Consider the following 70,559-nt stretch of genomic DNA (forward strand, 5'->3'; position numbering starts at 1 on the left):
AACCATCTTTCTTCTTTACAAATTACACTGGTGCACCCCAGGGCGAGATACTAGGTCTAATGAACCACTGATCAAGCAAGTCCTGTAAGTGCTCCTTTAATTCCTTTAGCGCCGATGGGGCCATATAGTATGGTGAAATAGAAATTGGCTGGGTGCCCGGAGCCAAATCAATACAGAAGTCAATATCTCTATCGGGTGGAATCCCCGGCCAATCTATAGGAAATATATCTGATAACTCATAGACAACTGGGATGGAACCCATGGAAGAAATATCCGCACTAGAGTCACAAATATATGCCAGAACAAAGCCAAAGGAACTGAAATGGCAGAATATAGTTCAAGTAGAGAGGTTGAGACAGAGGTGTTACCACAAAATCATTCCAAAGTATCAGAATGATAGTGACATGGAATGTAAGGGGTTTTAATAAGGTGTTTAAGCACAAAGAGTTAAGGGTGTTTTTGAAGGAAATTAAGGTGACTATGATATCAATAAGTGAGCATCGAGTTCATGATATAAAAGTTGCTCAAATTATAGGGAAAACTATGTCGGGTGGAATTGGTGTCATAATGTGTCAACTTCATGCAAGGGTAAGATATGGGTAGTTTGGAATCCAAATGTTATAAGTTTTACAGTCATGGAGAGGTCTGCTCAGATTATCCATGGACATGTTAAAGTTCATCACAACACCAAGGAGTTTCACTTCTCAGCAGTCTATGGACGGTATACTGTTCAAGATAGGAAACCTTTATGGGATATGCTTAGGGACATGGAGGGCCAAATTATGGGACCTTGGTTGATAATGGGGGATTTCAATGTAGTTTTGGGGGCTGAAGATAGAGTTCATGACAGAGAAGTGCAGGATCATGAAACTAAGGACTTCAGAGCTTTGATGGAAGATTGTAATTTGACATAATTACCAATTGTTGGTAAATCATATACATGGACAAATAGTCATGTTTTTAGTAGAATAGACAGGGCAATTGTGAATGGCCACTGGATAATTATTATGCCTCCTTTACAAGTTCATGTGATGGACTCATTGTTCTCTAATCATTCTCCAATGGGTATAGAGGTTGAGGGAAATTGTGATAAAAAAAATAGGCCTTTTAAATTCTACAACTATATGGCAGATCATCCTAATTTTGGGAAGATAGTAGAGGCTAACTGGTCTTTACATGAAGGAAATATGGCAGCTATATGGCAGAATTTGAATAGGAAGGAATTTATGAATATAACAAAGAAGATTCGCTCCATCAGAGAGAAGTTAAAAGATACACAAGGGAGAATGAGGAATTCCAATACCCCAAACAGTATGTTTGAAGAGGAAAAGAACCTCCTGTTTCAACTTAAGAAATGGGATAAGATTGAAGAATCAATTTATAAACAGATTTCCAGAGTACAATGGCTGCTATTGGGGGATACAAATAGTGCATATTTCTTTGCTAGCATGAAGGGGAGAAAGGTGCAGAATCAAATAACTAAGCTCACAGATAGTAATAGAAATGTGCTTACAAATCCAAAGAGTATTGAAGATGAAGTAATTAGATTTTACAAACAGCTACTAGGGAATGCAAGTCAAAGTGTACCTGCTATTCACCCTGGGTGGATAAAGAATGGAATAGTTCTTACTAGAAGCCAGCAGCTACAACTTGTTACTCCTTTTACAAGAGAGGATGTAATTCAAGCACCGAAAGGGATTGATGACATGAAAGCACCTGGAGGGGATGGTTTCAATGCATATTTCTTCAAAAAAAAAAAAACATGGCATATCACTAGTGAAGAGATTGTAAAAGCAGTACTGGACTTCTTTAGTACGGGAAAGATGTATAAGCCAATAAACACTACAACAGTTACTTTAATCCCCAAAGTTAAGAATCCAGCTTCGATCAGGGAATACATGCTAATCTCCTGTTATACCATACTATACAAGATTATTTCCAAGATGTTAACAAGTAGATTGATGCAAGTGATGGATACTTTGGTAGATGATAGCCAAGCAGCTTTTGTCCCCGACAGAGTTTTGACAGATAACATCCTATTCAGCCATGAGTTACTAAAGGGTTATGGTAGGAAAGGGATCTCGCCTAAATGTATGATCAAGATCAACATGCAGAAAACGTATGACTCCCTTAAATGGGTATTCCTAGAACAAGTACTTATAGGCTTATGCTTCCCTAAAGAGTTTATAGGGTGGATCATGGAGTGCATTAGAACAATGTTATATTCCATAACTATCAATGGAAGTCCAACTGTATCATTTGCAGCTAAGAGAGGAGTGAGACAAGGTGGCCCAATATCTCAACTACTTTTTATTTTAGCAATGGAATACTTGACAAGGATACTGAAAAAACTAAAAAAGCAGTCATATTTTAACTATCACCCTAGGTGTGAAAAATTGAGTATCATTCAGCTCAGTTTTGCAGATGATCTGATCTTGTTCTATCGAGGAGATGTGATATCTATACAGCTGTTGTATGAATGCTTCCAGAATTTCTCAAAAGCTTCAAGACATATTGCAAACCAAAACAAAAGCTGTGTGTACTTTGGTGGAGTATCAGTAGATGCACAACAAGAGATCCTTCAGAAAATTGATTTTATAATAGGTGAACTTCCCTTTCGATACCTTGGAGTGCCTTTGAGTTCAAAAAGACTATCAGTTAGTCAATGTCAGTCTCTATTGGATGAAATGCTTGGGAGAGTGAAACAATGGACTGTGAAGTTTTTGAGCTATGCAGGGAGATTATAATTGATAAAGAGTGTATTGATTGCTATACAATCCTTTTGGTCGCAGATCTTTCCTTTACCAAAGAAAGTTGTTCAATCTGTTAAATCCATATGTAGGAAATTTCTTTGGACAGGGGATACAAATACAAGTAAGAAAGCTCTGGTGGCGTGGGACAAATTGTGCAGACCAAAATCGACAGGGGGGACTTAACATCACTGATATGAGTGTGTGGAAAAAAGCTACCTTGCTGAAATACTTATGGAATGTATGCAAAAAGAAGGATAAATTGTGGATACTATGAGTGCATGCATACTATATAAAAGGGAGGGTTCCTTGGACAGTGGAAGCTAAGCAAGCCTCATAGATAGTACATGATATTACATGCTACAAAGTATCTGGATGAGGCTGGTTTGGAGAAAGAAAAGGTTCTAACAGTAGGAACATACACCATCAAAACCATCTATAACCAATTACGAGAGGAGTTCCCAAAAGCAAGCTGGAGAAGATTGATCTGTAATAACAAAGGCTGCCCGAAATGGATATTCATATTCTACCTAGCACTTCAGGAAAGATTATATACCAAAGACAGATTAAGTAAATGGGGGATACAAGTTAACCAAACATGTCCCTTGTGTGATCAAGAGATGGAGGATCATCAACATCGCTTCTTTACTTATAAATACTCAACAGACATATGGAAAAAATTACTAGCATGGCAGGGGATCGCAAGGCAGGTATATGGTTGGGAGGAAGAAGTTGAGTGGGCCACAAAACATGTAACTGGTAAGTGATCAAAAGTTGAGGTTTATAGAATTAGTATGGCACGAGTAGTGTATCATTTGTGGATAGAAAGGAATCGCAGAATCTTTCAACAAGAGAGGAGAAGCAGCGGAGACATCACAAGACAAGTAATTCAAGAAGTACATTGTAGAGGCTATATGCAGATACGGATGAGAAAAGAAATGCAATACTTAAATTTTTACCCATAGCATGAATGAAGATATAGGTAGAATGAGTTAGCTTTGTACTGAGTTTAGGGCCTTCTGTCCAAACTTAGGTGTTTTGTTTATACATGTAAATATTTTCAAGTGGTAATAAAATTTTAATTACCCCCCCCCCCCAACCAAAAAAAAGACTCCACCCGAGAAAAAAACCAGAACATGTTTTTAAACTTTTAATTTCTTATGTTATAAAAAGTAGCTTTAATTTATTTCCTACATAAAATATTTATTTTAGAATCTTGACAAATTAAATAAGATTTATTTATTATTCTTCATGGAAATGAAAAATTGATTATACTTATAATTTATAGTCATAATACATATTGTTTACTGGACCTTCCTCTAAATTAGAAAAATCAATCTTTAAATATGTAATTCTCTAATATATACCATGTATTTTTTTTTATGCCGAGCAAGTTTTTAAACTTTTAATCTCTTTTATTATAAAAAAGTAGCTTAGCTTCATTTTTTTACATAATTTGTTTTAGAATCTTGATGATAAATCAATTATCAAAAAGTTACCATTAATTTTAAAGCTTCATTAGGAATGCATTAGATCTCCTTTTCAATACTTTAAATTATTACTTAGTTTTTCAAGCTTTTAACATATTAAGAAAAATAATAACTATTTATAATATGATTGGATAAAGATCTAGAATCTTTTTTAAAGAACAACTTCCTCAAGACCGGCCTAATTCAGTGACTAGAGTTTTACGAAAAATTTATTATTTAATAGATTAGAATTTCAAGAAATATATATATTTGGGAATGTAGAAGAACACTACAGGATAAACAATTAGATAAATATTTATATTCAGTAATTAAGTTTTATAATATTTTGATGAAATAACCATTAGACAAATTCTGATATAATATAAATACTTATAGCCTATTTGGCCAAGCTTCATTTTGGCCATTTTTTTTTACCAAAAGTATTCTAAGTTAAGGTGTTTGGCTAAGCTTTTAAAAGGAAAAAAAAAGTATTTTTGAGTAGGAGCAGAAGAATTTTTCAAGAAGCGGAAAAAATAGCTTCTCCCTAAAAGTATTTTTTTCAAAAAATATTTTTGAGAAAAATACACTTAAAAGCACTTTTTAAAAGTTTATCCAAATACTAATTACTGCTAAAAAGTACTTTTCAAATTAATTAACCAAACACAAGTTGCTTCTTACCAAAAGTACTTATTTAAAAAGTATTTTTGCGAAAAACACCTTTCAAAATAAGATGATTTTAGAAGTTTGGCCAAAAAGGCTATTAGTGTCATTGGTCAATTGATAGTCCAAATTTATATTACTTGTATTCTAAAGAGAAATTAGGCGAGATACAACAACATAACGTATTTATATCTCATAACTATAATAAAATATTTATAGTTACAAATATTATATAACGAATTCAACTAAATTCATCATTTTTGCATGTGTAGAAGATACTAAAATTCAGCTATTGTTTCAATGTATGCACCAATTTATTATTTTGTATATATTCTATATTGATTGACGCGAAAGACACGTACAATGCACGTACACTAAAGCTAGTCATTATAAATGTGCGACGCGCATTCATGAAAACTGATAATACTAAAAACAAACATCTTTATATTATTCATCGCTAGAAAGATTCTTTATTTGTATATGTTTTAATACTATTTTTTCAGATGTATCCATCATATTGTGAGATTCAAATTTTTTAAAAGTTTGTCAACAATTTCTATTATAATTCTAAGTATCTGACTAATTTAAATGTCATAAGGACGAAAATCAAATATTATTTTGTGTATGGATTGTTTGCTTGTATAGAACATTTTATGCATAGTCAAATATTCTTAATCTTGCCAAATATTAATATTGAAAATTATCCGTAAAAAAATAATATTTTCAGTATTATGGCTAATATTAACTCATGGGCCACCTCATAATATCTAGTCCAAACTTCTAAAGCCCAATAGCAAGACATGGCCTAATTCTAAATCCAATTTAGTACCCTTTGAAACTAGGGTTTTCTATAGAGGCCCTTTAAACATCAAAACCCTTTCGCTTCTCCTCACTTCGGCGAACGCAGTGCAGAGGGAAAGAGAGCTGTGCAGAAATGGTGAACTACAAGGTAAAGGCTCTTTTTTTCTTAAGTGGATTTTCAAGATTCTGCATTTCTTATCTGACTTCTCAAGATTTTAACAAACAATGGTGTTTTGTTGGCATGATTGCAGTTCCATCAGTACCAGGTTGTCGGGAGAGCTCTGCCCTCTGAAACAGATGAGCATCCCAAGATTTATCGTATGAAGTTATGGGCTACCAATGAAGTTCGTGCTAAGTCCAAATTCTGGTATTTACAGTTTTATTTCCTCTTGATCTTCTTTAATGTTTTTATGCTGGTAAATTGTTATGCTAATTGGGTTTTGTTTGATTATTTTGAAAATAAAAAAGGTATTACTTGAGGAAGCTTAAGAAGGTGAAAAAGAGCAACGGTCAGATGCTGGCTATTAATGAGGTATGATGAGATTACGTATCTCTAAGTGTGTGTTTTTGTATTGTTTGCATTAGAAATGGTGATTAGTAATTTAATCATTAGATATTTTTGTGCCTGCTTGTGTCTTTGGTCTGTTATTTTCTGGTTTTAATCGTTGGGATTCTAATTGATTTGTTCTTTAGGGTAACACAATGCAAATCTATGAAGCTTAGATTAACATGCATTGCAATCAGGATCCGTACTTCTAATTGGTGGTTGGATTGTAGTATTTGGTAAGCTCAGGAGAGGGTGATGTAGAAAATCAGTGGTTTTTTTGGGGGTGGGTGGGTGGGTAATAAGTTGGAGGGTAGTTAAGGGTCTAACTTTAAGGCAGACTTCCACTAAGCTCAAAAGAGGAGAGAAGGTATTACTTGAGTAAGCTTAGAAGGTTAAGAAGAGCAATGGTCAGATGCAGGCTATTAATGAGGTATGATGAGGTTACGTATCTCTATATGTGTATTTTTGGATTATATGTATTAGAAATGGGTGATTAGTCATTTAATTATAGCAATTTTTGGTGCATGTTTGTGTCTGTGGTCTGTTTTGTTCTTGTTCTAGTTGTTGAGATTATAATTGATTTGTTCTTTCGGGTAATGCAATGCCAATGTATGACGCTTGGGTGAACATGCATTGCAATCATGATCCTTACCTCTAATAAGTTGGAGAGAAGTTTAGGGTTAAATTTAACGAAGATTTCCACTAAGCTCAATAGAGGAGAGAAGGGACTTCTCTTACTGTGCAATAGGAATTCCAAGTTGCCATAGGATGTTGAAAAATGCTGCAATAACTTGGTAGAAACCTTCTGTATAAATTGGTCCAGTTGTTCAATCTTAAGGTTCTAGCCATATCTGCAAAATTGTTAGCAAAAGAATAGGAAACATTGATATAGGCGGCACCAGCTGACTGGAATTGAGGTCTAGTCGTGCTGTTAAGTTTATAGCGGGTCTAATAATGACTTAGAGACTTTTTAATCTTTCTAGTCTATGTTAGAAGCAAATCTAGAGAACTTCTAGTGTTAGAGATCTTAAGTTACTGAATATTCAAATGAGGCAAATGGAACAAAACCCCAACTAGCTTGGGATTGAGGCTTTGTTGTACAACATACATACACTATATCGGTAGTTCTTTAGTTTTACCTATCATTGCTAATCGTTTTGAGAAGGGGAGCGGTGGATAATAAGTTGTTGGGGGTCTTGGATAGTTTAACGTCCAACTGAAACTTATTCCTATGCTCGTGCTCATTCATGCAAATAGGTTGTTGCTCTGTCTGCACTGTGTAAATTTGAGGTGGTGATTTTAACATTTACTGATATTTATTCATTTTTCATGAATTATTTTTCATGTCCCCGTGAGCAGGGTTTCCTTTCAGCAACTCCCCGGTCTCCTTTAACTATAAATGTTATATTGAACTTCCTCAATAACATTGTGTGCTTAACTTTTTTAGATCTTTGAGAAGAACCCAACAAAAATAAAGAATTATGGTATTTGGCTCCGTTACCAGAGTAGAACTGGGTATCATAACATGTACAAGGAGTACCGTGATACCACACTGAATGGTGCGGTTGAGCAGATGTACACTGAGATGGCTTCTCGCCACAGAGTTCGCCATCACTGCATTCAGATCATAAAGATAGCCACCATTCCAGCTAAGCTTTGCAAGAGGGAGAGCACAAAGCAGTTCCATGACTCCAAGATCAAGTTCCCCTTGGTGTTCAAGAAAGTCAGGCCACCTAGCAGGAAACTCAAGACCACATACAAGGCTACCAGGCCCAACTTGTTCATGTAACATGTTTGGTCACATGTGCATTGAGAAGCAACTTCTGATTTCTGCAATTTTTGTGATTTAGTTGAGTTGATTTAAGATTCATTGTGATAGAGAGACGGTTTTCCCTTTTTGTTCTGATCAAAATGATGGTGGATATTAGAATATTTTCAAGCATGCTATTTTGTTTGGTTTTATTATTGCTAGTTCAGTTTTGCAAAGTTCACCTTCCTGTTTTTAAAACAAGATTTACTGAAACAATCATACCTTATCAGGACTAGCTAATATATGATTTTGTTAGCATTAATGTATGTTGCCCTTATTGTTTTTGGGTTTTAGGATATTTGCCCACGGTTGGGACTGATCATGCGCACCTGGTGATCGACCAAAAAATTCCTGCAACAAAATTTGAAACAGACTATCATTTTGGTAGCCTGGTATCGGTTTTGGTTTTGTAAAGAATTTTTATACAATCAACCTATTGTATATGACACTGATTTCACTTTTTATGGACATCTTCATATAATTATTATTAGGTGACTTGATATGTGAAATTCATTTAGTGCATTAAAGGTGAGTTCTTTCTTTATATGTATATTGGTTTTTTGTGTAGGCGTCAGCCTTTTAAAAGGATTTTGGGTAGAAGTTTTAGTGCAAGTAGGGAAGTGCATGCATAGCAAAATGGAAGTTAAGACATGGATGTGACCTCTCACCAAACCAGATAGATGTCAAGATGCTCTCCATTTGCTGCAAAATGATATAGTATATGAAAATCTACTACATATAAATCCATAATTACTCCAACAAAAGACAACTTTTGCCGATCCTCTACTTTAGCAGCAATCTTTGACATGCCACAGATGAAATAACCTCTTATATACTTTGCCAGTTATTTCCACCAACCTCAATCACGAATTCAAAGATGGAATATGGAAAAGGTATACTCAAATATAAAGTAAAAGTAAGCCATTAGCCATGACACTCGTCTATCTAAAGGATACTATAAGGATATCCTTTTTTTCTACTTTCAAATTTCTCATTTTCCCAAAGTTCATTTGACCAACTTTTTAAGTGAAATACGGAGACGAATTACTTAAATTTTTTTAGAATAGTTTAAAACAGATACAGAAATTATATAAAACTGAAACATGGAAATATTGTTGAGCAAAAATGATTTGGATATGAACTATAGAACAGCGAAATATGCTCGGGTGTTGAATGGAGCGAGTTAAAGAGCTTGATTTTGAAAGTAATTTAAGTTCTATGCAGGTAATTACCAATAATTTTTATGATAAACATTAATTGATATTGATATGCAAAAAAAAAAAAAAAAAATTGGTAATTTGATTGATATGTAAATGCATTTAAATCGTACAGTTTGGGAACCATTATTATGAATGTGAGGAAAGAAGCTTTGGTATATGATTACAGTGGGGCGAAAAGCACTTTTTTTGTCTACCACCATAGTATGCAAAAATCATTATCTTTCTCTACTGTTGACCTGTCTTGTACTGAAACTTTGACATAAACTGACATGAAAAAACTTGCTAATCAAGCTTTAGTTGAATCATATGTTTGTGAAGAAATCACATGTTTGTGAAGAAATCACATGTTTGGTGTTTGTTCAAATTTTGGTTAGAAATGTGATGTGTCCCATAAATCCAAATGATTGAAATTTGTGGTGTTACTCTTAACTGCACATTTAAAATTCTTCTCTAGCTATAATTGTGTCTCTATCAATCCCCTTGCATTTTGAGAATGTTGATTAAGCTTATGACTTATGCTATGGTAACTTATTACCCTAATCCAAAGCCATAATTTTCAACTTCATTCATAAATGTAATCTCACTCTTAATATTCTTGTTCTCTTTATCTTCTTTTCAGTTCTTTTCCCTCCTTGAATTTCCCCATACTCTATTTCCTATATTTACTGTAGTAACCTTTAGTATATCAAAAGTAACTTTTGTTCAATGACCTGAAAGTAGCTTCTTTATACAAAAAACAAAAGGCACATCCTCGTAGAGAATACCAAAATGTCTTTAGTCTAATCTAGAAATCATGCCCATCATTACAACCTAGATTAAATAAAGTCAATTGGTTATCCTTGTTTGTCATTAGAAATATATAAAAAGCGATAAAAAGCTAAGAATGTCGTAAAGTGGAAAAATCTTTAAAAGAGTCCTTTAATTGCTTGCATGCTTTTAAAAGTCCATTTCTCACTGCAACAAACAATTTGTTATCGTAAGTTTCTTTTTCCATCAAGTACCAACTTTTCTGAGAATTCAGATTTCTCAGTATTGAAATAGCTGCACTTCTAAAGATGTTCTTGGAATTCTCTTCTTCTTGGAATCTAGAATGAGGCTGTCATCTTCAAACATTTCTGCTGTCTTTGCTTTTATTGTACTTCCCCATTTCATTGCTTGTTTATCCAATGAAGAGATTCAACTCAACAGCCAGTTAATAAGCATCAACCAGCATGTTCACAAGGTATGATCAACAATAACCCCCCAAAATACTAAATGGTACTCAGGCGGATTTATGATTTAAATGGTACTGAGTTTAATATTCATATTCTCACGATTGAATTCATTGCATTTTCTCACGATTGAATTCATTGTGCTGTCCTGTCGCAATTATGGGTTCAAAACTTAAGTAATATATATTTTAATTTTTAGGAAATTTTCACATATATATTTGTACTTTGTATAAAGCGCACCGATTTCAGTTGAACTAGTTGGAAATTACATTGCATCAGCCTCTGAGTGCGTTTTGTTCATTGTTTAGAGAGAGAGAGGAAGAGAGGGAAAAGGAATAGAAAGTGAGCAAGTTTTCCTTTCACTTGTTTGGTTTATGATAAGTTGAGAAACCAAATAGGGGACATAGGAAAATCTTTTACTTTCCCTATTTTTTTTATCTTCTTTTCTGCTTTTTCTAAACAAGGAATGATAATTTGACAAGTAATGTAAATTGTTGCAGGTGAGTTCTCATAGGATATTTGAGATTGAAATTCATGGATTGTTGTTATGGGCTTCAATGGGATTCTTGATGCCTGCTGGAATACTCACAATAAGACTGTCCAACACAGAAGAGTGTAGCCCAACAAGACTCAGAGTTCTCTTCTATGTTCATGGAATTCTTCAGGTATATAATATTTCACTCTTAATTCTAATTCTTAGATTTTTTTTAAAGAAAGGATTCGGATATTAGGGGACAATAAATTGAGATTGTTGAAATTAAAGCAAAAGAAGAACATCTTTTTTGAGCCATGACAAGTAATAATCATAAATTGATCTTTACTTTGTTCTGCTACGTAATTATCATATGTGCACTTTAATCATGGTAAGGGTTATAAAGTTCAAAATTTATTTATGTGAGCCCACAGTTTGGTGCGAGTATAACTAAAACGGATTTGACTATGATTATGGCCATTATGCGTAGGGGTGTTCAAAACCGAACCGAAACCGAAAACCGAACCGAAACCGAAGCTTAATGGCTTATTGGTATCGGGTTAACGGTTTAACGGACGGGGAATGGATTGAATTTTTTTATTAACGGCTTATCGGTTTGGGGGCGGATTATTCAATTTTCTTAACGGATAATCCGTTAACCCATTATATATATATATATATATATATATATATATATTAAATATCAAAAACCCTTCCACTTCTTCCAATACTCTATCTCTAAGTTCTAACGCCTAATTCCTAAATAATCAGAACCCTAATGCCTAAACTCCAGCCAGCAGCCACCAGCAGAATTATAGTTCTCTTTACTCGACCATAATTCAACCAGCTTCAGTAGAAATTCAACTAGCACTCCAGCAGCCACCCCCAATACTCTATCTCGTCGACTTCCAGCACTCTATCTTAGTGCCCTAGTATGAAGAGCAAGCTCATATTTTTGCTTTTTAAAATTGTAAATATGGCTCCAGCACAGCCTTTGTGTTAATTATTAATATGTTGTTACCTTTCTAAGAGAAATGAACAAGAAACAAAGGGAAGGACCGCACATTTATTATAATTTTGCTTCGTTTGTGCTATGAATATATTAATAAAAGCTTAGATACCATTATATTTAATGAGCTAAACTACTGAAATTGTTCCTTTGCATCTAAACCCAGGCAATCACATAGTTATCTCAATGAAATTTGATATCCTTGTATGATCCATGTTATAACTAGCAAGAGTTACAGTGGCATATCCATTAGAACTACTTTTTCCTTAATTACATCATATCATAGTCTGCTTTGGGATGTAATGTAGACTACAATGTGTTCTGTTTTTTCACTCTACACCACATCACACACTACATCATTCTTATGTAGGCGTTAACATACATGTATGTCTGGACTCAATGTGTAATTTCCTATACTGAATTTGTATGCTAGGCGGTCAACAAACAATTAACGCACGCAATATAGATTGAATTAGGCCGATAAACCGCCCGATAAGAGCTAAACCGATACCAATCCGCCCGATATCTTATCGGGTGGCTAGCGGATTAATACATTTAAAAACCGATAGCCGTTAAGTCAAACCGTTAAGAGTAATTAACCGCCCAATCCGCCCGATAAGCAGCCCTAATTATGTGTGGCAAGCACAGAGAATTCCAGTGCCAATCTTCATAGTTCACAATTTGTTTAAATAATAGACAATTAAAAAGTTATAGTATCTATTTTATTTCTAGCTGCAATAATTGAAATGCCATTTTTTTTTTCTCTTTTATTGAAAAGGTGCTATCAGTGCTACTGGCTACTGCTGGAGCAGTGCTATCAATCAAGAGCTTTGAGAATTTGTTCAACAACAATCACCAAAGAATAGGTTTAGCCCTTTATATTGCCATCTATGTCCAATTTCTTATGGGATTTCGCCGGCCTAAGAGGTAACATTTCTTAATTTTTGCACAACCAGTAGACCTTGAAGAATTAGGACTAATTATCAAATATACTACGTAGGAAAAATAGTACCTTTGCTTTCAAAGGAAAAAATGATTCCATTTCCTAAAGTGTCTTGTTGTACGTTTTGTCCTTTTTAGCTATATTTTTTTACAATGGTAATATTTGCGTTAATTTTTACGCTTATTAATTATTCTATTAGGTACATGCTATTTCTCACTGACATAATCATATATATAATTCTAATCAAAATTTATGGCGACAGAAAAAGATCATGAAAGGTTTTTTGTTTATATTGGAATTTGAGCCCCGATTTTGCATGATTTTCAACCTATATAATATGTTATTGACTGTTAAGTTACATCCTTTGACCTTTATACCTATACGGAACAAATATAATGACAACATGAGTATGTCGACATAGAGGCTGGTTTAGTGGTTCAGATGGAATTATTGCATTCAACGCAGAATTATATATACATATACCAAAACACATTTAGCATGTCTACATATGTTAAAATCTTACTCATTCTGGACTTACTATGAACTGTTTTGGACTGCAGGGGAAGTAAAGGAAGAAGTATATGGTTCTTTTTCCATTGGCTACTTGGAACAACGATATGCTTGGTCGGAATTATCAACACCTACACAGGCTTATCAGCCTACCATGAAAGAACATCTAAGCCAATAGGCCTTTGGACAATAATTTTTACAGCACAAATCTCATTCATGGGATTTTTCTATCTTTTCCAAGACAAATGGGAATACATACAAAAGCAAGGAGTCATTCTTGGAAATGACGTCGAAACTATGACACCCCAAGTGGAAATAGTTGTTCCTCGGAGTGATGGCCAAAAGATGATAACGAGAACTGAATCAGGAAGGAAAAGCAATGCCCTTGGAACTTACTTTTCTAGGAACAATGTCCTCAATAAATTATTTCAACAAACTTGAATATTTCATGTTTTTAGGAAACTGTAATTCCTATTCCTCCACTTTTTTTTCTTTTTTTCTTTTTCTTGTTTGCACTTCATAGATAATAGATTTTGGTGTATTGTTATTTGAGGACACCAATTATGTGAATGCATCATTACATAGGAGGAAGTTTATATAGTGATTCAAACCACCCCTTGTTCCTCCTTCCCCAAACATAAAGTATGGTTTTTAGATTTCTCAAGAGTGATTAGGTAGTAATATGATGGTAAGGGAGTGAATTATTTTTGTAAATAGATAAAGAGTATTTCTCACGTTTTTACTGTGTTGACTGTTGATGGTATAAATATTTATTATTATTATTATTATTTTTTTTTTTTGAAGATATCGTGATAAGAGACAATGTGATCCAGTAACATAACTTTTTAGCATTATGTTATGGAAGAGTATTAATAAATTAAAATATCAAGGAGTTTCACGAAAGCATAAGTGTGGTACAAAAAGTTTAAGAGGCTATTTTACTATTTATGCATTTGACTTGGGTAAGAATTTCACTCTTAAATCTTTTGAGGCAGCTATTATTTGCTAGATTATCGTTCCTACATTACACCAAGTCATTTACCCAAAAATTGGAAAGTGATACTCTCTCCTTACTTGTCCAGTATTCCAAAAATAAATTTCACTTTTACTTGTCACTTTTAGTGTATTAAGAAAAAATAATTTCTTTTTTTCTTGTTATACTCACAATATTAATTACTCATTTTAAATTATTTTCTCAAATCCATTAAAAATATGCATCGATTAATATGTGTATCATGATAAATTATGCACTTCATTTATTATTTTTTAAAAGGTGTGCAAAGTACATAGTGGACCCGTTAGTTTCCTGGAGAACGGCGGGAGAGACTAGGCGAGACTTAAAGGCCGTAGCGAACAACTATCTAGTAAGAGGTTTTTCCTCAGGCAAAAGTGAACGGGAGTACAATTTATATAAATCACACATAGAAGCGGATCCGGGATTTAATGTTTATGGATTCATGCAACAACTTCGAATAAATTTTCAATAGTAACTGAGTTCACATTCAAATATGTATAAATATTTAATAAATTTTTCGAACATATTTATACTATTTGAACAAAAATTACTGTGTTCACGTGAACCCGTAATTCATAAGGTGGATCCGCACATGATCAAACACAACTTGTCTTGACGTAAATAGTTTGTGTGAATAAACATTTCAAGAACAAAAAACAAACGGCCCCTTACCCATAAGACTAAGTTTATTTTTGTACTTCATATATTTACTGTAACAAAGTATTCACTTTATTTTTAAAATATTGAACACTTTCATTCCTGTCCCACATTCATTAATATCAACGGTTGTTCCTCAAGTTAATGATGTGCTCTTCCCTTGAAAACTGTCCACTTCTTATTAAAATGAAGGACTATTTTTGTTCATAATTATATTGGAAGGACAAGGTTAAACAATTAGTACCATATTGAAGGGACTTATCTCTAAACTTTTCCTTGATAAAGAGATTCCGGCGGATATTTTTAATTTTAAGGAATATTCTTGCCAAGGGTTGATTGTAATCTCATCCCTTTACTGCTCCCAGCCCACCATCTCTCAAACTTGTCTCAAATGGCTTCTCAAGATCATCATCATCATGACCATAGCCATGAGTATTTTCCCTTAAGATATCTCAGCAGCAAATTGACAAACTTGATGTTTAATATTTTCTCTTGGGTTGATTCTTTACTAAATAAAATTGTCTTAATTTATCATCAGGGATGCAAAGACAACATCATGGGTAGGAGCAGATGGGAAGGTATACCATAGCCATGATGGGCTGGCTCCTCACTCTCATGAACCAATATACTCACCTGGCTACTTTACCAGAAGAGCACCTCCACTTATTAACAGGAACTTCAATGAAAGAGCTTTTACTATTGGAATTGGTGGTCCTGTTGGTACTGGGTATTTCTTGCTTTCCCTCAATTTTCATTTTCCAATTATTATCTGCATACTTGGGATGTGTGCCCAAGATTTTAGATTCGACACATCAGTAATTTTTACACTTCTTTACTAAGATGCAAAGTATTTTGCAATTTAGCCTTAATTTCATTAGTTTACCTCTCTATGCTTTTATAGCATTTCAGCTTTAGAAAATGGGAACTATTCTTGTTTACCCGAAAAATCGGATATAGTTGAATTTATAAGTAGTTCTAAGGATATGTGATATAGCTTGACATAAATCGTACGTAGAAATGGAAATATTTAGATTCTTGGCTATAGAAATGGGATATAAATTATTGAACTAGAAGAGTGAGTATGCTGAGTAAAACAAACTTAAGAGATTTATCCTTCAATAAATATGAGTAGTCTTGTCTTACAACGTGTCAACCTGCTTGTGCTTACAAGGATTCCCCTTTATAGTAGAGGGGTCTTACTTTATTTATAATAAAAAATATATAGTGGAGAACCCATGATGAATTGTCTCTTCCTCGATTCCTGCCAAGATTCTCTCCCCTAGTGCGGTTGCAACGACTCCTGTCTGCGAGCTCGATAATGGTTTGAGCTCGGTATTGGGTCGAGCCCTTGGTCTTGAGTTCGAGTTCGACATTCGGGATGAGTGTCGATCGGTCTGTGCATCTCCGACAACCTTCTCTTTGCCTTGCGGTTCGATTTGGCCATGGGCTTGATAATGATACCGAGCCGATTCTTCTATCGGTCTTGGGGCTCGAGGTTTGTTTGTACTATCCTCGGAACTCGTCTCGAGCTCACACTTCGATCGCTTACCATTCGACTCGATCAATCGTACGGAAGTCGAAACCTATTTCGACCGTATACAGATAGTCCCCACGTTTCTCAAGAAGAATGTGATGAGAAACGACATGATTTTCGACGGCTCGATCGGATGACGTTTTCACTGGGCTCGATCGTGACGTATGTGGCAACTGTCCCGTCGATTTAGTCTTTCAAGGTATTTAATGCGCGTCAGACGGTGGTCGGCCACCGCTGACACTGAACTGCCACGGAATAAACCTATAAATAGCCCTTCCATTTATCATTTACCACTTTTACATCTTCAATCTTCCAAATTTTCTTACTCTTTCTGCCTCTATTTTGCCGCTTGTAGAGCCACCTTCATCAGTGTTTGGCACCATCAACCTTTCATCTTCCTTTGCTTTTCTTTCTCTTACATCAATGGCAAAAACTTCAAAAACCGTACCTCAGAAGGAGAAAGCTTCCTCTTCACGGCCGTCCGGCGACAAGGCACCGGTAGAGCCGCCTCCCCATGAGTATGTTCCTGGCCCGTGTACTCTGACGATCGATTTTAAGGTTGAAAATCCTTCGTCGGTTCCGGGTCGATGTGAGCATGTGTCGATGTACATGTGCTCGATAACAGAGGGCCATCTCGAGGCTGTGGGGAAAGACTGCAATTGGGGTCCCGAGGTTGTGTTGCAAATTTCCTCATACGATTGTATCGGCCTCAAATCTTTTGAAGACTAATCAGGCTTCATCGTTGGGCATCGAAAGCTTTAATGTCGAGCATCGACGAAGACAAGGATCAGGGTTGGATGGGCCGTTATATTCGGGTAAGGACCCGTGACCTCATTCCGGAAGAGAAGATGCCGTTCCTCGAGGAATGAAATTTCGACCGTAAGTGGTTTTCATAAGGCGTTGCTTTTCGTATCTTTTTCTGATTCTATCTGATATCTTTCTCCGATATACAGCTGCCCCTTGGATGCCACAAGCGGTACCCGACCTCGAGGATTGGGTTCGGAAGTTAGCCTCGACTTCCTCTTATGCCGAACGCGCTTGGCGTGATTTGGCAAAAGGTAGATGGGAGGCCAAGAATCACGGTAAGAGTCACTTCTCATGTTCTTCGAAATATTTTTTATGCTCCATCCGTTACCGATTTCCTTTCGTGCAGGTGTAACCAAGGATGCCGTTTTGAGGCCTTCGAGTAGTGAGGAAGGAACCAAGTCCCCGGTCCCGGAACCGGGGAAAGATAAGAAGCGAAAAGCTGTCTCTCGGTCAGAGGATCCCAAGCCCAAAACTCGCAGGGTGAGGAGGAAGGCAATCGCTCTTTCGACGGACTCGGTCCAATGACTGAGAGAAAAAGAAGAAGATATCACCTCGGCTTTGGTGATCCGATCTGCGAAAGCTATCGAGGTCGCCAGACCTTCTGAGCCGATCACGGCTATACTGGTCGGGGTCGGTTCCGATACCCCGAGTCTCGATTAGAGCATTCCGAGCGATTCGCTTGGGACTATGATAGTGGGTCATTTGCCTTCTCTTCCGACCTTCTCTGAGGAGGCGTTAAAGGAAGCTCGAGAATTGAAGACCCCCTATATGGGCGGATGCTCTAGTGTAGGGGACCCTTTTCGGGATTGCTTTACTGGAGTCGATGATGCCTCCGATATTAGTGACGCTTCTCTTCTCCTAGAAGAGGCCCAACGTTTCATTTCTCGGGTAATGATTTTATTGTGCTTAGTTTCTTCGTTCTTTTCTAAACTTGACTTGTGTTTTTTTCCCTACTGTGCAGGCCATTAGCAGATTTCGAGTTGACCTCAGCCAGTGTGAGGTCGAGCTTCAGAAGGTCTCGGGGGAGAGAGATGCTCTGCGACTTCTTTGCAGCCAAAATGACGAGGCTATAAAGGACCACCAAGCAAATTTGGCTAAGGCTCGTGAAGAAGAGACCGAACTAGATAAGCAGGTAAGCCTCGTTCTGTTAGAGTATGGGTTTGACCCAACTGTGGAAGCTAACCCTTCGTTATCTCAGCTGCAGCAAAAGGTTGAAAAGATCTGGTTGCTTCGGGAAGAAGTCGATCAAATCAAGGCCGAATGTGACCGGTGGAAGGAGACTATCGACCGCCTCGCTGCAGAAAAAGAAACCATCTTGGCCAAATTATTATCGGCCGATGTTCAGCTTCGAAGCGTCAAGCAAAAGGGTTTGGCTCAGGCCAAGAGGATCGAGGAGCTTGAAACACGGCTTGTTGAGGCCAAGGCAGAGGTCGAGTCGTCGAAAGTCTTGGCGGACAAGTCCATTGCCGTGGATCGGGCCGATGCCGAGGCTGCTCAAATGGAGGCAAGAGAGGCAGCGGATACTGCCGACACTCGAGCACATTGGGTTGCCGAACTTGTTAAGTGTCGGTCTCGGAGGGAGACCCTCGAGAAGATACACGCTCGAGGTTTCGACCTTGCTGAAGAGATAAAAAGGGCTAAAGAACTCGAAGCTGAAGCTGAAGCCCTGGCTTCTGATGGCGATGATGACGATGATGACGATGATGATGATGGTAGCAAGAGCGGGTCCTAAGATGGGAGAGAGCCCGGTGGAGAAGAGACTGCTCTCGATGACAACCCAGAAGCTTAGCCCTTAGCTTCTATGTCGCATTTATTTATGTAAACCATCCTTGTATATCTATACAAATATATTTTTCTTTTACTGACTTACTTCGTGAAGATTTTATTTATGCTTTGTGGATGTTTTCATGAGGATTTAGGTGATTTCATCGAATTCGGCCTTCGTAGTCTTTATGGCCGAGTGAGTGTTAGCTCGAGTTCGAAATAAAAGTAGCCCACAAGCTTAGTGGTCGAGTGGGCGCTCGCCCGAACTCGAAAAATAAAAGTAGCCCACAGGCTTAGTAGTCGAGTGAACGTTCTAACTCGAAGTGAGATAGCCCTTAGGCTTTGATAATTGAGTGAGTGATTGTTTCGAACTCGAACTCAAAGTATATTAGCCTGTAAACTTTTATGATCGAGTGAGTGATTGCTCGAACTCGAAGTAAGATAGCTTTTAGGCTTTAATAATTGAGTGAGTGATTGTTCGAACTCGAAGTAAGATAGCCTTTAGGCTTTAATAATTGAGTGAGTGATTGTTTCGAACTCGAACTCAGAATATCTTAGCCCGTAGATTTTTTATGACTGAGTGAGTGATTGCTCGAACTCGAAGTAAGATAGCCTTTAGGCTTTAATAATTGAGTGAGTGTTTGTTTCGAACTCGAACTCAGAATATCTTAGCCCGTAGGCCTTTTATGACCGAGTGAGTGATTGCTCGAATTCGAAGTAAGATAGCCTTTAGGCTTTAATAATTGAGTGAGTGTTTGTTTCGAACTCAAATTCAGAATATCTTAGCCCGTAGGCTTTTTATGACTGAGTGAGTGACTGCTCGAACTCTAAGTAAGATAGCCTTTAGGCTTTAATAATTGAGTGAGTGTTTGTTTCGAACTCAAACTCAGAATATCTTAGCTCGTAGGCTTTTTATGACCGAGCGAGTGATTACTCGAACTCGAAGTAAGATAGCCTTTAGGCTTTAATAATTGAGTGAGCGATTGTTTCGAACTCGAACTCAGAATATCTTAGCCCGTAGGCTTTTTATGATCGCTTGTATCAAAAATCCCTTTCATGGTGGTTGGCCTTTAAGCCTGTTTGAATCATGAAGCAGGAAAATCTTTTAAAAGTAGGAGATATCTGAAAAAGTTCTCCTTTATAAGTCATTACAAATGTGTTTGTATCTTGTGCCAGAGTTCGAGCAAAACTACGTGTTTGTGGTTCGTTTTGACCATTTGGCCCTTACACTTTTCTCTATCGAGACCTTGTTTGTCATGAATTTGATATGGAGCAACTTTCTTGTGCCGAACTTGATTTATTCGCTTGGTAGCTAGCCCCCCAGTATTCGAGGTTGATTATGAAGGAGCCTCGGATACTATTGATTTGTCCCCGGGTAGCACATAGTTGTTGTCTCGTTAAAAACCTTGCCGGAAAAACCCATTTGGGATAAAAGTCGAACTTAAGGGAAAAAGAGTACAATGCGTGCTTTGAAACTAGAGTTCTTGATGTTTTTCGTTGAATTCCTGCAATGAGTTAGTGTCGAATATACGTATATAGACACTAACAGTAATATCGTTTGAGAAGCGATATGTTCCAATTGTTTGGTAATGGTTTTTCATCTATTGCTCCAAGTTTATAAGACCATTTCCCGATTATATCGAGGATTTGATAGGGTCCTTCCCAATTTGGGCCGAGCTTCCCTTCACTAGGATCTCGAGTGTTGACGGTGACCTTCCTTAGGACCAAGTCCCCGGCCTTGAAATGGCGGAGGTTGGTTCTTCTGTTGTAGTACCTTTCGATTCGTTGTTTTTGTGCAGCCATTCGAACCAGTGCCGCCTCTCGTTTTTCATCTAATAATTCGAGGTTAGTATTCATTGCCTCGTAGTTCGATTCTTCCGATGTATGTCGGGACCTTGCGCTTGGTTCCCCGATTTCGACCGGAATTAGAGCTTCAGATCCATACACTAGGGAAAATGGGGTTGCTTCTGTACTGGATTTAGATGTTGTCCGATATCCCCAAAGGACTTCGGGCAAAATTTCTCTCCACTTTCCTTTAGCTTCGTTCAATCTTTTCTTTATGTTTTGGATGATAATCTTGTTCGTTGATTCGGCCTGTCCGTTCCCCTAGGATGATATGGTGTAGACAGTATTCTTTTTATTTTATGGTCTTCGAGGAATTTCGTCACTTTACCGCCGATAAATTGTCTACCATTGTCGCATGTTATTTCTGCTGGTATCCCAAATCGACACACGATGTGGTCCCAGATGAAATCTATAACCTCTTTTTCTCACTTTTTCGAACGCCTGTGTTTCAACCCATTTAGAGAAATAGTCAGTCATAAACAAAGTGAATTTAGCTTTACCTGGGGCTGATGGTAGAGGGCCGACGATATCCATTCCCCATTTCATGAATGGCCATGGAGAAATGACCGAATGAAGTTGCTCTCCGGGTTGATGGATCATCGGTGCAAACCTTTGACATTTATCACATTTTCGAACGAACTCCTTAGTGTCCTTCTCCATGCTATCCTAGTAGTACCCTGCTCTGATGATTTTGCGAATTAATGGTTCGACGCCGGAGTGGTTTCCACAAGTGCCTTCATGGACCTCTCGTAAAACATAATCGGTGTTTCCTGATCCCAAACATACCGCCAGTGGTCCGTCGAACGTCCTTCTGTATAATGTTCCATCTTCGACCAGCGTGAATCGAGCAACCTTGGTTCGTAGAACCCTCGATTCTTTAGGGTTCGATGGGAGTTTTCCGTTCTTTAAATATTCAATATACTTATTCCTCCAATCCCAGGTTAAGCTCGTGGAATTTATTTCGGCATGTCCATCCTCTGTTACAGATCTCGAGAGTTGAACGACAGTCCCCGAGTTGATCTTATCTTCCTCGACCGACGATCCCAAATTTGCGAGTGCGTCGGCCTCATAGTTTTGTTCTCGAGGCACATGTTGTAGGGTCCATTCTTTGAAACGGTGTAGAGTTACCTGTAATTTGTCCAAATACCTTTGCATCATATCTTCTCGAACCTCGAAAGTTTTGTTTACTTGGTTTCCCACTAGTAAAGAGTCACATTTGGCTTTAATGACTTATGTTTCCAGGCTTTTAGCTAGCTCAAGACCTGCAATCATGGCCTCGTACTCGACCTCATTGTTAGTTAATCTAGTGGTTTTGATGGATTGTCTAATAATGCCACCTGTGGGAGGTTTTAGTACGATGTCAAGCCCGGACCCCTTCACATTTGAAGCACCATCTGTGTAGAGGGTCCAAACCCCCGACGACGTACCCGATTTTAGCAAGAGTTCCTTTTCAAGTTCGGGTACGAGGGTTGGCGTGAAATCGGCCACGAAGTCTGCTAAAATTTGGGACTTGATGGTTGTACGGGGTTGATATTCGATATCGTACCCACTTAGTTCGACGGCCCGTTTGGCCAATCGACCCGATAGTTCGGGCTTGTGCAAAATATTGCGAAGTGGGTAAGTGGTCAAAACGCATATGGGGTGACATCGAAAGTATGGTCTTAACTTTCTAGAGGCGCTTACTAGTGCAAGTGCTAATTTCTCTTAATGAGGGTATCTAGTCTCTGCTTCCCCTAAGGTCCGACTTACATAATAAACAGGAAACTGTGTACCTTGCTCTTCTCGAATTAGGATGCCGCTTAGCGCGATTTCCGATACCGCCAAGTATACGTACATCTTCTCATCTGTCCTCGGAGTGTGAAGTAGTGGTGGGCTCTGTGAGAAAGCACGGGAGAAAATATGTTATTGATATTGGATGATAAATACAATACAAGAGGTCCCTATTTATAGCTATACACTACAAGGAGATATTACTCCTCTTCCAATGTGGGACAAGACTACACTATACATATCTATATACTAACACTCCCCCTCAAGCCGGTGCATACACATTATATGTACTGAGCTTGTTACACATGTAACTAATACGAGAACTAGTAAGAGACTTAGTGAAAATATCTGCTAGTTGATCATTCGACTTTACAAACTTTGTAACAATATCTCCTGAAAGTATTTTTTTTCTGACAAAGTGACAGTCGATCTCAATGTGTTTAGTCCTCTCATGGAACACCGGATTTGACGCAATATGAAGAGCAGCTTGGTTATCACACACTAGTTCCATCTTGCTGATTTCTCCGAACTTTGACTCCTTGAGCAACTGCTTGACCCAAACTAACTCACACGTCGCCATAGCCATGGCTCGATATTCGGCTTCAGCGCTAGATCGAGCAACTACATTCTGTTTCTTGCTCGTCTACGAGACCAAATTACCTCCTACTAGAACACAATATCCAGACGTAGAACGTCTATCAAAAGGTGATCCTGCCCAATCAGCATCTGTGTACCCAACAATCTGCTCGTGGTCTCGATCCTCGAATAGTAATCCTTTACCTAGAGCTGACTTTTTATACCGAAAAATGCGAACAACTGCATCCCAGTGACTATCACAGGGAGAATCCATAAACTGACTTACAAGACTCACCGGAAAAGAAATGTCAGGTCTAGTCACTGTGAGGTTATTCAATTTGCCAACCAACCTCCTATATCTCGTAGGGTCTCTAAGAGGTTCCCCCGTCCAGGCAGAAGCTTAGCATTCGGATTCATAGGAGAGTCAATAGGTCTGCAACCCATCATTCCAGTCTCCTCAAGAATGTCTAAGGCATACTTCCGCTGTGAAATAACAAAATCTGAGCTAGACTGAGCGACCTCAATACCTAGAAAATACTTCAATCTGCCCAGATCCTTAGTCTGGAAGTGCTGAAAGAGATGTTGCTTCAGATTAGTAATACCATCTTGATCATTACCAGTAATAACAATATCATCAACATAAACCACTAGATAAATACACAGATTAGGAGCAGAATGCCGATAAAACACAGAGTGATCAGCCTCACTACGAGTCATGCCAAACTCCTGAATAATTGTGCTGAACTTACCAAACCAAGCTCGAGGGGACTGTTTCAAACCATATATACCTGCGCAATCTGCACACACAACCATTAAACTCCCCTTGAGCAACAAAACCAGATGATTGCTCCATATAAACTTCTTCCTCAAGATCACCGTGGAGAAAAACATTTTTAATGTCTAATTGATAAAGAGGCCAATGATGTACAACAGCCATGGACAAAAAGAGACGAACAAATGTTACTTTAGCCACGGGAGAGAAAGTATCACTATAATCATGCCCAAAAATCTGAGTATATCCTTTTGCAACAAGACGAGCCTTAAGCCGATCAACCTGGCCATCCGGGCCGACTTTGACTGCATAAACCCAACGACAACCAACAATAGACTTACCTGCAGGAAGAGGAACAAGCTCCCAAGTGTCACTCGCATGTAAAACAGACATCTCGTCAATCATAGCATGTCGCCATCCTGGATGAGATAGTGCCTCACCTGTAGACTTAGGGATAGAAACAATGGACAAAGAAGATATAAAAGTATAATGTGGTGACGACAGACGATGATAACTTAAACCGACATAGTGGGGATTAGGATTAAGTGTGGATCGTACACCTTTGCGGAGTGCAATTGGTTGACTAAGAGGAGACAAGTCCGCAGTAGGTGCAGAATCTAATGCGGGGCGTGAATCACCTGGGCCTGATGCTGGATGTGGACGACGATGATAAGTCAAGAGTGGTGGAGCTGCAGAAGGTTGAACTGGATTATGTGGAGGAACTGGAGCTATAGGTGGTAGAGCTACAACTGGAATTGTAAGTGGTGGAGCTGGAGTGACTCAATCTCCAAAAGATGAAACTGGTAGTACCTCAGAAATATCTAAGTGATGACCTGAACCTGTGAAGTATGATTGGGTTTCAAAGAAGGTAACATCAGCGGACATAAGGTACCGCTGGAGGTCAGGAGAGTAGCATCGATACCCCTTTTGTGTTCTCGAGAAACCCAAAAATACGCACTTAAGAGCACGAGGAGCTAACTTATCTGTTCCTGGAGTAAGGTTATGGACAAAACAAATGCTTCCAAAGATACGGGGTGGAAGAGAGAACAAAGGTAAGTGGGGAAACATGACAGAGAATGGAACTTGGTTCTGGATAGCTAAAGATGGCATACGATTAATACGATAGCAAGATGTAAGAACGGCATCCCCCAAAAACGCAACGGAGCATGAGATTGTATGAGTAGGGTACGAGCAGTTTCAATAAGATGTCTATTCTTTCTTTCAGCTACGCCATTTTGTTGAGATGTGTACGGACAAGATGTTTGATGAATAATCCCATGAGATTTCATAAACTGGTGAAATGGGGAAGACAAATACTCTCGGGCATTATCACTACGAAATATGCGAATAGAAACCCCAAATTGATTTTGAATTTTAGCGTGGAAGGTCTGGAAAATAGAAAATAGCTCAGATCGATTTTTTATCAAAAATATCCAAGTGCACCTGGAATAATCATCAATGAAACTGACAAAGTAGCGGAATCATAAGGTGGAACCCCGACTAGGACCCCAAACATCTGAATGGACTACAGTAAAATGTGACTCTGCTCGATTATCAAGACGCCGAGGGAAATGGGAGCGGGTATGCTTACCGAGCTGACATGACTCACACTCTAGAGCTGACAAGTGAGATAAACCAGATACCATTTTCTGAAGTTTTGACAAACTGGGATGTCCCAACCGTTTATGTAATAAATCTGGTGAATCAGTAACAAGACAAGATGTGAATCCATGTGATTTAGCAAGGATAAGGTAATAAAGTCCGTTTGATTCACGCCCGGTACCAATGATCTGCCCTGTACTGCGTTCCTGTATAAAAACATGGTCATCAAGAAATAAAATAACGCATTTAAGTGATTTGGCTAAGCGACTAACAACTATGAGATTAAAAGGACTATTGGGAACAAAAAGGACTGAATCTAAAGGTAAGGAAGGAAGTGGGCTTTTGCTTGACCTATTGCAGTTGCCATGGTTTGAGACCCAATGGCCATTGTGACTTTTGGAAGAGATTGAGTATACGAAATACTCCCTCCGTTTCAATTTATGTGAACCTATTTCCTTTTTAGTCCGTGCCAAAAAGAATGACCTATTTCCTTATTTGGAAACAATCTACCTTTATTCAATGATTTATAGCCACAAAATATATGTGCCTCATTTTACACCACAAGTTCAAAAAGTCTTCTCTCTTTTCTTAAACTCCGTGCCCAATCAAATGGGTTCACATAAATTGAAACGGAGGGAGTAGTAGTGAAAAGAGATTTGTTACCAGAAATATGATCTGATGCACCTGAATCAATGACCCAAGACTCAGAGAGTGAAGATTGGGAGAAACAAGTCACGCTATTACCTGTTTGAACAACAGAAGCTATCTCAGAAGATGTCTGCTTACATGTTTTATACTGAAGGAACTCAATATACTCTGCTAAAGAAACCATCCGACTATTCAAAGTATTGGTTCCCATGTCGCTACAATTTGTAGTAGTAGGGTTAACTTGAAATAGTGGAAATAAGTAACTCATGTGAGAAAACTGAAGAAAGAAAAACACTGTTTACAGCTGGAAAACAGAACACTGTTCTGCGCCGGAAACACTGTAGCTCGTCGGAAAATTCCAAAGTTGTCAGAATTTGTTGTAACTAGGATGGATAGACTCGGAATTCCTTTGCGAGTAAGCTGTCCTGAAGAAATATTTTCAAAAAATGGCCAGAAAGGTCACTATTCACGCCGGAAAATATAAAAGTGGCCGGAATTTGATTTGAATTAGATGGGTAGGCTCGAAATTTTGAGGAGAGCACACTGTCCTGAAGAAGCTTCGCGAAAAAATGGCCGGAACCCTCGCTGGAAAAGTTGTTGCCGGCGCGTGGAGGAGCGTGGCTGCTTTTCTGCCGGATAAAATTTTAGGGGTTGGTAGTCGGAGGGTGATCTACCTCGTGATGGTGTTGGTTTTAGCACAACACCGACAGAAAGTGACTTTCACTTAGATAAGCCTTAGGTCACCGGAAAAATTACACGATGACTAAGTTCTTTCTTCCCGGTTAACGCTGGAATGACGCACATCGATCTTTTCTCATTAATGCCCTGATACCATGTGAGAAAGCACGGGAGAAAATATGTTATTGATATTGGATGATAAATACAATACAAGAGGTCCCTATTTATAGCTATACACTACAAGGAGATATTACTCCTCTTCCAATGTGGGACAAGACTACACTATACATATCTATAAACTAACAGGCTCAATAGGTACCGCTTCAATTGTTCTAGTGCCTGTTGGCATTCCGGGGTACAGGCGAAATCGTTCTTCCTTTTGAGTAGAGAGAAGAAATTGTGGCTTCGATCTGATGACCTTGAAATGAATCGGCCTTAGGCAGCTATTCGCCCGGTCAACCTTTGTACTGCTTTCACGTTATCCACGACGGTGATGTCTTTGATGACCTTAATTTTGTCGGGGTTGATCTCGATTCCCCGTCGATACCCTGAAACCAAGGAACTTGCCCGATCCAACCCCGAAAGCACATTTATCGGGGTTGAGCTTCATGTTGTATTTCCTTAAAGATCTTGAACGTTTCCTGCAAATGAGTCAAATGGTCCTCTGCGCGCAGGGACTTAACTAACATGTCATCAATGTAAACTTCCATCGACTTACCTATTTGTTCTTCGAACATTTTATTCACTAGGCGTTGGTAAGTAGCTCCTGCGTTTTAGGCCCGAATGACATTACATTATAGCAATAGGTTCCGTACTTGGTGATAAATGAAGTCTTTTCCTGGTCCTCCAGGTTCATTCGAATTTGATTGTACCCGGAGTAGGCGTCGAGAAAAGTAAGGATCTCGTGACCGGCTGTGACATCGATCATGCGATCGATGCTAGGCAGCGGAAAAGAATCTTTGGGGCATGCTTTGTTTAGATCTTTATAATCTACGCACATTCTAAGTTTGTTCCCCTTTTTAGGGACTAAAACTACGTTGGCTAACTACTCGGGATATTTTACTTTCCGAATTGACCCTATTTTGAGAAGTTTAGTTACCTCATCCTTTACAAATACGTGTTTTACCTCGGACTGAGGTCTTCTTTTTTGCTTCACCGGTTTGAACCTAGGGTCCAAGCTCAGCTGGTGCGTTGTTATCGACGGTAGGATCCCTGCCATGTCTAAATGAGACCAAGCAAAATAGTCTATGTTATTGCTATTTGGTTTCTCGTCTATCTTTAGCGCTCGATCTTTCCGAGACCGATAGCGTTGGTATCGGTGTTACCTCATCGACCGCAAACATTTCCTTCGCAGCATGTTGCTCCCCGTATACTGTTTTCACGCCGTCCGACGTAGGAAATTTCATTACTTGGTGGAGGGTCGAAGGCACTGCCTTCATATTATGGATCCAAGGTCTTCCGAGTAGGGCATTGTACCTCATATCCCCTTCGATTACGTGGAATTTGGTATTTTGGATGGTTCCAGCTACATTCACTGGTAGAGTAATCTCCCCTTTAGTCGTTTCACTGGCCATATTGAAATCGTTCAAGACCCGAGCTGCGGGCACGACTTGATTCTGCAAACCGAGCTGCTCCACTACCCAAGATCGGATGATATTTGCAGAGCTACCTGGATCTACTAAAACACGCTTAACTTGAGCTTTATTTAATAGGATAGAAATTACTAGAGCGTCGTTGTGAGGTTGAGAGATGCCCTCGGCTTCTTCAATTCCGAATGATAAAGTGCCCTCGGGTAAATAACCTCGAGTTCGTTTTTCCCCTGTGGCCGGTATCTTGCCGTACTTGAGCACGGGTCCCTGTGGAGTATCGACCCCACCGATGATCATATAAATGATATGCAGAGGTTCCTCTTGTTTTTCCTTTTTGCTGGCGTCCCTCTCTCTGAAGTGATTCTTGGCTCGGTCACTGAGGAACTCTCGAAGGTGGCCCTCATCGAATAGGCGGGCTACCTCTTCTCTTAATTGTTTGCAATCCTCGGTCTTGTGGCCATGCGTGCCGTGATACTTGCACATCGAATTCGGGTTTCTTTGGGAAGGGCCGGCTTGCATGGGTCTGGGCCACCTAGTATCTTTGATTCTTCCGATCGCCGATACAATGCCCGATGCGTCGACGCTAAAATTGTACTCCGATAGTCGAGATGCCTCTATAGGATCGCCATATTTATCGAAGCCACTCTTGCTCATAAGACCCCGAGAACTTTGTCCTCGGTCACTCCTTCGATTGTTCCGAGCGCAATTGCGCGCTGAGCCGTTGTTCAATCGATCTGCGACGTACGGTTGATATCGGTCTCTGTTCGACCTTCGTTCTCTGTCGATATCCCTCTGGTTTTTAATAGCTGCCCTGTTCTGGTGCATGGATCCGGAAGGAGCTCCCAACTGGTCGTCTTCGACCCTGATTTTTGACTGATATCAGTTGTGTACATCCGCCCACGTTATTGCTGGATACTCGATCAAGTTTTGCTTCAGCCGACGTGATGCTATTGAACTTTGCTCGTTCAACCCTTGGGTGAAAGCTTGGACGGCCCAGTCATCTGTGACCAGTGGCAATTCCATGCGTTCCATTTGAAATCGGGACTCGAACTCCCTCAGCATTTCATTACCGCTTTGCTTTACTTTGAAGATGTCCGATTTCCTTGTTGCAACCTTTATGGCACCAGCATGTGCCTTTACAAACGAATCCGCTAACATGGCAAAAGAATCGATGGAATTTGGGGGCAAATTATGATACCAATTCATCGCTCCCTTCGAGAGGGTCTCTCCGAATTTTTTCAATAACACGGATTCGATCTCGTCGTCTTTCAAATCGTTACCCTTGATGGCACACGTGTACGAGGTGACGTGTTCGTTGGGATCGGTCGTACCGTTATATTTGGGAATTTCGGTCATACGAAATTTTTTGAGGATTGGTTTTGGGGCTGCACTCGAGGGAAAAGGCTTTTGGATGAATTTCTTCGAATCTAGCCCTTTTATTATTGGTGGAGCTCCCGGGATCTGATCGACCCTGAAATTATATGTTTATACTTTTTTATTGTTGGCTTTGACTCGTTTTGTGAGTTCCTCGAGCAATTTAGTAATTTCGGGAGTAGTCGACGATTCTTGCTCGTTTGACTTCACTATGGCTGGCTCCGTTCTATGGGTGGTTTCCCGAAGCGGATCGGGTTCCGGCCTGCTTTGTACATGAGTTTGGCTCTGCAACTGAGCTATCGCTATTTGCTGGGCTTGTAACATCTCGAAGATCATTCGTAAGCTGACTCCGATCTCCTCCACGTTATTGGCGTCTCGAGTTACGGATCGAGTACCGCCCTGAATGCTTTTTTCCGGTTCGGAACATTGGTTCGCCTCAAGAGCCACTTGTGAGTTGACATCTAGTGGTACTTCGACTCGGATTTCGGGTACTTCGACTCGAGCTTTAGTGACATCGTTAAGTGGCCTTCCGGCCCTGGGTATCAAGTTGTTGGTTTCATCCTGAAGGCCGGCTTCGTGGTCGATAGGTAAAGCCATGAATCGAGAGTTTGCCATTCCTGATTCGGAGTTGTAAACTGGTGCGTATTGCTGATTTGTATCAAACAACCACTGTTATCCTTAGCCCCACGGTGGGCGCCAAACTGTTTACCCGAAAAATCAGATATAGTTGAATTTATAAGTAGTTCTAAGGATATGTGATATAGTTTGACATAAATCGTACGTAGAAGTGAAAATATTTTGATTCTTGGTTATAGAAATGGGATATAAATTATTGAACTAGAAGAGTGAGTATGCTGAGTAAAACAGGCTTAAGAGATTTATCCTTCAATAAATAGGAGTAGTCTTTTCTTACAATGTGTCAACCTGCTTGTGCTTACAAGGATTCCCCCTTTCTAGTAGAGGGGTCTTACTTTATTTATAATAAAAAATATATAGTGGAGAACTCATGATAAATTGTCTTTTCCTCGATCCCTGCCAAGATTCTCTCCCCTAGTGCGGTTGCAACGGGTCCTGTCTGCGAGCTCGATACTGGCTCGAGCTCGGTATTGCGTCGAGCCTTTGGTCTTGAGTTCGAGTTCGACATTCGGGACGAGTGTCGATCGGTCTGTGCATCTCCGACAACCTTCTCTTTGCCTTGCGGTTCGATTTGGCCATGGGCTTGATAATGATACCGAGCCGATTCCTCTATCGGTCTTGGGGCTCGAGGCTTGTTTGTACTATCTTCGGAACTCGTCTCGAGTTCACACTTCGATCGCTTACCATTCGAACTCGATCAAATGTACGGAGGCCGAAACCTATTTCGACCGTATACAATTCTATTTCTTTCTTTCTTTCTTTTGTGGGAAGGGGTGAGTAGTAACTGCTGAAAAGGGTGATAGGAGTGAGTAGAAAAAAGAGACCTTGAGAAACGAGAGCACAAGGAGGATTTTCTTTCAGGTGCAGCAAGCCAAGTGAAAAATTGCACCTTTTTTTTTCAGATTAAAAATAATTGAGTCCTTAGAACCCTGCAGATTATGTGTGTGTTTCCGACTGTGTGCACATGCATTTTCCTTTTTCACTTCAAGTTTCATAAGGTACTGCGGTGAATTGAATTCTATTCTACATTAGTCTTTGCTGTTGCTTTTCTTCCTCACTTAAGTTTTTTCCCTTCTGTAATTAGCTTGTATGATTTTGGTTGAACGAGTTGACATCTAAAGGGACTAAACAATCTTTCATTTGCAGGAAAACAGCTTTAATGCTAGTATTATGTAAACTCCTAAGGGACAGATACAGTCTTGCAGCAGTATGTACCGCCAAATGATTTTTCTTTCTTTCTCCATAATCCATGTTTACTTCATGAACGAGTGTTAGTCCGCATTGGTGTTTATAATTTGAGGATTCCCTTTTGTCATTTGAAGTACAAAACTATAGTTTAATCAATGGTCCTCATCATTAGAAATTCTAGATGAAGATGCAATTATGTGCAATATGCCTTGTAATTGAGTCTTTCAAGTGACATAACAATATCCTGTATCACACTTGCCTTTTGAAGACTAATCGGATATGTCATGTTCTTTTTCTTTCTTCATTAAGAACTCCTCCCTCTACATCACAGATTGACATTGCAGAAACTTCAAACCAAATTTCGGGACTTTACTAGACATTTCTTAGTTTGACAGGAAATAAAATATGTGCAAGTATGTGTTTGGTATGCAGAAACTCTATGCTCTTTCATCACTTTCCGAACAATGAGTTATTTAAGTTTTGATATATTGCTCCACTATTAACTTTGTTGATCTACAACATATGGTAATGCAGTATATAGTGCAAGTCCATGTTCATGAAATCTTAGCTTTTTTAAATTTGAAGATATAGAATGAATTTTGTCTTTGTTAAGATGCATTTCTTTGTAGGTTACAAATGATATATTCACAAAAGAAGATGGAGAGTTCTTAATAAAACATGGAGCTCTTCCGGAGGAAAGGATTCGAGCCGTGGAAACAGGAGGATGCCCACATGCTGCTATTAGGGAAGATATAAGCATTAACCTTGGACCTCTTGAGGAGCTTTCTAACTTGTACAAAGCAGATATATTACTTTGTGAATCTGGTGGAGGTAATTGGTCATAGAAACTGTTTGCGGACACAACTAAATTGGATACTTAAGTTTGTATTTGCAGTAAAATGATGATCCTCTGGCTGACACTTCTTTACTTGGTTTGATAAGAAGATAGGATTATCACTATGATCAGATATAACCTGTTTAAGTTTAGGGTTTATCGTCATTTAACCAAATTTCCTTCAATGCAGACAACCTAGCTGCCAACTTCAGTAGGGAACTTGCTGATTACATAATCTACATAATAGATGTATCAGGTGGTGATAAAATTCCTCGGAAAGGAGGTCCTGGAATTACCCAAGCAGATCTCCTTGTATGTTTCTTATTTTGCATGTTTGACTTGTTAAATTTATCAGTTGTAAACTTCTGTATACACATGGTCAAATTATCATTTAATTGTTGGTTCTTAAATTGTAGGTGATAAATAAAACCGATTTGGCACCAGCTGTAGGAGCAGATTTGTCTGTCATGGAGCGTGATGCACTTCGGATGCGGGACGGTGGTCCTTTTGTTTTTGCTCAGGTTTATTACTTTTCTCGTCCCTATTCAATTTTCTTGCTATTTTATTAGTATAAACAACACTCCCAATCAAATCACGGCCATTCATACTGTGTAGCAATTTGCTAGAATATTGCGCAATGTTAGATGATAACTATATTTGGAAGAGAATAGGACTTCTTGCCTCCCCTCTTTTTGTAGATAAGATTAAGTTTCAAATGTAAATTCAAACTCCCTCTCTTTTAGATTAGTTAGGATATTATGCCATTATATTCTCAAACTGTTGTAGATCCTCAAATATAAATACAATTCACTGAAGCCTTGGTGATTGAACAAAACCAACGGCTGAACTCTTCTCTTCATCTTCTAATTTAGTATCAAGAGCCGATTTTTTTCCCATGGACACTTCCAACCAGTCCAGCACCAATGTTGCTGCTGTTCAGCCGCACTCCTCTTCTTCAACACATCTTTCTATCATTGATTCCAACTCCCAAACAGTTGCTCTTCCCGGCCTTCCAATAAAACTTGATCGGGACAATTACTACCTTTGGCAATCCACTGTATACTCTGCATTTGAAGCCTTTGATTGGAAGCTCATCTTGATGGATCTGATATTCCACCAGCTACTATCTCAACTTCTGTTGAGGCCACATCTGTACCCCAACCTAATCCAGCCTTCACAACATGGAAAAAGAGGGATAAAATTCTTCTCTTATGGCTGAAAACAACCATTAACCAATCTATCCTACCCTACATAATGCACATCCGCACCACTCATGAAAGCTTGGTCATATCTTTCTAACCTCTATCAATCCCAATCCTGTGCTCGTGTGATGCAACTTCGCCACCAACTTCAAACCACTACTAAGGGGTGTTTCTCCATTATGGAATATGTTGATAAGAAAAGTACAATATCCCATAGCCTCGCTCTTGCTGCCCGTCCCATCACAGATGAAGAACTTACGAGCTCCATCCTGTTTGGCCTAGACTCCTCATACGGCCCTTTTCGCTCTGCAATCAACCCTCAACTTGAGAACCTCACTACTGACTCTCTCCTAGGTCTACTTCTCCGGGAAGAGGAGAAACTTGCAGAGGAAAACAAAGCCCTTCAACTTCAAGCCAATGCTAAATCATGGTATCAAAGCCAGGCCCATCTCAATTATTGTTACCGATGTTGGGCCCCCATTTATGTTGTCCACGCTCCGGTTTGCATGCTTGGGCGTGAGGGGGTGTTGAGTTATCCCACATCGGAGGGATTTGAGGTCCTTGGTCTCTTTATATGGTCTTGGGCAATCCTCACCTCATAAGCTAGCTTTTGGGGTTGAGTTTGGCCCAAGGTCCATTTATCGTGCAAATGTGCGATTAGGAAAAGTGCTAGAGTGCGAGGATAGGATTGTAGGAATGCTTGGACTAGACTTGTGCTGATATATCCTGCACCACATTCCTTGAACTAGGCTTGTGCTAATATATCCTGCACCAGTGTGTGCGCCATCCAATTGACACTATATATGTTGGTTGGTTCGTTGATACTGCTTAGTGTTTACCTACAACACGGAAAGATGTTCCAGGGTTATCTTGAAATTGACTCTCATATTGTAATTTTAACATTCACTATCTGATAAAAGTGTCTGGCATATTTTCATTTCCTATTGCAATATGAATGTGTTAATTCAACTGCAGGTGAAGCATGGGGTTGGCGTAGAGGACATAGTGAACCATATTTTACAAGCTTGGGTAGTTGCAACCGGCAATAAGAAGCACTGAAATGTCAACGAAAACTAGTACTCGAACAATGTGTATCTTTTGGCTTCTCCTATGCCCATCTGATGTTCAATTTCATGTGTCTGGACTAATGTAATCTTCTCAATAATGTGCTTTTACATAGTTTATGTACCAAAAGTATGTAGCTTACAATTTTCTCATATTTATTTTGGTTCGTTTGGTCATTCTTCCTTCGCCTAAGTGTGAAATGTTGCTCGATATTACTTGTTTCATAGTGTTCTGCAGTCCTTTTTTGCTGACAATAAAAACCAAAATTTACAATTATGGCACACTATCCTCTTATCACTATTAAACTGGAAGTGTATGCAAAAGGATGTTAGGATTTTTTATTGAGCTTTTTATGAAAGATGTAGAATATTTTCGAACATTCCAGGGTATGGTACTTTTGTATTACTTTTTAGATCTGTAACATTTATTTATTTTTATTAGAAGAAAGTAAGGGTGGCAAGTGGGCCGGTCTCGGGTCTAAACGGGCCAAGTGGGCCGGTCCAAACGGTCCCGGGCTAAACGGTTATTTTGTAGGGACCGGCCTGGGATCGGGATCGTTTGGTCCCGGGCTAAACGGTCCCGGCCCGCGGGCTAAATGGGCTAAGTGGACTCAATAGATTTTAAAAAAAAAATTAAATAGATATTAGAGACAAAAGGATATTAAAAAAAAGATCTAAAGCAATGCTTTGTAAATTTTATTATAGAATTGTGGCCTAAATTTTATTTAACATCCTAAATTTTAACATTCAATATTTAATATCGAATATAGCTTATCAAATATAACTTATATATATACTATATACTATACTATATATACATCTTATATATATATATACTTTTTAGTAGTAACATGAAATGACGAAAGTATGGTACTTCTTAGCTGATATAAATATGAAATGATAGAAGATAAAGTTTTAGCTCAACTTAGATTACAGTTTCAACTAAAACTGAGTTGAGTTAAAACTTGATCTTCTATCATTCCATATTTATACTACCTAAAAAGTACCATACTTTGGTCATTTCATGTTACTACTAAAAGTATATATATACTAAGTGTATAGTATATAAGCTATATAAGATGTACATATAATATAGTATAGTATAATATGTAAAGCTTATATATTATACATTTAGTATATATACAACTTATATATATATATATATATATATAGAGCTTATATATTATACACTTAGTAACAATAAAGTAAACAATAGTAATAATTATAGAAGGAAATTAGAGAGAGATTGTGATAGATTGATGATTTTGTAAGAAAATGAAAGAATGAATGGGTATTTATAGTTGAAAATAGGGAAAAAATGTAATTATAAAAAGTTTGGGGTTAAAACAAAGTTGGGGGGTGGGGGTTAAATGGCTATTTTATAAATAGCCAACGGCTATTTTTGACAGCCCAAAGACTATATTTTTTTTAATTAAAATATAGTTGTTTGGCCCGCTAAGAGACTGGTCTGGTTCCGATCCGATCCCTGGCGGGCTAAATGGTCCCGGTCCTGACGGGCTCAAAGCATAGGACCGGCCCACGAGACAGGCCCAAAGCATAGAACCGGCCCAAGCCCACTAAAATCGGGCCAAACGGTCCTGACCTATTTGGCCTGCGGTCCCGGGCAAGGACCGGCCCACTTGCTACCCTTAGAAGAAAGACATATCACTTATAGTAGTAAAAATATTGAAAGTTAAATAGACAAGGTGTAGCATATTTCTATCGGAGGAAATAGGCCTTTATGATTTTTTACAATATTGAAATTAAGAAAATATTATTTTTAGATCTCTTTGGTGTAAAAGATAGATTTCTTACGTGTCTTTCAATTATTTGAAGCCTTAATAAAAGAAAAAAAATGAGTAAAATTACGTTTGATGGAAGGAACGAATGAAAACATCTTTACAATTTCACTCTTTTACATCTTGTTTTAGCCCTATCCAGCCACGGCCCAGGAGTACCCCTAAAAAGAAAAACGAAGAAGGTCCAAATATACCCATCTATTTTTAAAAATAGTCTAAAAATACCCTTCATTATACTATTGGGTTATATACCCCTGCAGTCATACTTTGGGTTCAAATATACCCCTTATTTTAACGGAGTAACACGTGTCATCGTCCTGTTGGCCAATTCTAAATATCTCATAATTAATTAAAAAGACTCATTACCCATACCCGAAAAGCAATTTTCTAAAGCAATTCTTTTTTGTAAAAATTGAAAAAAACTTAATTTTTTTTACTAAAAACTGAAAAAAACAAAAAAAAAATCCAATTTTTATAAAAAAACTGCTTTAAAAAAATTGAAAAATATTTTCTAAAATAATTTTTTTGTAAAAACTGAAAAGCAATTTTCTAAAGAAATTAAAAACTGGAAAAAACTGAAATTATTTTAACTAAAAACTGGAAAAAAATAAAATATTTATTTTTTCAGTTTTTACAAAAACATTACTTTAGAAAATTGATTTTCAATTTTTTTTTTAGTTTTTACAAAAAAAATTACTTTAGAAATTATTTTTCAGTTTTATTTAAAGCAATATTTTTCTAAAAATTGAAAAATAATATGTTCGATTTTTTCAGTTTTTAGTAAAAAAATATTCAGTTTTTTCTAATTTTTACAAAAACATTGCTTTTCAAATTTTTTTTTTTCCAGTTTTTATAAAAACATTATTTTAGAAAATATTTTTAAGTTTTTTTTAAAGAAGGTTTTTTGTAAAAACTAGAAAAAAAGTATTTTCGTTTTTTCAGTTTTTAGAAAAAAAAATTCAGTTTTTTAAGTTTTTATAAAAAAAAAAATTGCTTTAGAAAATTACTTTTCGGGTATGGGTAATAGTTTTTTTAATTAATTAGGAGATTTAGAATTGGCAACAGGACGATGACACGTGTCGCTCCGTTTAAATGAGGGGTATATTTGAGTCCAAGTATGACAGCAAGGGTATAAATAACCCAATAGAATAACGAAGAGTATTCTTAGATCATTTTCGAAAGTGCAAGGGTATATTTGACCCTTCGCCAAAAAATGGTCTAGAAGGGTGAAAAGAAAATAAGGAAAATAACTTTTCTAAGAAAGTCCCTATAAAATGTGGTATTTCAAAACAGAGGCTCCAAAATTTCCCCACTCCTCAATCCTAATCCCCCCAAAAAACTCAAACCACAGCGAGAGAAGAAGCAGAGAAATAACTAGAACGATCAAAATCAAATACATATATACATCAATCAAACGCCAAAAGGGTCTGTGTGTGTGAATTTGTCAATGGGGGAAGAAGGAGAGAATAATAAGGAGAAGAAGAGGGTGGTTGTGGAGTCGTTAGGATGGCTAACGGAATCCACAATCATGCCCAAAAAGCACCGACCAATCGAGGGGGTGGGTGCTTCTTCCATCCTTGAGCTTAAAGCCCAGTTATACAAATCTCAAGAAGAGTCCAAACGCCTTTCCAAAGAGACCGTCCACCCTTCTGCTGCTGACCCAAATTATTCGCATTTGGAGATCCACCGCGCCAAGAAGAAAATCACCGCTAAGGACGCCTTTTCCTCTAAGAATCATGGGGTTGATGCCCGAGAGGCCAAGTATACTTTCTCCTTCCCTTGCCCTATTTTGTTTGTTAATTAAGTTTTATACTTGTTTTCAATTTTTATGCTCATAATCGAGCTGGTTGGAGTCTGGTTTGGTCAAATAAGAATGTATTAATAATAATTTGATACTATCAGAGAGTGGAAACTGACATCCTCTAGCAATCTGCCTTAAGCTTGTAAGCCCAAAAATTCAGTGATAATTGAGATTGGAATTGGTTTTAAAGTCTCTTGCATATGTGATAAGCTTCAGGGTTTTGTTAGTAGAGACTGGAATTGGTAAGTACGGCCATTAGCAAGAGATATGGAACTTTATAGGTTTATACAGTTGTGGGGTTTGGAAATTAGGGCCAAATTTATATTTTGTTCTGATTGATTGAAACATGAGTTGAAACTGGATTCTATATTATTTTGGTCTAATTTGCTGAAGTACTGCAGATGTTTACGCTTTTGGTATTCATATTTTTTGTAAGGCATAGCTGTAAAGCCGTGGGTGGAGGACTGCTCTGGCAGCGGATTGGTGCCTTATGAGGCCTGTGGCCCAGAAAACCTCCAAGGCTATTATCTGAAATGCTAGAGTAATTAGCTCACTGGTGCTCCAATTTTATATGGGTACAGGGAATTTTAAGAATCAAATCATGTTTGTATTTGTCAGTAGTCTCTCTTGAGCAAATTGCTTGGTGGGGACTGTTTAATTAAATTAGAGAAGAAACAACCTCGCATGGAGAAGTTGGTTTTAATAGAGAAGCAGTAACCTTCTGGGTTTTTAGGCATATGCATGACTTGCTATGAGATGTTAATATTTCTGTGACAGTGTATAAAGGCTTAATTCATGTCTATTTTTTCTTCATTGAAGGGACAAGCTTGAGATGAAAGCGATCAAAGATGGATCAGTAAGCTATGCTGCCTTAGAACGAAAGGCTAAGTTGTATGATAAGCTGGTGAAGGGTGAGCTTTCTGACGGGGAGGACGAAGAGAAGTACTGTGTTGATTTCTTTCGGAAGGGCCAGGAGCAGGACTCTGAGCTGTCTCAACGGCACGATACTTCTAGCACAGAACTAAGAGATGAAGATGGAGATGATGATACCTCCCTACTGTCAGACACAAAAGCTGCAGGACTTGGCCGCCAAGCTGGCACATTCGACAGAAGTGAACATAAGCGTTTTGTAATGTATGTGTTGCTAATTATACACTTAAGAGTAACTTGTGTGTAGCATTATTTATTGCAAGCATTTTCTGCTAAATAGTATTTAATAGCTTTTGGAATATAAAATGGCTACTCAATTGTGATAGAAGGATTACGAACCTATCAATCATCAGGATGGTACTTGCTCATGTACTCAAACACTGAGGGGAACCGGATCCCATAAATAAACATAGAACAGAGAAACACTTAACAGTATACATCAAAAATGAAATAATACAAGAACTGAATTTTGATGATTGGGAGTTTGGGTGCCATAAAATCCTAGGTATCTTAGCTTGTTCATGATTGTGAGCTTAAAGGAAACCCCTCTCCTCCTTCCTATTCTTGTCTTTGTTTATTTTTCTTTCCCTTTTCTCTAGCATGCTGCTTGAGAACTAATTTTCTATCTGAGCTAAGAGTTGATCATTAAAGTAGAAAAGTACAGAAATTATCTTTAATTGTTTGCTAAGAAGTCTTCACTTATTGCTTTTTCAGTTTCTTTTCTCTGCACTATGCAATTTGTTCACAACATTTATCTACTTATATTTGCATCGCATGTTGCTGTTCTCAGGGAAGTTCATAAAGAAGCAAGTCAAGCAAGGGAAAAAGCATCAGAACTCAAGCTCCGTAGGCAAGAACAAGTTGCAGCACGTCGAGAAAAACTAAAGCAGGCTTATCAACGCAAGCAGCTTGAGAAGTTGAAGGCTTCCAAGGCAGAGCAGACATAGATCAGAGTAGGTAAACTTCTATAATCGACTAGAATGTTCTTCAACTTAAGCATCTAAAAGAGTGAAATTGTCGCTAGCTTCCTATAAACTTCATAGTGATTGGTGACACCAATTCTATTTGGAAGAACTTCATCTTTATTTTCCTTATCAAGTATTTTGTTTACACCAAATTTTCAACGGAGTTATTGAAGTTTCCAAATGAAACCGGCAGATTATTGGTTTCTTCCCGACTGACATCAGGAAATATGGGTGTTTTGGGCCTTGATAGCTCATAGCTGTGCTTGTTATTTGTCTCTACAATTGAAAGTGATTCGAAAGAAATTGAATTAAGTATGTAGTCATATTGGGGACTAACTGATTTCTCGGTTACTGAAATGTTTGTGTTTGTTAATGAGTCTTAACAAGTCTTTGAACATATTTGGCGGTGTATTTTTTTACTTTATTTTTCTATTACATAGGGGGGTTAGGAAAGGGGAAAGGGCAAAGGGGAAAGGGGTGGTGGCAGTCGAACTCGCACTTATTGTGTGGAAGATTCTTGGTGATACCACTAGACTATAAGCTTTGTTGATTTTGGTAGTGTATTGGATTCCATATTGTTGGAATACTTGTTAAATTTCTTTTGAGGCATGTTAGGAATAAGTTTTCTAAGATCACTGAAGAAATATTTGCTATGATGCCATTTTGTATTGTTCATGTAATCTAACATTCATGACTTTTTAGTGGAGTACTAAGGTATTGTGGATTCTAGTTTATTCAGAAGCTGTAGAAAACAGTAAAAAATTGATTGTTTGATAGGTCGGTTATCTGGGCAGCAATAACTAGCCATAATTCTTTTGGGCCTGACATTTGGACATCCTCGATTTTGCTGACAGGTGTTTTTGAAGTTGGAAGTTTGAATCACCATTTCATTTGAACGAGCCTGAGTTTGGTGAATCGAAGAAGCAGCTTTGGCCACTTAATGCGGGGGATGCATCTAGCACATTGAAGTCGTGAACTTTCTTTCAAGTTGTTGAGTTCAATTATGATCGAGAATGCTCCAATATAGACTTGCTTCTGTATCATATACAAAGGATTCTTTGTAATCTTAGTGGAAAAGATCTTGACCGTCTCTTGTTTTTAATTGACTAAAAAAAGAAATTTCTTCAACACTGTTATTACAGTCTGCTAGAGGCGGATTCGAGATTTAAACTCTATGGGTATTTTAGTATTGAACTTATCATATTTTTAAAGTTATGAGTTCATGAATTTTTTCATATGCAAAAGGAGGGATAGAATGAAAATGTCTTTCTGTGCAAAAGCAAAATGCGATTCCACTGGGGATCGAACCCAGAATCTCTGGTTCCGTAGACCAGCACCTTATCCATTGGGCCATGGAATCGTTGATGGTATTGTAAATTCCCTTTTACTTTTTAACAGTAATTAATTTTCTCTCTCCATTTCCCCATTCCTTCCTCTCCCTTCTGCTTTTAAGGTATTTATTATTATGATGCAAATTTCAAACAAAGTTACTGAAATTGAATCCACGTGTAACTTGTGAATGTGAAGAATATTATAATGGTTTAGCACTGGTGGCTATGTGATGCCAGTTAAGAGATGGAGGAATGGGAGACAACACGAGTACCAATAAGTAAACACATGCATTGGATATTTATACCAATTGGCATATATTTATATAAATATGGTAATTATTAAATTATATATATTTTCATCTTAATGATAATTTAGTATCGTTCTGTGTAAACACCCGAATTTTTATATTGGTGTAACTCTTTTAATCCCGGTAACCAAATTGCCCCCAAATGTCTAAACGAATATTGTGTGTCGATGTGGGATGCGATATCACATTCTTCCAATTAAAGTCGTAAGTCATAACCTTGTCAAACATTTAAGGGTAGTTTCTCCCCTGCTTTTATACCGATTGGCATATCCTAAATCTAGCTATTGATTATTTGACCCTAATAACTTACAGGCCTCGTCCGTCCTTAATCCAAAAGCTTACGATGTAGGCTTGTACTGTATTTGTTTTTCCTTTTTTTTTCCTTTAGAGAAGGGCCACTTGGGATGGCAAATTCTGATCGATAGACTTCTAAAATCTATAGAATTTTTGTTTATCATTCAACATCGACTGTATCCCACTTCTAACATTAGCCTAATAGTGCGCAGAATAATGTAGCATGCCATTTTGTTATCTGAGGATAATATCATTCATAATACACAACCCTCCAAAATAAAATTTGACATTAGTTTATGGTGATCCCATAGTGTAAAAACGGGGAAAAATTAATTACCGAATCCACTCAGGAATAGTTAACAGAAATCCTATTCAGCCACTGTACGTATTTCAAATTAAATCTTTTGCTTCCTAACCATTTTTGGGTAAGTCGTGTAGATCTATATAACTTGCACCAAAAAAACTAAGGGCCAAAACAACAAACGCTGAGAAAGCATCACTTTCACAGTTCTCTGCTAATCAGCTCCAATTCACTGTCTTCTCCTTAATGCCTGAATCACATTTACGGCGGAGGAGGTCACCGCCGGAGAAGCGGCTGAGAGAGATAGAAGTTCTTATATACTCCGCTGAGGACCTGAAGAAGGTAAAGCACTTCACCAAGATGAGGACCTACGCCGAGGTTTACGTGGAGAGGGACGTCCACGTGGCGAAAACCAAGGTGGCGGAGCTCGGCGGCGAAGATGGAACCAGCCCCATCTGGAACCACGTGGTGAAAGTAAAGTTCCACGAAATGTTACCGGAAAATGACATCATGGCAGCTTTAAACGTGCACATTTACGCTCACGGCCATCTTGGAGAAAAACCGGTAGAAAGTGCTCGCGTTTTGCTCTCCGACTTGTTGAAGGGCGGTGGCGATATGACGGAGCTTCTGGAGAATAATCCTATACAGTTTTTGACGGTGCAAGTTTGGAGACCTTCCGGCAGGCCACAAATGCTGATTCATCTGTTGGTCCCACCTACGGGAAGGTTCTTGGTTCCGCTGAAGTCGTTGTCGTTTAGTTTAAGGGGCAGAGACGGCGAAGAGGAGGTGGTAATGGTGGAGACGGCGGAGGAGAACGGTGAAGTCAGTAGTGAAGTGTGTCTGGGCTCTTTTTCTGTGCATGGATGCCATTTGATGTTGCTCTTCTTTCATTTATTTCTTCTTTTAGTAGCTTTTGGCTTTTTAATTTACTGGAAATGAATATGAGGTCCATCTTAAATTCTCACCAAATCTGATGAATTAATGGTTTAGTTTATTACTCACCTCTATTTTAATTTTAGTGTCTATCTTTCTTTAACAATATATATTAATAAAAGGTACTTCCTATTTACATCAAATTAAATATTTTAACTTTGAAACTTCAAAGTTTTAAAAATAATCAGTGTGAGTTGATTTATATTATAAACAAAAATAAAAAGACAAGCTAACAGTTGAAAAAATGTTAATTTTATAACCCACTTTTTAGTTCAAATTATTCCATTGATCTTACCCAAGTAAATTTTGAATAATCCCAATCATGACTCATTAATTTATTCTTCCTGTGTCCAAAGCCTCATCTGATACTAGTGCTCTGAATGGTATGTTAGGATTGAAATATACTTTTGGGGGCTATGTAGTTGTATGGGTCAAAAATTGACTTAGTTCTATCTAGAAGAGGGCCTTCGATAGCTTCCACGTGTCATCAGTATGCCTTCAGCAAAGAGGCGAATCCAAGGTCGAAGTGATCTAGTGAGAGACGAAGGAGTTGGCCGAGGAGTCATCACAAGCCAAGGAGGAGTCATCACGACTAGTTTTCGACAAGACTTTAGAAAGAATATTCCTATGAATATTCTCTAGGTTTGTACAATTAAGGTTTATAGATATATGTTCCCTTATAAATATAGAGGGACATAGTTATGGAAGGAGGAGATTCACTTGTAAGATAACATATTGACTTTTCTCCGTAGAATCTTGCCTTATTGCACACGTACAAAATATACCTTTTTCCTAAGATTCTTGCCTAACTTTTTCACTCGATCCAAGAACAATCTGAATATTCGAAGGCTCATCAATCATTCATCATTGTCAGAAAGAATATCAACAGATCTCACCCTTTTCGGGTAACTCACATTTCTTATTTACTTAAATTTCCTTCATTGCTATTGTTATTTAATGTTATCCCCTTCTTTTTGGATCATTGAATATTACTAGTGTTATCAACATTTATTGCTACTTGGATAATATATGTATTATCTTACTACAAAATTAGTTAATATATCTTTTAAACATTAATATTAGCTAAGATTGACTCTATTTTATTAAATCTAATTGTCTAAGCCCAGATCTAAATTTTGGGTAAAACAGTTTGGGTCCGTCTGTAGGGATTTCTTAGCTAATCTTTTAGTTTCCACTAGATCAACAACTCACGTGATTTTTGCTAAACTAACAAACCACAAAAATTTTCTCCTTCTCTGCACGTATAGAAATTTACATGGCAGGTAACCAATGAGATAGAACTAAGGTGACAGGTGACATCCCGGAAACCTCATGAACGTTATCAATGAGAGTTATGAAACGCTGGGCGATGATGTAACACCCACTGCCTCCCCCAGGCGCAAGAGGTCGCCTCCCTATCATTGTAGCACAACGAAACCAAATTGAAAAGGGGCCTCCACATCCACATGAGAAGGGATGCCACCTGTCATGAAAAAGCTCCTCGAAGCATGGTTGTCCAATACATTAGTAAGCGTGCTCAACAAACAAGCTCTATGCACGACGATAGAAACCGCGAGAACTTACACAGTACAGCGAGGAGACGAACATGATCAACTAGACCCTCCAACGCCAGGTATAACTCACAATATTACTGACAGTGAAGGTGACAACGTCCTCGCCATTGTTTTAAAGAGAATGGAAGAAATGAAGAATGAGAACAAAAGGTTGAGAGACCAAATGAAAGAACACCATGAACGAGTCGACAAGATACAAGGCGCCCCTAAGCTACTGCCAAAGAGGGATGCCAGCAGGTTTGCAGAGCAGTCATATAGAGAGAAAGCAGCCCCACATGCCATACTAAAGACCTTCAAAATGGCACCATATCTCAAGATATACAACGGAACAACCGATCCCGAAGATCACGTGACTCATTACGTTACCGCCGTGAAGGGTTACAACCTCACCAAGGAACATATGTCCTCCATTTTGCTGAAGAAATTCGGTAAAATCCTTACTGGAGGGGCATTAACATTGTATTCACAGCTACCAACCCGCTCCATAGAAACCTTCGAAGAAATGACCGATAAGTTCGTGACAGCGCATGCCGGGGCCAAGAAAGCCGAAATAAGAGTAAACAACTTCTTCGCCATCAAGCAATCCCTATGAGAGGGACTAAGGGACTTCCTCGCCCGATTCAACAGGGTAATGATGACCTTACCAAATATATCTGAAGGGATGGCAGTCGCAGCCTTTTAGAACGGGTTGAGCTGAGAGGGTTCAAGAGCGACCAGAAAGCTGCTAAGCCGGTTGATGAAATACCCTCCAATCACTTTGGACAAAATCCATAATGTCTATTGTGCCAAAGTTCGGGCAGATGATGACGACCTCAACAGACCAACTCGACGGCTCATCTCGGTGCAAGCCGAACCCAGGAAAGAACGAAGAGATAACATGAGGAGGGATCACCCAATCTTATGGCCAAATAGAGAACGACATCATCCTTACGTCAGAGCCCTCGTCCCTCCTTCCTCCCGCTATGATGATGGTCTACCTAGGCCGAGAACGGGGGCTCACAGGAACGAGAGAGGTATGCCCCCTGTTATCCGCTCACAACTTTTTTGTTTCACCTACAGAAATAGTCTATGCCCTGGAGAAACTCGGAACAAAGGTGAATTTGCTTCCAAAGATGAGGTCCGATCCAAACACCAGAAAATTCGATGCCCTCTACGAATTCCACCAGGAATGCAAGCACAAAACAGAAGATTGCATCGCCCTAAGGCAAGAGGTAGTGAACATGTTGCAGCAAGGGCACCTCAAAGAGCTGCTGAGCGACAAGGGAAGGAACACCTTCGCCAGGGGTCGAGAACATCAAGGCCCACTGAAGCTGCCCTCACCGGCCCGCACCATCAATATGATTATTGGCGGCAACGATGATGCCTCCATCAACGACATCAATTTCACTGCCTCTTACAAGCTCAAAAGATCGATCACCCACGAATGGTATGACGGACTCGAAGAAAGTATCATCTTCGATGAGTGAGATGCCGACGGTTTGGCTTTCCCTCACAACGATGCTCTTGTCATTACTTTACGAATTTCAGATACTAATGTTAAACGTATCATGGTAGATGATGGGAGCGGAGCGTATATTATCCTATGAATATTCTCTAGGTCTGTACTATTAGGGGTTTTAGACATGTGTTTCCTTATACATAGAGCGGGACATAGTTATGGAAGGAGGAGATTCACTTGTAAGAGAACACATTGACTTTTCTCCGTAGAATCTTGCCTTATTGTACACATACAAAATATACCTTTTTCCTAAGATTCTTGCATAACTTTTTCACTCGATCCAAGAACAATCAGAACATTCGAAGGCTCATCAATCATTCATCATTGTCAGAAAGAACATCCACAGATCTCACCCTTTTTGGGTGACTCACATGTTCTTATTTACTTAAATGTCATTCATTGCTATTGTTATTTAATGTTATCCCTTTCTTTTTGGATCATTGAATATTACTAGTATTATCAACATTTATTGCTACTTGGATAATATACATATTATCTTACTACAAAATCAGTTAATATATCTTTTGGACATTAATATTGGCTAAGATTGACTCTATTTTATTAAACCTAATTATCTAAATCCAGATCTAAATTTTAGATCAAACAATAGTATTTTTGCATTTGATTGTAGTTCTTAGACTTATTTTCACATTTATCTATATTACGTAAGTTGAACATGCTTTATATCGTTTTGTTATGGTAATACCAAACCAAGACATAGAATGTGAGTAGAGATTTATAACTATAGAAGAACTAATATACTCTCTTCCATGTCCATTATGAATATCTTCTCATTTTCCCTTCTAAGGCATCAAGGGCGGATCTACTTTATGAGGTAGGGGTGCCATGCCACCCACTCACTTCGCTAAAATTTTTATTATGTACATAATATCTCTGTGAAGAAACGTATATATAGATGCACCCAGAAGTTACAAAGTGAAAGCGGGTGCCATTGGTTCAGCCTTCCATTTGAAGGCTTTCCTTGACCTCCTGAATGCAAGTTCGATTCCCTGTTAGAGCAGCTCCTTTGATTTTTCTTTTTTTCTACTTATTAAGATTTTCTTTATTTTCAGTTGACCCCTAGGGCCTTATCTCTTTTCTTTCTTTTTCGGTTCTTTCCCTCATTTTCTTCCTTTTATTACTTGCTAAGTCTCTCTTCTTCATTTTTTTAACTTTCAGTCCTCATTTTGTTTCTATCATTATACCTTACTTTATGAATAATTATTTTCTATAGGTAATTTGAATTGATTTTAATTAACATATAATTTTTTTATTTTTAATGAAATGATATTAATTTATATATTGGAATATAATTTAAGCAATATCTTCTATTGGGTTTTGAAAAATAAAATAAAATGGCTTGATTGATAGTCGTTTTGAGTCGAATATTATAGGTTGAATGTTGAAGGTTTTTCTTTGAAAATAATTGTCATATAACTCAACAATTAAGATTGAAAAATAAACAAAAAATAATACAAATAAATTAATCTAGTCAAACAAAGAATATATAGTATATTTAAGCTACTCTTTAAGCAAATATTTATTTTGGAGACGCTCTTTCATGAAATGTTATTTTTCTTTTGTATTTTTATTTAGAATGTGTTTAAATTAAGCGTTAAAAATTTGAATTAAAATCGAATTTATTCGCTTTGTGAATGAAAGACCTATTCAAATTAACCAAAAACTAACTGAACTAACTCATTATTCATAATCTGTCTTTGTAACTACTGATATGTATACTGTATGCATAAAATTGTGGCACCCGCAACCTTCGAATCCTAGATCCAGGCATCAAAATCAATAATATTTTGAATCTGTCTTTTCAACTTCTTTTTTTATATCAAACTGCCGATTAAAAAAAGGCACCTCTAACGTGGCTCCCATTTGCTAGAGGATGAACAGTCAATAAATACAACTAATTAATACTTCAAAGAAAACAGATCAATTAATTGTCAAGCATTATTCTAGTTCAATTACATAAAAAACAAATATCCGGCCCATATTAATTAGTAACAAAGTAAAACAATTATTGTCATCATACACCCATAAACTCAGCCTAGCGCATCATTAAAATCATTTGATATTAGACTTAAACACTACCAATGTATAGCTGGAAGATTCATAGTGATTCGTTATAAAAGGACATCCTTAATCCTGCAAATAAATCATCAGCTTATTTCTGAGAGCTCTAATATCAACTACTTTTCAAGAAAAGAGGTTTGAGAAACTTGTAATTAAGAGAATCAATGGAGGGATTAAAGAAATTGGCTATGGTTTTCACTATTTGTATGATGATTCTTGTAGCTTTCGGGAATAATGGAGTTACGGCTGCTGGAGAAGAAGCACCGTCACCTTCACCTTCTATGGAGAATGACGGAACTACTTTGTTTGTTCCACTTCTAATGGCTGCAATTGCTTCCACCGCCGCTTTCTTCCTCTGATCAATCCCTATATATTTCATTACATTTCTTTTTGTTTTTCCTTTTTGTCTTGATTATTTCTAAATCGGTGCAATGTGAGAGCTAATTGCGTTTCTCACACCTTACTAATGTATGTACCATTTATATTGATTTGCGTCATATTCATTTTATTTTTGTACAATTTGTTCCTTGTCCAATTCATTTCTTTAACAATTTCATAGGAAGATCATTTTACGAGGATGTTTACCCGTAAAATAGTACAGTTGAATTTGTTGCGTGACTTATTTGATTTCATTCCAAAATGATAAATAAACTATATGAAAAGTAAAACTTAGTGTTGAAATCGAAAGGAATAACAAATTTGATTCCGGGAGCAAGGCTTTCGAAGACAGCGATAAGAACGATACTAGACAGAAAATAGAGTTGTATTACTTAGCTTGAAAATATAATGTAGCATAAGTTTTGCTAGAGCTTCGTGTGTTATAATGGTTGTTGAAGTCCCTTTTATAGCTATACCTAGGGAACAAAATCTTAGGATCAACCCCCTCTTAAATAATAATAATGGAGGTCATTGATGAATATGTAACAACTGGCCATGAATGCCAAAAATTCTCTGCAACGGCTGCATATTTAATACTGAGGAATATTCTTCATTAAATGTCATCTGGTGACAAACATTTGTTTGCTCTCATTGGTAGTGTTCCCATCGGGATCTTATCTGGAACAAATCGAAGTTATTGTCCACGGTCTTGATTTCCACTCGATTTGTCTTCCGTCTGCCTTCGGTTCCACGTGTCATATAATCATTCGAGTATTTAATATAAACCAATTCCATCCTATACAGATAGTCCCCCTACTTTCCGATGGCACATCTTTATATTATCGGGAAGTTGGTGAAGATTCCTTTCTTAGCGAAAAATTTTCTGAACCCTTCTGAAAAGTTTTTGATGCCTGATAAAACGCACGTCTCCTCGTATTTAATACCTCGAACACATGTTGCTCCACTATTCAGCAATATTTTTGTCGGCTTTCGAGGTACTCATGGCCACGATTTTAGCCGTCTTTACCTTTACCTATACGCATCATTCTACCTTTTTCACTTCCAAAATCCTCATAAATGTGTTATCTTTTTTGCTCTTAACACTCTTTTTCTTTTAACTCTTTCCGACTTTCTTCGCTTTTAACTCGTAAACTCTTTAACCATGGCTTCCTTTACTGAATCCTCTAAGAACTCTGGTCTTCTTTTTGGCGGAGGCCCGAAGAGAAGCAAAGATAAATAGGTGAATGTTGATGTTGATCCTCTCATAGTGAGCACCATCATTCCCAAACATTTGAACACTGCTAGAGATTTCGAAAAGAAGTTCCCCACTTCAAACCCTTGAACTTGGGCTGTTGGTAAATATCCTTCTTCTATTCACCCTTTTAGTATTCCTATTGTGAAGGAGGACTTTGACTGCCACACCCTAAATATCATCGCTAGTAATGAAGAGGCTTTCCTTCAAAGGAGACAACAATCTTTATCAGCTCAACAAAATGCTCAATCTGGAGAGCTTAGAACCCCAACTGAGGGCGAGCTCTGGGAAGAAATGGATTTGGTGGAGAATGCTGATTCTTCCTTTCCGGTCCCAGTTGCTGCTTCCGGTACTGTGAGGTCGAATACCGGGACTCTTCTACCTTCGGTTGGTGAGCAACCAACAAATAACACTGCCTCTTCCGCAACTGCTTCTCAACTTACAATACCATCAGCTTCATCCCCCTCCACACTGGTTGTGCCTTCATCAACAGCAACTGCTACATCTCCTCCACCGGCTGCTGACGCCCGAGAGGAGGATGTCCTTCCTCCCTAGTCCCTTGACAATGAGAATTTGTGGCATAACTATCCATCCCCTTCCGTAGATCCCCAAGGGAGGAGGAACGTCTTTCTCTCTGTCTCAAAGGAGTTCCACCTGCTATCCAGGTCGGTGGAACTTGCCAACTATCTGAAGCTGTTGGTTTCAGAAAAAGATAAGAAGAAAATACACTCTCTTTCAGGAGAGTGTATGTTAAATAATGCCATGCATAATGTAACAGCAGTACCGTATTTGTTTTTTACCGTTTGTTTCTATTAGTCTTGTTACAACAAGGTTTCTAACTTTGATCTTTGTTTTGCATTCCAAATTTCTCACTTCCGTGGGCCTTCAAAGATTGATCCTTGACAAATAGGGACTCATGTCCGAGCGGTATCAACTGTTGGCCGAGAGGAATCTACTCGCCACATGCCGCACACCTCCCGGTACTAAAGGACAAGGCTGCTAAAGCAGCCGAGCTTGAGGCCCGATTGTATTAGAGTGAGCAGGAGGTGATGGCTCACAGCCAAGAAGACACTCAGCTACATGCACAACTTCAGGATGCAAAGGCTAGGTGGGCTGAATCTCAAGATGATGCTCTTGCTGCTACCAAGCTCGAGTATGCCTCCATTGAACGAGCAAATAATTTTGGAGGCATCTTTGAACTCCAAAGCTGAAGAGGTTGATGCTGCCGAGGAGAAGCGGGCCCGGAAGGAAGATATGTATAAAAAGATCATGGATCAAAATAAGGTTTACATAACTACAATCCATGATCTCTATCTTAGCCTCAGTCCCATCAGATCCGAGCGGGATGGCCTTTTGACCAAGGTTGATAGGCTTAAAGCAAAACTTCAGCACCAAGGGGATTCCCTCACTATTGAAAAAGCATACTCTATTACCATATAAGGAGCAAAATCTAGGAAGAGGCCAAAGCGAGCGTTATTGATATCTACGATGAGATCACCAAGGCCCGAACGCTGGAGTTAAATGCTTGAGAATGCCTCCCGGCTCAGCCTGATGCAACTAACTCTTCTAGTCCGGTTTTGAGTTTTCGGGAATCGAGGAGAAACTTGAGGAGAATGATGATGAAGGCCAAGATCATGCGCTGACGGCAGATCTGTCATCTTCCCCCGAGTTCCGAAAGAGACAAAGTTTAGCCTTTTTGCTTTGTTTTCTTTTGTATCTTTGTATTTATGCCGCTTGGCATGTTTGATACATAAAAAGGATTGCAAAAAGTTCTTTCTTTTTGTGTCGAATTAAGTAAGGCTTCGGGTGTGTTTTTTTCCGATAACTTTTGTGTTCCGGGCATAAATTATTCTGGAACCAACCCTTTACTATGAGGGTTTCACAAGAGAGGACCCTCTTATATTTACGTTTCTCTTGAAGAGGACGTCTCTTGTTCATTCCAGCACTAGCATTTGAAGTTTTTTGTTAACTTTAAAATGATAAAATCAATTTATCGTTTGGACAAGAAACAAGATAAAAATAAAAGGACTTTATTTTATTCCTTATATCTTCAAAAGTACATAAGCATTCATTTGTTGGAAAAAAAAGAGAAGAAATTGCCAATACATATGGCTAATTTGTACAACTTTTTTCTACGGGGCTAGCTGTGCAGTCCCTAGTCCCGATGAGACATTATTGTTCCCGGTCTCGCAGTCCCGATTTTTGTGGCAATCAAGTTGCCATATTCTCATACTATTCCCCCTAGTGTTCGAATGCGAAGAATGCGAATTGGAACACTAGAAGTCTAACTCCTTTGAGGAAAAATACTTGTGAACGGTTGGATAATCTTTGGTTCAATGGCAAGCTTCGTTTCCCATTAGGAACTTTGCAATCAAGCCAAAGATTATCTAACCATCCCCTAGTAGCTTGTTGTTTCAGTGCCTTATCATTTAAAGGTCTTAACTTTGTTGGCGATGCTCTTTTCGTAGTATGCTTTTCGTTGCTACCTCGTTAAAAACCTTGCCAGAAAAACCCAATTGGGACAAAAATTGGCTGAAGGGAAAAAGAGTGCAGCATATACTTTCAGTATAAGTAGGATCCATCAGTAGTAATACCTTTTAAGGTGAGTCACGTTCCAGTTGCGTGACAATTTGACTCCATCTCGATTCTCTAGTTCATATGATCCCTTTCCGGTGACAGCTGAAACCTGATAGAGGCCTTCCCTCATCGGCCCTAACTTTCCTGCATTGAGCTCCCGGGTATTCTGAGTAACTTTACTCAAAACCAAGTCTCCCACTTTAAAGTAGCGGAGATTGGCCCTCTGGTTATAGTATCTTTCCATTCTTTGTTTCTGAGCCACCATTCTTATATGCGTCATGTACCTGTGTTAATCAAGCAGCTCCAGTTTGACCAGAAATGCCTCATTATTTGCTTCTTCGTCCATCCGAAAGTACTGCAAGGTTGGTTCTCATACTTCCATCGAGATCAGGTCTTCTGCACCGTATACGAGAGAGAAAGGTGTCTCTCCCATACTTGATTTTGCAGTCGTCTGATATGCCTAAAGCACGCCTGGTAATTCTTCGGGTCACTTGCCCTCGGCTGCTTCCAACCTCTTTTTGAGGTTTTGAATAATCACCTTATTGGTTGATTCTGCCTGCCCATTTGCGCTCGGATGGTATGGTGAGGATGTAATTCATTTAATTTTCATTCAAGAAACTTTGTGACTTTGGAGCTTATGAACTGTGGTCCGTTGTCACAAGTAATCTCCGTCGGTATTCCGAACCGGCAAATTATGTTTTCCTAGAGGAAATCAACCACTTCGCGTTCATAAATCTTTTGGTAAGGACCTGCTTCAACCCATTTAGTGAAGTAATCAGTTAAAATTAAAGGAAATCTTACCTTCCCGGGATCCGGTGGCAGCGACCCAACTATATTCATCCCCTATTTCATGGATGGACATGGGGACAATACCGAATGCAGGAGTTCAATCGGTTAGTGCACCAACTGTGCATGGCATTGACACTTGTCGCATTTCTGAACGAATGCCTTCGCGTCCTGTTCCATCCGGGGCCAATAGTATCCTGCTTTAACTAATTTTAGCACCAACGAATCTGCAACGGAATGATTCCCACAGATCCCTTCATGAACTTCTCTCATGATGTAGTCTGCCTCCGAGGCTCCTGAACATCGAGCCAACGGGCCTTGGAACGACCTTCTATATAGTTGTCCTCCCCAGAGGCTGTAGCGATCAACTTTGGTGCGGAGTGCCTCGGATACCTTTGGGTCTTCGGGCAGCTTGCCATTCTGAAGGTAATCTATGAACTCATTCCTCCAGTCCCAGACTAGGTTGGTTGTATTTACTTCACAATAACCGTCCATATCCGGTACCGAATGCATGAGCTGCACGATAGTACTGGAATATGATCCTTTCATCTATGGACGACCCCAAATTGGCCAATGCATCTGCTTCTACGTTTTCTTCTCTCGAGATGAGGGTGATCGACCACTCCCTAAACTGTGTGAGCAAAGTTTGAACTTTAATTATATATTGTTGCTTGTGTTCCTTCTTTGTGTCAAAGATCCCATAAACTTGGTTTACCACCAGCTGTGAATCACATTCGATCTCTATAACCTCGGAGCCAAGTCCACGAGCCAATTCGAGTCCTGCAATCAATGCCTATACTCGGCTTCATTATTAGTTAAAGGAACAGTTTTTATGGCCTGCCTCAGGGTTTCTTCCGAGGGTGTGATTAAGACCGCCCCGAGCCCGAACCTTTCACATTGGAAGCTCCGTCCGTGAACAATGTCCAAACACTTGATGTCATTTTCGACACCATCACCGCTTCTTTCGCAGTGAGAGGCAGTAACCCTGGACTGAAATCGGCCACAAAGTCGGCCAAGACCTGTGACTTGATCGCAGTCCTAGGCTTGTACTCAATATCAAATTTACTAATTTCAACTACCCATTTAGGCAGCCGACCTGACAACTCAGGTTTGTTAAGGACATTACGCAGGGGGAGGTTGTCACCACGACTATCGGGTGACACTGAAAATAAGGCCTAAGCTTTCGAGAGGCGAGTATGAGAGCCAAGTCCAGTTTCTCGAGGTGCGGATAACGAGTTTTCGCTGCCGACAAAATTTTGCTCCCATATTAGACAGGAGATTGCGTTCCTTCATCCTTCCGAACTAGAACGTCACTTACTGCTACCTCCAAGACCGCTAAGTATATCAGCAACTGTTCGCCTTCTTACGATTTTGATAGCAACGAGGGGCTTGATAGATAACGTTTCAGGTCTTTTAAGGCCTGTTGGCATTCTGGAGTCTATTCTAAGTTGTTCTTCTTCTTCAGAAGTGAGAAAAAGTGATGATACTTTTTTGAAGACCAAGAAATAAACCTGCTAAGAGCGACGAATCTCCCGGTTAGCCTTTGAACTTCTTCCACGCTTGTTAGCTGGTCTGGGATGTCCTATATGGCTTTGATCTTAACGGGATTTACCTCGATCTGTCTTTGTGACACCACAAAACCCAAGAACTTATCGGAGCTAACCCCGAAAGCGCATTTTTCGGGGTTGAGTTTCATATTGTGCTTCCTTAGGATTTCGAAGGTCTCCTGGAGGTGTTTTAAATGGTCACCTGCATTCAAAGACTTGACCAACATATCATCTATGTATACTTCCATTGTTTTACCTATTTATTTTTCGAACATTTTGTCCACGAGCCTCTGGTAAGTGGATCCAGCATTTTTAATTTGATTGTACCCGGAATAGGCATCGAGGAAACTCATCAACTCGTGCCCGGCCATTGCATCAATCATTTGATCAATGTTTGGAAATGGAAACGAGTTTTTCGAGCACACCTTATTCAAATCTTTATAATCTACTCACATTTGAAATTTATTATTCTTTTTCGGAACTACAACTACATTAGTTAACTAGTCGGGATACTTTACCTCCCGGATTGAACCGATGTCAAGTTAACTGAGTTACCTCTTCTTTGACAAATCTATTTCTGACCTCAGCTATTGGGCGCTTCTTCTACCTTACTGGTTGGATGCTTGGGTCCAGGTTTACCTTATGCACAGCCACCTCTAGTGGGATTCCTGTCATATCCGTGTGCGACCATGAAAAAAAATCAACATAGTTCTAAGGAAATCAATAAATCCTGACCTGAGCTCAGGGTTGAGTCGTGTCCCCAAGTGAAATTTTCTCTCTAGGAATTTTTCGAACAAAGCTACTTGTTCGAGTTTTTCTGCCTTGGACTTGGTCACGTCTATTTCGTCCGGTACCTGAAAATATCTTGGTACCTGGGGGGTTCCGGTGACTCCTCCCCTTTGTCATCTTCGCTCGGTTCGGGGTAGGCATCGCTTCCTGTAATTGCTATTTGTTGAGTCCCTTCCCTTTACTGCTGGAAACTAATACCACGTTCATTTCCTTTGTTGCCGGTTAATCCCCTCTTATTTGCTTGATTCCCTTTAGGGTCGGGAATTTCAATAGTTGGTGATATATTGATGGTACGGCCTTCATCTCATGTAACCACGGTCTATCGAGAATTATGTTGTTGCCCATGTAGCCGTACACCATTTCAAATAAGGTGGTCTTCTTGACTCCTTCGGCATTCATGGGTAGCAAGATCTCCCCCCGGGATGTCACACTCGTTAAGTTGAACCCGACGAGAAGCTTTGTTGCCGGAATAATGCTTCCGGTTAGTTTGACTTGTTCCAGCACTCTCCATTGAATGATGTTTTCTGAACTTCCTGGGTCAACTAAAACACGTTTAATATTGAAATCTAGAACGTTAAGAGAAATTAGCAAGGCAACGTTGTGCAACAGAAGAAGTCCATCGGCGTCTTCTTCCGTGAAGGTGATGTCGTCTACCGCGACCTCCCGGAGCCTCTTACTATGAGTCACCGATACCTTTGTCTTTTTGGCCGTCGAGAAGGTTACACCGTTGATCCCCCCTCCCCCCCCCCCCCCCCCAAAAAAAATCATCATAAGAGTTAGTCGATGAGGGTCTTCCTCTAACTTCTAGGGTTTTACGTTGTCTCGGCTACGTCCGTAATTGTTCTTGGCACGGTCGCTTAAGAATTGCCTGATATTCGCACCATATATTAGGATCCCTCTGGCTGGGATTAGATCTTATCTTCCTCGGGAACCGTGCTTCCTTAATGTTTCTCATTGTCGATACCAGCTCCACTACGCTAACATTGAAATTATACTCTAATAGCCTGGGATAATTGGAATCCCGGGAGCTCGATACCTCTTTGTCCTACAATGACCTATTATTTCGGCCGCAATAAATTCTTCTATCGGGGGCGAACCTATCCACTGATCGGAATCCTTTGCTATTAAGTCCTTCGGTCTTCTCGTAGGGCAAGAATCAACCCTTAGAAGTTCGTTGATCTGCATCAAAATCATCATTAGATTTATCCCTATTCTTTTCTCTATCCCGACCCTTGATTGATGTCGAGAACCCGAGATGATCATCTTCTATCCTTATCTTTAATTCATAACAGTTATGAACATCTGCCCATGTGGTTGCTTGAAACTCGAGCAGGCTCTCTTTCAGCTATCGGGAGACGTCAGAGCTCCTTGGGTTCAACCTCTTAGTAAATGCTTGAGTTGCCCATTCGTCTGGCACGACCTGTAACATCATCCTTTCTTTCTGGAAACTGATCATGAACTCACGCAAGCAATTTGGACACTCCTTATGAAATTCTGAATATGTACAACTTTAGGGCCTGGACCTTTCTGGCCCCGGCATGGGCCTTGATGAAAGAATCTGGGAGCATCTTAAAAGAATCAATTGAATATTCGGGTAAAAGCAAATACCATGTCAAGTCCCCGTTCGTGAGGGTTTCTCTGAATTTCTTCAGCAGGAACGAACCAATCTCATGTTAGGCCAAGTTGTTTCCTTTCACCGCCGTTGTATAAGTTGTGATGTACTCCCGAGGGTCTGAAGTCCCATCATACTTCGGTATGTCTGGCATTTTGAATCGTTTCGGAATCAACTCTGGTGTTGCGCTCGGTTAAACGACAATTTGGTGTACTTCTTCGAGCCTGGGCCCTTTAACACTAGTGGTGCGCCCGAAATTTGGTCCATTCGAGCGTGGAACTCTTTCGCATTCTGATCTATCTGATAGTTCATTTTCCTCTTGAATTTCATGAGTTCGGTTTTGAAGGGATCATTGCCTTTGTCGTTATCGGATTCGTTGCCGATCCCCCAGCTCCGTCGAAGCCGACCTCACCCCTCGGGCGTTGTTATCAACTCTTTGAGTTGTTTGATTTGCGGGAGCACCGGGAGGAACAGAGCCTCTTCCATTCGCGTTGTTGGAAGCGCCTGACAATGCTTGCTTTAGTTCTGTCATGACCTGGTTTTGCCTTGAGAGATTGCCCATGATAGCTTTTTGCTGCTCTCTCAAGATCCTTATCGTTTACATAACGTGCTCGTCCTCAGCGCCATCAGGAGTTGTCTCCCGCACATGTCGGGGATATTACCCGCCATGGACCGGAGTTGCTACGTCCCTTTCGTTGAGGGTGTCACTAATTGAATTCTCATGTTGAGGCAGAGTTTTGTGTGCCTCAACATTGTGTGTGATGTTGACATCATTAGGTGCCATTTTTTCAATTTTTCTATGAAACGAAGAATCAAACAAGTTAGTAATAGACGCAAGGATCAACTCAATTACGCAACTGTCTAAGCCCCACGGTGGGCACCAAACTGTTTATCCGTAAAACGGTATAGTTGAATTTATTACGTGGTTTATAGACAAGCGAACTGATTTGATCCCAAAATAATAAATAAATTAAATAAGAAGTAAGACTTAGCATTGAAATCGAAAGGAATAACAAATCTGGTTTCGGGAGCAAAGCTTCTGAAGACGGCGATAAGAACAATACTAGACAGAAATTAGAGTTGTATTATTTAGCTTGATAATATAATGTAGCATAAGTTTTGCTAGAGATTTCATGTGTTACAATGGTTGTTGAAGTCCCTTTTTATAGCTATACCTAGGGAACAAAATCCTAGGATAAGCCTCTCTTAAATGACAATAATAGGGGCCATTGAGGAATATGTAACGGCAAGCCATGAATGCCAAAATTCTCTGCAATGGCTGCATATTTAATACTGAGGAATATTCTTCATTAAATATCATCTGGTGAAAAACATTTATTTGTTGTCGTTGGCCGTGTTTCCATCGGGATCTTATCCGGAACCAATCGAAGTTGTTGCCCTCGTTCTTGGTTTCCCTCGAGTTGTCTTCCGCCTGCCTCTGATTCCACGTGTCATGTAATCATTTGAACATTTAATATAAACCAATTATACCTAGATAAATTATGAATCGCATAATCTATACTATATTAAAAGCACGAAGGCCCTTAGCGAAATGTCGTTCGCCGTTTTTACCCTTTAAAAATAGAGCTCACATTGAATAAAATAGTCATTTTATTAATTTTCTAATATCTACGATTTTGAAATCAACTAAAACTTTATTTATTATAGTAGGAAATCCCAATATTTAGGACATTTAAATCAACTAAAATTTTTCTTTTGTAATTCAAAATCCTGATATTTAGGTATCAAATATAAGAACTATTTTTTAACGTTAAAATACATTTTAGGAATTCAAATTTCAAAGTTTAAATATCTCACCACTAAGCGTTAGATTTGGGTTCAAGACATACTACTTTTTAATTTAAAGTATTCATTCGTCCATTTATATTTTTTGTCCAGTACTTTTAATTATTCTAAATGAAAAGCTAGATGAGGAATTAGAGTTAAAATAAGCCAATATATGACTAATATAAGGAAATTAGTTTCTACTTCCTCCGTCTGAAATTATTTATCGTAATTTTTAAAAATAGATAATTCAAATTATTTATCATTTTAGAAGTTCAAGACAAAATTAATTAATTTTTTTCTATTTTATCCTTAGTAGTAATTGTTCTTGAAGATGGAGATGGCACATAAATAAAATAAGTGTTCAATGAAGAAAGATTATATTAAAGACATGAATAATGGTAAAATAGTTAAATTCCTTCTAACTAATATTTTTTCAAGGGAATATCAAATAGAAATACGACAAATAATTTGAGACGGATGAAATATTTATTAGTAATCAAGAGCCTTTAAATAGGTAGAAAGATGGTTAATTTGTTATTGTTATGAAATATTTATTTTAACAACAAAAACGTAATTCCAACCAAACAAATAATTGGTCAATGACAGAAATCTCATCAATTGATAAATGATGATGAACGATTACAATTACAGATTTATTAGTACAGAAGTTGTACAAATCTACATTGTCATTTGTCTTGTTTACCCTTTTAAAAAAATCACATTGGACAAATATATAATTTAAGTTACTTTCCCAATATTTAGGACTTTAACATCAAGTAATTTTTTTTTATTATTGCCTAATATTAGGAGTTCGAGATCAACTAAATAAGGATAAAATATATTAAGAAAAAATAAGAGAATATAAAAAGTAAAAAGTGAGTTTCTTTTCAATAGACAAAAAATATTATATATTCGTGTAAATTTTTGTGCCTATATCGTACAAGGAGAATGTAACGACCCAAAATCTAACCATGGTCGTGATGGCACCTATCGTGTTACAAGGTAAGCCTATTTTCCAAAATATTACTACTAATTTAATAAAACAATACCAATATTTAAATTTCTCATAAACTAAATCAACTCTAAATATAATATAGAAAATACGGAAACGAGCCCCAAACATCAGGATGTCACTAAGTCATGAGCGTCTAAAACTATAAACTAAGATATATAAACTGTCTAATTGTCCAAAAGAAGAAATGAAAAAAGGAGTGACAAGGTCCTGCAGACGCTAGCAGCTACCTTGCAATCTCCACAGATAGCCGGCCTGAACTCAACGATCGTCGCCTTCTAACTCACCTGGATCTGCACATAAAGTGCAGGGTGTAGTGTGAATACAACAGACTCAGTAGTAACAGAAATAACTAAGGAACTGAGCAGTAGTAACGAGCTAAGCTGAATAATCCAATTATTATTTTCACAATTAAGTACAAACAGGAGTAGACAGGTAATTTCATAAATCAGTAAGGCTACAAGGAAAATTAACAAGTAAATGCAGCAACAGCAAAAATAAATGCAACCTCACAGCAATGTCACTCCATCACTAAGTACTCGCACTCAACACCCGCACTTAGCACTCAACGCTCAACACTCTACGCTCAATGGGGGTGTGTACAGACTCTGGAGGGGCTTCCAAAGCCCAAGCGCTAAGCACGGACAACTCACGTGCCATCATATCAATACCTGGATCCGCACGGTCAACTCACGTGCTACGCGAATAACTCATGCGCTATGGTATCAATACCTGAACCCACACGATCAACTCACATGCTACGCAGATAACTCACGCGTTATGGTATTAATATCCTCACAACTAGGCCCTCGGCCTCACTCAGTCATGTACCTCTCCAGCCTCACAATGCACCACCAATAAGGGGACACAACCCACATCAAGTATCACAACATATCAGCAAAATAATAGAAACTGAGGTAAACATGTACAATAATTTCTATGACTGAGTACAAATAATGTGAACATGAATAAAGCCTAAGCATGATCTCTAACATGAAGGCAGACAAGTTCAACAACAAGTAACTACGTAAACACAAATGATGGCCATGAGGCCTCACGGGACGGATCAAGTCTCAATCCCTCGAGGTATACACCCACACGCCCATCACCTAGAATGGGTATCACTTCCAAACAGTCACAGGATATCAAATTCTCCGTGTTTATACCCTCAAAGCCAGAGTTAAAACTGTTACTTACCTTAACATCGTAAAATCCTACTCCGGGATGCCCTCGTCTCTGGACTCGGTCTCCAAAAGCTTTAAATCTAACCATAACCAGATTAATACCATCAACATATACTAACGAATCAAATTCCACAATAAAAATTACAAAATATGCCAAAAATCCGAAATCGGCCAAAACCCGTCCCCGGGCTCACATCTCGAAATCAGTCAAAAATGAAAGAATCAAAACTCTCGTTCTCGCCCGAGTCTAACCATATAAAATTTATCAAAATCGGACTCCGTTGAGTCCCTCAAATCCCTACCTAAAACTCTCCAAAACTCAAGCCCTAACTCCCTCAATTTCACTTTGAAATCACCAATCAAATCCCAAAAACGAAGATGGATTCATGAAATATAACCAAAACCGAGTAGAGAACACTTACTCCAATCCCTATGGTGAAAATCGCCCCCAAAATCATCGAAATTCGAGCTCTCCAACTCAAAATATGATCGAATGAACAAACCCTCGTTTTATATATTTTTCTGCCAGCTATTCTGCCTCGTTTCTCATGTCAAAAGATCCCCGAAACTCACTTTTTATGCCTCCAATGGATTCCTTGTGAAATTTTAGTCAAGTTAGGCTTTTGAATCACTCCATTTGACCTTATAATGAAGGAGATATGTAGGTTTTAATATTTGCAAATAGTAAAGATTTTTAAATACGCCGTCAGTGGCAATTGCGTAATTAATCTGAGAAATCTAGCAACCTAATCATTAGTAAAATGACCATAAAATCCTCATACGATGTCCAACTTCGACGATTCTTTTTGTTACGGGTCCGTAATTACGATACAGATCTAATGCTTCAATTAAAAAAAATATCGGAGCTCATTTGTTCAATATGATATCATTTATGCTTGAAAAAACGGCGTCGAAACATAAGAAAAACGAGCGCAACACAACCCAAACCTATGCAAAACTCACCCGAGGCCCTCGGAACCTCAATCAATAATTCCAACAAGTCATATATCACTACCCGAACTTAGTCGAACCTTCAGAACACCCAAAACAATACCAAAACACCAAATCAACCTCGGATTCAAGCCTAAGAACTTCTAAACTTCCAACTTTTGTCAATTCAAGCCTAATTCTATCACGGACCTCCAAATTACATTCTGGACACACTCCAAGGACATTGCTACAAAACACTTGTAGAACTCATTACCTCATACACACCTAAAGAACTAATCATACCTATTACTATGGCAATCCAACCTACTACCAAGATGTCCTATCTATCCGAGTTCCTTCTGAAATACCTTTAAATTGATACTTTGCCCTGCCATAACACCACAATCCTCATCCCAGACTTACCACACGAGACCCAAGCATAAAATCACACCGCCCTAAGGCTCATAAGCCGTTGAATACTCTCTTAAATATCCCCAAAAGTACCACAAGCACGCGCTCACACAATCAACACCTCAGTGCTCAAGCTACAGTCAAAACTCGGCCTCATGTCCTCCAGACTGGCCCGACATCAACACAAAGAAATCAAATCTCGCACCTCATCCAGGGAATCACAAGCCGTCGATGCACAACTGATACCGAGCGCTCATGTGTGCATACGAATGCATGGAAGGAATTCAAAGAGTTACACTTCAAGTTGAATCCATACCGCACGAAAAGAATTCAAGAATGTGAAATTTTCCTAAAGGTTCTGCAGCCTTTCGAAGATAAGTACAGACGTCTCCGTACCGATCCGCAAGACTCTACTAAACCCGCTCATGACTCGTGAGACCTATGTAACCTAGGCTCTGATATCAACTTATCACGACCCAAAATCTAACCATGGTCGTGATGGCGCCTATCGTGTTACAAGGCAAGCCTATTTCCCAAAATATTACTACTAAATCGATTATAAGAATTTAATAAAAGAATACCAACATTTAAATTTCTCATAAACTATATTAACTCTAAATATAATATAGAAAATATGGAAACGAGCCCCAAACATCAGGGTGTCACTAAGTCATGAGCGTCTAAAACTATAAACTAAGATATATAAACTGTCTAACTGTCCAAAAGAAGAAATGACAAAAGGAGTAACAAGGTCCTGCAGACGCTAGCAGCTACCTTGCAATCTCCACAGATAGCCGGCCTGAACTCAACGATCGCCGCCTTCTAACTCACCTGGATCTGCATATAAAGTGCAGGGTGTAATATGAGTACAACCGACTCAATAGTAACAGAAATAACTAAGGAACTGAGCAGTAGTAACGAGCTAAGCAGAATAATCCAATTATTATTTCCACAATTAAGTACAAACAGGAGTAGACGGGTAATTTCATAAATCAGTAAGACTACAAGGAAAGTTAACAGATAAATGCAACAACAGCAAAAGTAAATGCAACCTCACAGCAATGTCACTCCATCACTCAGCACTCGCACTCAGCACTCAACGCTCAACACTCTGCGCTCACTGGGGGTGTGTACAGACTCCGGAGGGGCTCCCAAAGCCCAAGCGCTAAGCACAGACAACTCACGTGTCATCATATCAATACTTGGATCCGCACGGTCAACTTACATGCTACGCGGAGAACTCACGCGCCATGGTATCAATACCTAGATCCGCACGGTCAACTCACGTGCTACGCGGATAATTCATGCACTATGGTATTAATATCCTCATAACAGGCCCTCGGCCTCACTCAATCATGTACCTCTCCAGCCTCACAATGCACCACCAATAAGGGGACACAAACCACATCAAGTATCACAACATATCAGCAAAATAATATACAATAATTTCTATGACTGAGTACAAATAATGCAAGCATGAATAAAGACTAAGCATGATCTCTAACATAAAGGCAGACAAGTTCAACAGCAAGTAACTACGTAAACACAGATGATGGCCATGAGGCCTCACGGGACGGACCAAGTATCAATCTCTCGAGGTATACATCCACACGCCCGTCACCTAGCATGGGTATCACTTTCAAACAGTCACACGATATCAAATTCTCCGGGTTTATACCCTCAAAGCCAGAGTTAAAACTGTTACTTACCTTAACAACGTAAAATCCTACTCCGGGATGCCCTCGTCTTTGGACTCGGTCTCTAAAAGTTCCAAATCTAACCATAACCAGATTAATACCATCAACATAGGCTAACGAATTGAATTCCACCATAAAAACTATAAAATATGCCAAAAATTCGAAACCGGCAAAACCCGGCCCCCAGACCCACATCTCGAAATCAGTCAAAAATAGCAGAATCAAAATCCTCGTCCTCTCCCGAGTCTAACCATATAAAATTTGTCAAAATCGGACTCCGCTTGGTCCCTCAAATCCCTACCTAAAACTCTCCAAAACTCAAGCCCTAACTCCCTCAATTTCACTTTGAAATCATCAATCAGATCCCAAAAAACGAAAATGGATTCATGAAATATAACCAAAACTGAGTAGAGAACACTTACCCCAATTCCTATGGTGAAAATCGCCCCCAAAATCGCCCAAATTCGAGCTCCCCAACTCAAAATATGACCGAATGAACAAACCCCCATTTTATATATTTTTTTGCCAGCTATTCTGCCTCATTTCTCATACCAAACGATCCTGAAACTTGCTTTTTATGCCTTTAATGAATTCCTTGTGAAATTCTAGTCAAGTTAGACTTTTGAATTACTCAATTTGACCTTATAATGAAGGAGATATGTAGGTTTTAATATTTATAAATAGTGCAGATTTTTAAATACGACGTCTAACTTCGACGATTCTTTTTGCTACGGGTTTGTAATTATGATACGAATCTAATGATTCAATCAAAAAAGAAATCGGAGCTCATTTGTTTAATATGATATCATTTATGCTTGAAGAAACGGCGTCGAAACATAAGAAAAACGAGCGCAACACAACCCAAACATATCTGAAACTCACCCGAGGCCCTCGGGACCTCAACCAATAATTCCAACAAGTCATATATCACTACCTGAACTTAGTCGAACCTTCAAAATACCCAAAATAACACCAAAATACCAAATCAACCTCGGATTCAAGCCTAAGAACTTCTAAACTTCCAACTTTCGTCAATTCAAGCCTAATTCTACCAAGGACTTCCAAATTATATTCCGGACACACTCCTAAGTCTAAAATCACCCAACGAAGCTAATCGAATCATAAAAATCCACATCCGAATTAGTTTACTCATAAGTCAACTTCCGGTTGATTTTTCTGACTTAACTTTCTAACTAAGAGACTAAGTGTTCATTTCACTCCAAAACTACTCCGAACCCAAATTACCAATTCAAAACAACTCAACACAGCTGAACAACACACAAATAAGCAGAAATAGGGAAAACGGGGCTATAACTCTCGAAACGACCGACCGAGTCGTTACAGAGAATTTTATCGTGCAAGATCAATTTTGATCCTTTATTTTCCTTTCCATACAAAATTATTTTCTTGGTTGTTTAAATTATATTTTATTAAATTGTTTCAAACCTATAATTATTTCATGTGTTAATTTTCCTAATATTTACCTATTTAGGATTTTCAAATCAGTTTTATTTATCGAATATGTATTATTTAAACCATGCGAGAAGTCTTAATATGTAAAATTTAAAATTAATTAAAATTTTAATAATCTTTTACAAATTATTCCCTTAAGCAAATATTTAATTTATTTTGATATAAATTTCTATTTTTTAATAATTTGTTCTTCTTACATATAAATATATTTATTAATTGACGCGACACACACGTGCAACGTACGTATGCTAAAACTAGTACATATGTTAAACCACCAAAGGTGCTCCATATCTTTAAGTCTTACAATGTAAAAGAAAAGCACAATAAATGAGATGGACTAGCAGGATAAATATATCGTCATTTCCCGTTTGGTTTATTAAAAAAATATAAGAAATAAATAATGAAGGTATGACTTATGAGCACATAAGCCAAAAGATTATGTACAGCGATGTACAACACTTAGAACAATGGTCAGTATTAGGAAAGAAAACTTTTTTGACGCATTAATCGCCTCGTTGTGAACGATTATTGCTGCCTAACTGGCACCAAATCTTGTAGAATGCAATAAAGCCTCAAAACATATGTAGGATTTAGCTAATTGTATTATGTTAGCGTTGCTTTCATTTTTTATTTTTTTAAAATGCCCCTGACAGTTTAGAATAATTAATCAACCAAAATAGCTTACCATCTAATCTCTTAAACTAAAAATAACAGGCAGATATATAATATATATATATAATTAATGTATAATTTATGTATATCAACTAAAAAAATAAATATTGAATCTGACCGGCTATTTGTGTAACAATTATTAATATAACCTATTTAATATTGGAGACTTTTGGTCTTCTCATAAAAATTAAACCCAAACCCATTTTGTACCCTATTCCTCTCTCTCCTGCCTCCAATCCATTGCAGTACGTAGAAATGAATAGCTCTAGTGGAAGCTTTAATGGAGAAAGAAATAACTTGGAGCTGAATTTCTTATATATAATTTATTAATTAGATACTTTTAGCAAGTAGGTTTCGTCATCGAAATTATTTATTGCTTAATAATCCAAAATGTCAAATTATAATTAGAAATTGATTAATGAAAACATCATTATTGAAACAAAGTTACCAGCGATACTAACTCCAGTTTAATTTTCGTTAAATGTCAATCGCTTCCCTTTTCTGTCCCATATCCTATCGCTAGCTCCGCTATATATTAGTATAAAATAAATAAATAAATAAAAATTAAAATACATGAACTTCCTAAAGCTCCTAAAATTAAATAACAAACAACAACAACAATATCTCCATCCCAATAAGTTGAGATTGATCATATGAGTTTCCATATATATATATATATATATATATATATATATATATATATATATATATATATATATATATATATATATATATATATATATATATATTTCTTTATATATAACCCATCTCATCTTAATAGTATACAAAGTAAAAATATAAGTAAAAAGTGCTAGCAATTATCTATATTTTTTAATATTATTTCCATTTGAAACACTAACCAACTCAATTTTTTGGGTGATTAATCTCCTAACTCCTATGACCTATTATAAACTTACAATTTGAATAGAGAAAAATGATCCAACAAAAATCTCTTGTATTTTACTTACTCATCTTCTGTATCATACTTAATGATCATCTTGCAAAAAAGTAATCATACAAACAATTTTTTTTTAACAATAAATCATACTATTAGTCTCCCAAAAATTGTACGTATTTGATACATGCTCATGCCAAAGCCGCACTAGAGGGTGTCGGAGCACAGAAGGCCAGAAAGCATGTGAATTACAGTTTTATCCTTATTTATATTTGGTCAACAACGAGAACGTCTATCGTTCTCGGATACAAGAGTCAAATTGGTGAAAATATTTATGTGATTTAGATACTGATTCCTTAACGTTTTTTTAAAGTAAACTTTACATAGTAACAAACACTGCACAAGAGTATTATAAATACATGTTTTATAAATGTACAACAACAATAACTATATCTTAGTCCCAAACAAATTGAGGTCGGTTACATGAATCATCATTCCTTTCATTTAGTTCAACTCCTATATATTTCAAAAATAAATAAAAAAATTAAAATAAAATAATCAAAATATTTAAAAAATAATGATCAAAGAGTAAAAATTTAACTAACTCCAAATAGTAATATAGTGATATAAGGTGGGACACATACATTAATTTATACTATTTTATACTACCATTCAAGCAAACTATTGTTTTTCGACTTCTATTTTACCTTACATATTTCGGCATAGTTGATTGTTCAAGAAGATTATGTTTTACATTTTGTACTGTATATTTGTAATTTAGTTTTACTATTTGTAGCTTTCCGGATGTTAATTTTATTTACTTTCGTTGTGTTAAGCGTTATAAGTCCAAAACACGAATAAACATATATATATATATATATATATATATATATATATATATATATATACACACACAAACTTATTGCTGTTTGTAATATATATTTATAAATTATATTTGCCTTTTACTAATAACCAAAGTAATTACTACGGAGTAATTATATTGATATTTGTAATAATTTTAAAGTTTTACAGTCGCGCATGCCAAACACTAGGGAATGAGATTCAAAAATCATCAGAAATTACAGTTTTATCCTTATCTGATTTTGTCCAACACAACAAAAAGTCTGCATCTAAACATTGCCACACATGCCAAGGCTACAGTACTGAAGCAAAAAAGCTAATGTCACCTACAGTAGAACACTTATAACCATGAAACCAAAATAATCTACCATACCCTAAATAAAGAACATTACTCCTACTTTAAAAAAAAAAATAATAATAACATTCTACGATAATCACAACACGTCTCGACAAAAACACTGATAAACTAAACTCAAAATAAAAACTGCAGTTGCATTAAATTTCACATAAGAGATTTGAGTGATCTAGCTTTTATGGGCTTACGGGCTCTTTTGATCTTACCGTTTTCTTCATCTTCGTCAAATTCTTCAGTATCCATTTGGGAAGAAGAAGAAGACGACTTTGCCCCGTGACTGTCACTAGTTGCAGGATCAGTCTTCGCATGACTTCTTTTCTTGCCCCACAAAGGACCAAAACCCGAATAATAGTAGAATTCGGAAGATGATGATTTCTTAGGACGATGGGGGCGGCCGCGGGACTCCGCCGCCGCCGTAGTCAGCTTAGAAGTAGAATGAGCTGAGTCGCTGTATTGCTTCTTCACCTGAGCAATATGGTGTTCGCATAAAATGTGCCCTTCTTTTGCCTCTCTACTGCATTGCCATCCCTTCCCATCATTCTTGCAACACAATGTCGTTATATTATTATCTCCATCTTTCTCCAACCCTAGCTGCTCCTCCATCTCCTCGTTCTCTTTCTCTTTCTCAAATTCCTTCTCAAACTTAACGAAATCATCAGCAACAATATTATTATTGTCAAAGTTATCCCATTTAGAACAATCCATCTCTTTCCTCGTTTCCCTTTCGTCGTCGTCCAGCTTCATCGACGTGATGCTGCGGAAAACACAATGGTAACGCAACATTACAAGCAATTGCATTTGAGGCAACATTTCACTTAATCCAATGATTTATACCCAACTGTTATACGGCCAAAATTTCAAATCCTAATTATCGTTTCTGAAATATAAAAAGAAATAAATTATTCTGCAGAAAGAAGAAGTAATCAAATTGATGTAATAGTCGAAAAAGTTACCTCTGCTCTGAATCATAAGAGGTCCCATTTACAGCGTAGCTATCATATCCATCCAGCTGCAGCAAAGAAATAAAATTTTATCGAAAGTTCTTAAAAGAATACAAGCTTTGCAGTGGATAATAGAGCAAACAGTCAAAACCCATGAGCTAAATTGAACGAAGAAGGCTAAATACACGACAGAAATGGTGGGATTGAGATTCATTAAGGAACCCTAATAGGAGTTCCCCATAAAACCCTAAACCACAAAGCAGATACAAAGAGAGCCAAAAGAAATGAAAGGACATTGATGAAACGAAATGAGCCTGGTATTCTATAGATCTGGGAAAAGGAGAAGAAAAATAAGGAGAAAAAGAGATTTTTTAGACAGACCTGATAAGAAGAAGACGGCGGTGGTGGGCGAAGTAGAGACTGGTTTATTTCTGGGTTATCGTTTTCTTCGTCTTGTTCTAAGGGGAATGTGATGACATCCCAAGGAGACTGATTCAGCTGGCAAACGTGAACGGGAACGGGAACGGGAACTTGTTGTTTGAGAAATGAAGAAGAATAGAGGAGCGGGGAAATTTTGGCATGCTTTCTTATTCTCATCTCTGTAAATTACACACACAAAAGTATT

At 38.2% G+C, this 70,559-nt stretch overlaps 6 protein-coding genes and 1 non-coding gene across 12 annotated transcripts in view; 5 read left to right on the plus strand and 2 right to left on the minus strand.

The window, feature by feature from the left end:
* Nucleotides 1–5,671: 5,671 nt before the first annotated feature.
* On the plus strand, nucleotides 5,672–8,189 carry LOC104094624 (large ribosomal subunit protein eL20-like). 2 transcript variants are annotated; one of them, XM_070195423.1, is made up of 5 exons: nucleotides 5,683–5,828; nucleotides 5,932–6,047; nucleotides 6,149–6,173; nucleotides 6,619–6,657; nucleotides 7,675–8,189. In XM_070195423.1, exons 1-5 carry the CDS (start codon nucleotides 5,814–5,816, stop codon nucleotides 8,014–8,016), a joined length of 537 nt encoding a protein of 178 aa, XP_070051524.1. In that variant the 5' UTR covers nucleotides 5,683–5,813; the 3' UTR covers nucleotides 8,017–8,189. The 2 variants fall into 2 exon arrangements, with proteins under 2 accessions (XP_009598886.1, XP_070051524.1); XM_009600591.4 differs by lacking the exon at nucleotides 6,619–6,657 and having other exon boundaries at nucleotides 5,672–5,828; nucleotides 6,149–6,212.
* A 1,844-nt stretch (nucleotides 8,190–10,033) lies between these two features.
* Nucleotides 10,034–14,012, plus strand: LOC104118253 (cytochrome b561 domain-containing protein At4g18260-like). The gene is made up of 4 exons (XM_070195429.1): nucleotides 10,034–10,479; nucleotides 10,969–11,133; nucleotides 12,728–12,876; nucleotides 13,453–14,012. Exons 1-4 carry the CDS (start codon nucleotides 10,348–10,350, stop codon nucleotides 13,841–13,843), a joined length of 837 nt encoding a protein of 278 aa, XP_070051530.1. The 5' UTR covers nucleotides 10,034–10,347; the 3' UTR covers nucleotides 13,844–14,012.
* A 1,279-nt stretch (nucleotides 14,013–15,291) lies between these two features.
* On the plus strand, nucleotides 15,292–35,135 carry LOC104113290 (urease accessory protein G). Its single transcript, XM_070195428.1, has 7 exons — nucleotides 15,292–15,506; nucleotides 15,613–15,801; nucleotides 31,816–31,876; nucleotides 32,487–32,688; nucleotides 32,883–33,004; nucleotides 33,109–33,213; nucleotides 34,870–35,135. The coding sequence occupies exons 1-7, from the start codon at nucleotides 15,466–15,468 to the stop codon at nucleotides 34,951–34,953; spliced, it is 804 nt and encodes a 267-aa protein (XP_070051529.1). The 5' UTR covers nucleotides 15,292–15,465; the 3' UTR covers nucleotides 34,954–35,135.
* Nucleotides 15,808–19,221, plus strand: LOC138906497 (uncharacterized). Of its 4 annotated transcripts, none has more exons than XM_070195425.1 (4): nucleotides 15,808–17,690; nucleotides 17,762–18,303; nucleotides 18,377–18,547; nucleotides 18,614–19,221. In XM_070195425.1, the coding sequence occupies exons 2-4, from the start codon at nucleotides 18,103–18,105 to the stop codon at nucleotides 19,145–19,147; spliced, it is 906 nt and encodes a 301-aa protein (XP_070051526.1). In that variant the 5' UTR covers nucleotides 15,808–17,690; nucleotides 17,762–18,102; the 3' UTR covers nucleotides 19,148–19,221. The 4 variants fall into 4 exon arrangements, with proteins under 4 accessions (XP_070051526.1, XP_070051527.1, XP_070051525.1 ...); XM_070195426.1 differs by having other exon boundaries at nucleotides 15,808–17,487; nucleotides 17,562–18,303; XM_070195424.1 differs by having other exon boundaries at nucleotides 15,808–18,303.
* Nucleotides 35,136–38,045: 2,910 nt separating the features above from the next.
* LOC104113289 (uncharacterized protein At4g18257) lies at nucleotides 38,046–41,581 on the plus strand. 2 transcript variants are annotated; one of them, XM_009623408.4, is made up of 4 exons: nucleotides 38,046–38,518; nucleotides 39,378–39,692; nucleotides 40,279–40,445; nucleotides 41,308–41,581. In XM_009623408.4, the coding sequence occupies exons 1-3, from the start codon at nucleotides 38,205–38,207 to the stop codon at nucleotides 40,433–40,435; spliced, it is 786 nt and encodes a 261-aa protein (XP_009621703.1). In that variant the 5' UTR covers nucleotides 38,046–38,204; the 3' UTR covers nucleotides 40,436–40,445; nucleotides 41,308–41,581. The 2 variants fall into 2 exon arrangements, with proteins under 2 accessions (XP_009621703.1, XP_009621704.1); XM_009623409.4 differs by having other exon boundaries at nucleotides 40,279–40,441.
* A 159-nt stretch (nucleotides 41,582–41,740) lies between these two features.
* On the minus strand, nucleotides 41,741–41,813 carry TRNAR-ACG (transfer RNA arginine (anticodon ACG)). The gene has a single exon. It is a non-coding gene; the product is annotated as a tRNA-Arg (tRNA).
* Nucleotides 41,814–68,835: 27,022 nt separating this feature from the next.
* Nucleotides 68,836–70,559, minus strand: part of LOC104113288 (uncharacterized) — a 1,772-nt gene continuing 48 nt past the window's right edge. The window contains exons 1-3 of the mRNA XM_009623406.4: nucleotides 70,316–70,559; nucleotides 69,947–70,002; nucleotides 68,836–69,747 (exon numbers count right to left, since the gene is read on the minus strand). The exon at nucleotides 70,316–70,559 is cut by the window's right edge and continues 48 nt beyond it. Coding sequence (XP_009621701.1) covers nucleotides 69,141–69,747; nucleotides 69,947–70,002; nucleotides 70,316–70,531 — 879 coding nt within the window. The 5' untranslated portion in view covers nucleotides 70,532–70,559 and the 3' untranslated portion in view covers nucleotides 68,836–69,140. The remainder of the gene's footprint in view (nucleotides 69,748–69,946; nucleotides 70,003–70,315) is intronic.

The sequence above is a fragment of the Nicotiana tomentosiformis genome, chromosome 2 (genome assembly GCF_000390325.3).
Source record: "Nicotiana tomentosiformis chromosome 2, ASM39032v3, whole genome shotgun sequence".
Lineage (NCBI taxonomy): Eukaryota > Viridiplantae > Streptophyta > Magnoliopsida > Solanales > Solanaceae > Nicotiana > Nicotiana tomentosiformis.

What these genes read in the sequence shown, in the direction of transcription:
- LOC104094624 (XM_009600591.4), top strand. An exon ending in CGTGCTAAGTCCAAATTCTG is followed by an intron (nt 6,048 to 6,148) that starts GTATTTACAGTT and finishes AAAATAAAAAAG; the next exon opens with GTATTACTTGAGGAAGCTTA. An exon ending in AGATGCTGGCTATTAATGAG is followed by an intron (nt 6,213 to 7,674) that starts GTATGATGAGAT and finishes TAACTTTTTTAG; the next exon opens with ATCTTTGAGAAGAACCCAAC.
- LOC104118253 (XM_070195429.1), top strand. Translation starts at nt 10,348, where the DNA reads ATGAGGCTGTCATCTTCAAACATTTCTGCTGTCTTTGCTTTTATTGTA. An exon ending in ATGTTCATGGAATTCTTCAG is followed by an intron (nt 11,134 to 12,727) that starts GTATATAATATT and finishes TTTATTGAAAAG; the next exon opens with GTGCTATCAGTGCTACTGGC. An exon ending in GGATTTCGCCGGCCTAAGAG is followed by an intron (nt 12,877 to 13,452) that starts GTAACATTTCTT and finishes TTTGGACTGCAG; the next exon opens with GGGAAGTAAAGGAAGAAGTA.
- LOC104113290 (XM_070195428.1), top strand. Translation starts at nt 15,466, where the DNA reads ATGGCTTCTCAAGATCATCATCATCATGACCATAGCCATGA. An exon ending in ACTTTGTGAATCTGGTGGAG is followed by an intron (nt 32,689 to 32,882) that starts GTAATTGGTCAT and finishes CCTTCAATGCAG; the next exon opens with ACAACCTAGCTGCCAACTTC. An exon ending in GTCCTTTTGTTTTTGCTCAG is followed by an intron (nt 33,214 to 34,869) that starts GTTTATTACTTT and finishes ATTCAACTGCAG; the next exon opens with GTGAAGCATGGGGTTGGCGT.
- LOC138906497 (XM_070195424.1), top strand. Translation starts at nt 18,103, where the DNA reads ATGATAGTGGGTCATTTGCCTTCTCTTCCGACCTTCTCTGAGGAGGCG. An exon ending in CCCAACGTTTCATTTCTCGG is followed by an intron (nt 18,304 to 18,376) that starts GTAATGATTTTA and finishes CCTACTGTGCAG; the next exon opens with GCCATTAGCAGATTTCGAGT. An exon ending in AGACCGAACTAGATAAGCAG is followed by an intron (nt 18,548 to 18,613) that starts GTAAGCCTCGTT and finishes TCGTTATCTCAG; the next exon opens with CTGCAGCAAAAGGTTGAAAA.
- LOC104113289 (XM_009623408.4), top strand. Translation starts at nt 38,205, where the DNA reads ATGGGGGAAGAAGGAGAGAATAATAAGGAGAAGAAGAGGGTGGTTGTG. An exon ending in GTTGATGCCCGAGAGGCCAA is followed by an intron (nt 38,519 to 39,377) that starts GTATACTTTCTC and finishes TCTTCATTGAAG; the next exon opens with GGACAAGCTTGAGATGAAAG. An exon ending in GAACATAAGCGTTTTGTAAT is followed by an intron (nt 39,693 to 40,278) that starts GTATGTGTTGCT and finishes TGCTGTTCTCAG; the next exon opens with GGAAGTTCATAAAGAAGCAA.